The 72,089-nt window shown below is 40.2% G+C and overlaps 1 protein-coding gene and 1 long non-coding RNA gene across 7 annotated transcripts; one reads left to right on the top strand and one right to left on the bottom strand.

Moving 5' to 3' along the window:
* Nucleotides 1-3,728: 3,728 nt before the first annotated feature.
* On the bottom strand, nucleotides 3,729-16,755 carry NR2F2 (nuclear receptor subfamily 2 group F member 2). Of its 3 annotated transcripts, none has more exons than XM_030578195.1 (3): nucleotides 15,933-16,755; nucleotides 8,114-8,641; nucleotides 3,729-5,326 (listed from the first exon to the last, which is right to left on the bottom strand). In XM_030578195.1, the coding sequence occupies exons 1-3, from the start codon at nucleotides 15,973-15,975 to the stop codon at nucleotides 5,052-5,054; spliced, it is 846 nt and encodes a 281-aa protein (XP_030434055.1). In that variant the 5' UTR covers nucleotides 15,976-16,755; the 3' UTR covers nucleotides 3,729-5,051. The 3 variants fall into 3 exon arrangements, with proteins under 3 accessions (XP_030434055.1, XP_030434053.1, XP_030434054.1); XM_030578193.1 differs by lacking the exon at nucleotides 15,933-16,755 and adding an exon at nucleotides 10,126-11,695 and having other exon boundaries at nucleotides 8,114-8,662; XM_030578194.1 differs by lacking the exon at nucleotides 15,933-16,755 and adding an exon at nucleotides 10,126-11,694.
* LOC115658770 lies at nucleotides 14,758-55,208 on the top strand. 4 transcript variants are annotated; one of them, XR_004002382.1, is made up of 6 exons: nucleotides 14,759-15,343; nucleotides 22,770-22,818; nucleotides 39,373-39,455; nucleotides 43,060-44,496; nucleotides 44,964-45,095; nucleotides 46,865-55,207. It is a non-coding gene; the product is annotated as an uncharacterized LOC115658770 (long non-coding RNA). The 4 variants fall into 4 exon arrangements; XR_004002384.1 differs by having other exon boundaries at nucleotides 14,761-15,343; nucleotides 43,060-43,154; nucleotides 44,154-45,095; nucleotides 46,865-55,208; XR_004002381.1 differs by having other exon boundaries at nucleotides 43,060-45,095; nucleotides 46,865-55,206.
* The last annotated feature ends 16,881 nt before the right edge of the window (nucleotides 55,209-72,089 follow it).

A 72,089-nucleotide genomic window follows, 5' to 3' on the forward strand; every position in this document is an offset into this window, starting at 1 on the left:
AACTAGTGTGTCATTGACACTTTTCCTGGTGCTTCTTATTCAAACCCCCTGTCGCCTGCGATTTAAAGCACATTTCTCCCCCTCGCTAGGTATTTTGGGGGTTTTGCATATCTGCGCTACACAAAAGACTGTTCCCCCACCCTCCCTAAGCCAACACATTAAGCAAACTTAGGAAAAAAAAACGAAAAAAAAACCTAGGGTCCTATTACAAACCAACGCCCAGGACTAACTGCTTTAAAATTACTGCATAATTAGATTTAGCTGAATTTCACCATTAATTAGGCAGCCGCACTGCGGGGAGCCTTTGAAATTTGAGAAAATGGGAAAAATCATCTGAAGCACGTTTTTTAAACCCAACTTCAATAAATCCTGAGCAGGCCTGAATTTCTCCGAGTATCCCTTTCCCCTGTACAAAAGCGAAATGAAGCAAAGGATGATTCGCAGGACCCAATAAAGTTTGACTTAAAAAAATTCCATGTATATTTTTAAATCCTGCTTGCTGGCGGTGGCATATGACACGGGTTATGAAGGGTCTTGACATATTGTTTTTTCAAATGAGCCTTCTCGAGAACCCCTTTCTCTATGAAGAACAAGCTCTGATGTAACACCCTGAATAGATCTTATTTATTTCGATGGCCATTGAGCTGAAGAAGAGGCAAAAGCTTGTTTGGGAGAGATTCTTCCACAGGTAATTTATATTCAGACTGTATACCATCTCTGGGTGGAAGATCTCTCTGTAGCTGTATACATTTACTTACACGTGTCTGGCTAGAAGTCTTCTAATGTTCTGACCCCACCTATACTAAAAGGATCTCTTTTAACTTCTTCACTAAAGGCCAGGGTATGCAAATATGCTACTACCTCCAGCACATGGAAATACCAAACACAGTTCCTGGATGAATGAGAATTGATAGAGGACTGTCTTTGGTGGTGGTTTGTTTTGTTTTTTTAATTTTATTTTATAAATTATTCTGCACCTCCCCGAACACACACACACATTTTCAATACACGAGCCAGACAGAGAGATCGGTTTCTGATACCGGCTTTCAAACCTGTTTGGTAGAAGGGGAGGGAGTGAAAAAAGCGTGCATTCAAATCCACTGTCTGGGGAGGGGGGATGGCTGGAGAGGGACGTTGTTAATGTTTCCTCTGATTAGATCCCTGCTTGTTTAATTACAGAATCAGTCCGGACCTGCATTTACTTGCTTCGCTGGGGAGTTTTTCAGGGCGGTTTTCTGGTTACAGCTGGAACGGCCCTTCGCTTTGCCTTTTGTTTTCTTGCAGCCTCTTTTATTTTTTGCACCCAATGTGTTTCCTATTACTAACGCGCTGCCTTCGCTGAGCAGCTCTGCCCGGGCGCTTGCACTGCACTACTGGGAGACGCCATGTTGGCTGAGCTAATAGGACACCAAGTCAAAAGCAAGCTTAAAGGCATACTTCCACACGCTTCCTCTCCCCTCCCCGACACTGCCCCAAATGCCACTTAGCGCGCACACCCAGGGCCCGCAGCCTTAGAGGAACCGGTACCCCCGCGCTATGTGGGGAGGGTTAGGTGCAAGCCCCCCGCTCGGTCTGGTACGATGTCCTTTAAACCGCTTTGTGTTAACTTCAGAGATAAACCTTCCCCTGTCCGGACATGGGGAGTGAAGCTAACCGGGAAAGGTTTGGCGGTGGGGGCGGAGGGGGGGGGGGAATCATTCTCGAGACGTGTTTAAAAAGTGTCTTAAAAGCAGCGATCGCCTCTTTGCTTTTACTATTGTTGTGGTCCGCGTTGGGCTGTTTGTTTCCCTTCCATCCCAAGCACTGGTGGAGGTGGGTGAAATAGCGAACTCAGATCAGATAAAAACCCCGCAAGGGGGAGGGAGGGGGGAGAGGAATAGACACTTAAGAGGAAAGAGTCGCCATGTTTAGCAGCTTTTTTTTTTTTTTTAAAGATCTCGTCAATTTCACATAGCACAAGCCTCTCATTCCCAGCCCTCCTCTTTTGTCCAACTCAGTCGTTGGATGGGTCTTTTGTTCTAACTCAGCATGAAAAGAAAAACTTTCTTTAAATGCTATAAACTTAAACCTAATGCAAGTCCCTAAACAAATCCTCCTCTGAGCATTCCAAACATATATACATGGGGTTTTTTTTGTTTTGTTAAGCCTGATGCATTTTCTGTTTACTCTTATTCTTTGTGCACCAAAGCTAGCTGCAGAAACACAGATCTCTATATAGAGCTTGCAGGCTTTCAAACATTAAAAAACATAACAAAACAGGGAATGTCTTTTGATTTGAAAATCATAAATTATAATTTAATGCCAATAACAATGTACAGCAAACGGTTGCTTACAATAAACTAACACAAAACAAACAAGTAAAGATCCGGTGATCTTAGCTGGAATTAAAACTTCACACACACTCACTCACACGCAGAGCACTTGCAATAGAAAAAGCTAAATCTAGAGGTCAGCAATCCCCTTCAGTAACACATGCACACACACAGAGTTTATATATTTATATATAATCAGCCGTGGTTCAGGTGTAAAACTGCTCAAATTCACAATTATATATATCATTTTCCCCCGTTCCCCTCCCCTCCACAGATGGGTCTAAGTGGAAGGAAGATCAAGGTTTAATCGACTTTACAGAATTATCTTTCTCTCCCCCCCCCCGCTTTTTTTTTTTGAAACCACAACATGGTGTAGAAACTTGTGGCAGAGAGGGTGGGAAGCCTCACACAAGGACAAAACTGCAAGCTTTCGTATACAAAGCATCTGCTATAGACCTTAGGTGGGGGACGGGACATACACACACACACACACACATACACACACAAAAGAAAGCAACCGCTTTCAAAATCAGATCACCCTGCTTTGTGTCTTCCCTTCCTTCAAATTTTATTTGCGAAGACAGGGATAGTAAGTATTAAATACACAAATTGTGTATCCGATCCTGCAGCACTTCCGCAGACAAAACTCCCACTGATCTGAATGGGACCTTTGCTGGCGCGAGGATTCCAATATAGGGCACTGCACATATATGTGTGTACGCAGAGGTACACATACATTCAGGTATCCCAAATGTAAAATATGTTGACAACCACTGGTCATGCTTTCACTGCCAAATTTTTTTTACTCCACTTGTTATTATATACACGTTAAAAACAGTCTCCTCAGTCCTACAAGCTAAGTCAGTCCATCTGAAGACCTCTCAATGACAACGATAGATGGCAGTTACAGAGTATTATTAAAAAATCACACATGCTTGAAGAAAACTCATTGCAAACAACTGACCTGTATTTACAATACTGCTATTACCTTGCTCCAGTGGTCTTGTGCGTGTAGGTCAGAAATTTACAAAAGATTTTTCCTCCCATTCTGATCATAAAATAGATACTGATCTTCAGATTTCTAATACTTTTTCACAACAATACTTTTCCTATGCAGGCACTTAAGTGTGATAAAAATAAGGCCCTTCTCTAGAAAATCCATTTGTAATTAACAGGAGGATTAGATGAATGGGGGGGTAATGGTTTACCATTTCAATATAGTACTTCCTAAACCAAAGATAAACCATGAATTTAAGTCCCCCAACCCCACTCCCGAATTAACCGGTAAATACCCTACTATACGTCTGCTACAAACTTATTGTGACAAGTAAACAAATCAATTGCCTATGGATTTATAGAACTACAAACTATGGAGAAGTAATGCAGTTTCTGAAAGACATTTGACAGCCAAACAAGTTTCAGATATCAAATAATATTTTAATTTCTGAATACTTTCAATTTTCCTTGGAATATAACACACAAAGACTCGACCAAACAGTTCAGTTATTATAACTTTTACAGTATACAGAAATGTTGCACTTAAAAAAAAACCTTCAGTTTTTTTAAACACAAAACTGTAAACTCTAAGATACTGAATCAATCACGTTATCTATAAGTGCCAACAGTGTTATTTTGTCATGCTGATTTCAATGATATTTTTTTAAAAAGGGAAAATATCAACAATTATTATAATACAAAGGGCTTGCAAATATACAAACAGATAGAGGAGTTTAATAACAATTCATGAAGAACTATGTGGAACCCAATCCAAATTACAAAAGTTCACTTTTTTTTTTTTTTCGTTTTTTTTTCTTTTTAGTTTTTTGTTTTTGTTTTTTTAATCAAAACCATAATGTGTCTTGGACACAATTCATTCTACCTACAATAAATCCCCACAGTTCATTTTCTGTCTGAAAATATCAAAAACCTAGTTTTGGGGGTAGTTAAGTGACATGTGGTTCATTTGGGTCTATATAATTATAGCTCTCTCTCTCAGCTTCAAGCTAAATTTTGGGTCACCACCTCTAAGTGCGCTTCCATCATTGTGTTGTTGAGGGGTTTTTTCCTTTTCTTTTCCTTTCTTCCTATGATACTTTCGTGGACTCAGTTTTAATTCTTTCAGAACATATATTTTAAGGATACACATTTTTTTTAAAGAAGCCAAGATTATATCAAAAATTATTATAGAACCACAGAATAAACTGGTTTGAAACCAGAAAAATACAAAAAAGAACAACTATAGGTACATAGACACATAGGACAATTAATAATTTGGAAAAAAAAGACTTACTTTTTTCCATTGCTAATTTTCTCCAAATTTCCTTTAAAAGCACTTTCAGCGAGATATTTTTCTTTAAAAAGTTTACCCCATAAAAGAAAAAAAAAAGAAAAGAAAAAAGAAAAACCCACCCTAATGTATTTCCTTCTTTCTTTTTTTCTTTTACTTTTCTTTTCCCTTTATTTTTTAAACAAAAGAAATGATAAGTAGCAAGTTTTTTTTTCGCTTAATGACACGGGAGTTTTTAATGCATTCTGTAAAAGTTCATTTGAGAGTCTTTTTTAAATTCACAGTCCATTATTTTTTTTCCTGTCTTCTTCTAGCAAACTTGTAACATCCTTTTACATCCTTAGCAGAAGGAAATATAAGCAACCACCAGAACCCAAATGTCATTTGCTTTCCTTTCCCTCTCTGTCATCTCCCTTCTCAATATATATATTTTAATTTTTTTCTCCAATATTTTATTGAATGGACATATAAGGCCAGTTAAAACTGCTGCCAGACAGTAACATATCCCTGATTAGGGTTTCTATGGGGGTTTTACCTACCAAACGGACGAAAAACAATTGCTCTATGACAGAAGATGAGACAGTGCGCAGTGAGGGAAGACGTAGTAATAACTTCCCGAATCGCGTTGGTTGGTTGGGATACTGGCTCCTAACATATTCTTCCAAAGCACACTGTGACTTCTCCTGTAAACTTTCAACATGGGCTACATCAGAGAGACCACAGGCATCTAGAAGAAAGTTAAAAAAAATAAAAAAAAAGGAAAGAGAAAACAATCAGTTTAAATAAGATTGTTTTTTAAAAAAAAACTGGTAAAATTAGGCTTAGATAGTGGTTGATCATGTCGCTCTCAGAGCTAAGCATGTTTTTAGCAAAAGGTGAATATATATATATACATATATATATATATTTCACCCATCGGAAGGGTCTGCTCTAGAATCAAACACAGCTTTAAGATCTGAGGGTTTAATTGCATTACTGAGGTAGGCGTTAATACTGAGATGCTGGGAAAGTGTCATTTTATTATTAATTATTATTATTATTATTTGCAAAGGTAGAAAAGCGTGCGGGGGAGAAGCCACTATTTCTTTCCCACTCGGAAAATAACACTGAAGAGTCTCATCGTACGGCTAGAAGGACTAGTAATAAATAAATAAATAATAAATAATAATTAATACTAAAAACTGGCTCTGCAAAGAATAATGGAGCCCCGGTTCCAGCAATAGATTCTCTCCCAAAGAAGACAACGCGTTTTTCTTCAGTCTTTGAAACTGATTTAAGTGGCCCTTTAAAACTGATCTTGTCAGTTTAGCCTATTCAGAGGCAGCCATGCAAACTGTGATCTCTCTGTTCATTTGAACTGTGTCCCCCTCTTTTCTTTTTCTCACTTTTTCTTTTTGTTTCTTTTAAACCCAAATCCTCTACAAGACGAAAAACTCCCTGATATGGTCTGGACATTTTTCTGATACGCTAAAACACAAGCAGTTCCCTTTAAATCAGAGACGTCTGTACTGAAAGAGCACAGGTTGTGACCTGACCTCTCTTTGGCTTCTTAGGCATAGGGCTAACACATGCATATTCTGCGAGTCATTAGGACCCAGATTTTAAATAAATAAGAAAAAGGGGAAAAAATTAAAAGAGCAAACATCATACGCATCTATGTGTGTGTGTTTGACGTCATTGAGGGTTATTGGGGCGTTTGAGAAGCTGCATGCATAACCTTATATTTGCATGTGTGTGTTTCCACAAAATCAGATAACAGAAACCTTTATCTAGTTGGGAGGCAATTTGCATGCCAGGCTTCACATTTTGCAAATAGTAATAAATTTAACAGTTAGGACAGTGTCGGACGATTGTTTTCTTGAAAGGCTAAAAAAAGTGCTCTTTAGAAATCCAGGATTTGAAATAAACTCATCAGGGTTGTATTGGGGAGTGAGTGTGCTGCGGGTGAGGGAAAATCCTAGCTGAAAATTTGAGCGAGGGATAAAATGCATCCTTGAAAAATGACAGGGAAATAAAATAAGCATCCCACAAACAAACGGTACATTCTGCTTTTCCTACGGCTAGATGCTCCCTGCTAATTGATCACTTTAGGATTTTAGCACAAGTAATTTGAAAAAAAAAGTTTTACGTGTAAAGCAATAATATATAAAAGGAAGTTTAGGTCACGACCCAGAATCTGGACAAAGTCCAGAAAATGACTTGGTTCCCCAGACCCCCTTTAACACAACAAGGAACGGATTGTGAGTCCTCCTTCCCCCACTCCACATAAACTACATTTTTTTTTCTGTTTCCTGATATCAGGCTTTAAAAAACTCCGATGAGTAATTATTTTACAAGCCCTGCTTCCATTCATATGTTTATCACGTGGCCACTTTCCCAAGCTTTCAGATTAGTTACAAAAGAAATCATTTAAGAAAACAAAACCACCTTAATCCAAAACTTCTAGAGGTCCAATACAGTGTGTCACCGGATGCAGCCTTAAAATTAGCAGCCTCGACTAACGTAGTGCACAAATTAGAAAGCATGTATTTAAATTATATATATATGTAGCCTCCAGAGTTAAAATCAAGTCTATTACTCACACAGGTTAAACTACGGTGCAAGTTAATTAGATTTCACAATGCATTCAATTATTGTTTTATAACTCATATACTATTTATATGCAGAAAAAGTTGGCACATATTTTCCACTTTTAATTATCTAAGAAGCACCTTACTGCTTTGATTATTTCCTTCCAGAGAGAGGCATAGCTGTGTAACCATGGAATTACATTTTTAAGCCCCAGCTAAGAATCCTCTTCTGTTAGTTTTCATATTATTACTATGTATGTACTGGAGAATTATCTTTTACAAACCGCTACTTACTTTGGACCAAACCACTCCTGCTGGGTATAACTGCAAACTTGCTCCCTTAGATCAAATGATACAGAACTGCGCATTGCCACATTCTATTTAACTCAAGAGACAGCTCTTTGGGAAATTGGATTTATTTTATTTTATGGGATGGAAACGAATGGATTTTAAATTCTGCTTGGCACGCTTAACTTTTTTTTTAATTCACTTTTAATCTCGCAAGGCTGCTTTTGTTGTTGTTGTTGTTTTGTGGTTGCCCATAAAATGATCCTTCTTTTTTTAAAAGTGGTTTCAGAGATGGGAAGACTTGCATTTAACATCAGACAGCTTTTGCTGCTGTTGGTATCCTTAAATGCCAGAGCTATACGGTGAAATCAAATATTATTTTCACCCAGGAAGGCAGAGGCTCACATGCCTTATTGGTGCTCAAAAGCCCCCCCCCCCCCCCGCATCATTGTTAAAACTATTTGAAGGCTCCCTCTAAGGATGCCTGTAGGCCAGGCCTTCCTTGGTTCCTTGGAGAAACACATCCCATTTTTCTAAAAGGACACATGTAGCAATGATTCTGGTGGGGTTTCCAGCTTCTTCCACTTTGCCAGAGTGAACCGATTTCAACGGGATGGCTGGGGAGGGGGGTAAGAGTGCAAATAAATGCTGCCTACCTGAGGTGAAGAGGACTATGGCCTTTAAACAGCTATATTCTGCAGAGTCGACATGCAACGCTTTCAGTTTTTCTACTTGCTCTTGGAAGATTCGTATGTGGTCCATAAAGGCGACCACTCGGTCAGCAGACATCGGCGAAGCGTGGAGGCCAGCAGCGGCCAGGAGAGGGGCTACGTGGAGGGGCATGGAGCACTGGGCAGCGTTGAGCACAAATAACTCGCTCCAGGTCAGCCTGAGGAGGGCCACCTGGTCTGTGATCTGGAGGTCTGGGAAGAAGGGGATATTCCTGGCCCACTCCACCGCACTGAAGAGCATCCTGGCTGCCAGTTCACAAATGTTCTCGATGCCCATGATGTTGTTGGGTTGCATGCATTGACTGCCAAAGCGGGAGGTTGGGTAAGGTTCTGCTCGCAGGAGAAGGGAGATATATCCGGATAGGTAGGAATGGCAGTTGAGAGGGTCCCCATTTGTCAAGGCGAACTGACCATGAGTTGGCTGTGTGGGTGGCATTCTGCCCCTCTGGACGGCTGCAGTAAATAAAGAAGAAACTACAGCAATTAATATCTGAATTGCTACGATCCTTTTCCAATCAAGTTCTGCTTTGTGTGTGACCCTGGGTAGAGGCAGCTTCGGGGGCACATGCATTTCCCAGACAGAGTTCAGCCTGTGTCTGGTTTAGGGCTCTGCAGTTCCTGGTTAAAGTAAAAGCAGCAATAAAAGCTAAGCAAGGCTCTGTACATGCCTCAAGGCTGCTGCTCTGAACTGCTTTAAGGACACTACGGATCCTCAGTTCCTAAACACACAAGAATTCACCCCCCGCCCCCTCATATGTACCGAACGTCTGTGTGTGGGGGGGTGGGGATTCCTCTTCATTACAGCTGATATTGCTTATTGATTTAGGGCTGCAGGGCGGGGAGGGTGCAGGCACCTTTCAAAACACAGAGTGCTTGTCCCGGACAGCATTTATTGACTATTCAACAATCCTTTAAAAAGGTAAAATTCCCCTGCAACAGCGACGGGTAGATACAGCCACGCGACGGACGAGGGTTATTATTTAAAAGCACCTTTATCAGCTGCTCATGGAAAGTGGGCCTTTCATTTTGTTAATAAATTTACATGGTGACAGAGAGAGAAAAGGAGAGGGAAAGGGAATAATAGCCAGAGATGCAAAAAGAAGGGAGAGTGGCTGAAATGTGCGTGGCTTAGATTTGTTATTTAGCATATGACAAGGTTAGTTACTCTTGCAGACACACAAAGACAAGCCTGGCAGTCCAAAGCCCCCCTAACCCTTAACCTACATAGCAGCGTCCAGACACAGAACACGCCATTGCAAAACTGGAGGCTCAGATTTCTCGTCTAATTTTATATCACAAAGACTCGATTTGCACGGATCAAAACCCCTCAGCTGCTCATTTCTTTCCTCCATCTCCCGTCCCTTTTACCACATTCTCGCTGTCTCTCCTGAGGGGTGGGGGAGATAATTACAATACTAAAGAGACGGGTTTATTTTAAAAAATCAGACTGAGAATCCATAGTGGAATGCAGAAGAACCCTGCAGTGATGCGAGTTACATTGCTACAGTAATTCGAACCTCCTGTGTAAGGGTGGGTGATGGGGGGAGATATTCATCTATCTATCTATAAATTCACACACACACGATTTGGGGGACAAGGGGAGGGGGTAACGCTGAACATGCAGGAGGAAACATTAAAAAAGTAACCACGCCTCAGAATACTCATCTCCCTCCTTAAACAGCTGAACCTAAAATATCCACTTCCAATGAATCTCCATCAGCCAAATCACACACATCAATGAGGAGGGCAGGAGAAAGCAGGCAAGCCCCCCTCCCCTCAACACCTCTGTCTGAATTAAGGGAAAGTTTCTCTCACTCGCTGTTTATTGTTGATTAGGCTTGTTTTTTTTTAAACTGATTTGTTTGAAGGGGAGAAAAGAAAAACAGAAAAGCAAACTGCAGTGACTGAAAATTGGAAAACAAATGAAATCCCAATACCTTCCCGTCTCATGCCAACTTTGAGGCATTTTTTGAGCCGGCAGTACTGACACTGATTGCGGTGGTGCTGGTCAATGGGACAGTTCCTGTTGGCACGACAAGTATAGCTCAGGTTCCTCCTGACACTCCGCTTGAAGAAACTCTTGCAACCCTCGCAAGTAAATTGGCCATAATGTTTGCCACTAGACTTGTCCCCACAAACCACACATTCAATGTGCTGCTGCTGCTGCTGTTTGTCTCCTCCTTGGCTCTGCTGGCTTGGCTGGTTGGTCTGGGCTGGAGTGCTGGGGGGCCCTCCTTGTCCTGGGGTTTGTGGTGTGTGAGGGGCCCCAGCTGGTGGTCCTTGCACTGGAGGGGCTTGAGCAGGCTGAGTTCCCTGAGCTCCGGGTACATCGTCCTGGGGATCTCGCCACGCACCAACTACCATTGCCATATCTATTGGACACCGTTTCCAAACTTCCTGTTCCCCCTTTATTTTTAAAGTTTGTTTGCTTTGCTTTCAGATCAGCTTTGCAGCAGTTTCTCTCTCTCTCTCTTTTTCCCTTTAAAAAAGGAGAAAAAGGGGGATGGGGGACAGAAAAAAATGCCAGCGAAGGCGGAGGACGAGGGGTGTTGGGGGGGCAGATTGCGAGTCGATTGTCTGGCTTAAAGACAGAAGTAAGGGGGTGGTAGGGGTAGGGGGGAGAGAGAGAGAGGACAAAATCTCTTCAAAGATCTCCCCCTCTCTCTCTCTTAAAGCTGATCTGCTGCAGAGGAATTGAAGGAGGAGAGGCGAGTGTCGGGGGGCCAGGTCCAGGGAAGCTCACAGTCAGCCATTCAGGAAAGCCATCAAAATAAGAATGGAGAAAAGGTTAAAGATTACACACAAGGCTTGGAAAGAAAAAAAAATTGCACAACTAAAAAGACTTTTCTCGGCGCAGAAAGCCGAGGGGTTCGCTGTAGTTTTTTGAAGTCCAGATTGTGGAAACATCAACCGAGATCAGCTTCGCTTTTTTTTCTCTCTCTCTTTCTTTCTTTCCGCTGTTTCTTTCTCTCTCTTTTTTTCTTTTCTTTATTTTGCTGCTGCTTCTCCTCCTGCTGCCGCCGCTGTTGCTGCTGCTGCTGCTCGCTGCCTTGTGCCGCGTCTCCTTCTTTGCAAGTGGGGCTCTTAGCGCAGTTGGTTCACACAACACATGGGGTGGGGGGGGAGGGAGGGAGGGGGAAGGGGGAGGTGAAGGGAAAGAGTCAACTCTCCAGCTTAGAGCTCAGCCAGTGATAATGATAAAAGAGGAGAGCAGGAGGAGGAAGAGGAGGAGGGAAAGACAGATCACAACCTAGAACACAGCATCATTCTTCATGCAAAAAAAAAAAAAAAAAAAAAAGCAAGACGAGAAGAGACGCGGGAGGGACAATCAACCCCCCCTCCCCACGACCACAAAAAAAAAAACAAAAAGCAAAAAAAAAAAAGACGAAAGAAAAAGAACTGAGAATCAAAGTGATCAAATATGCTGAGAAGGGGGGTTAGGAAGTGAATGCGATTTATAGGAGCGGGGCTGGCAGAGTGGTGAGTGCTTTCTCTGCGATCAGCTCACTGAGCTCTCTATATAGTGAACTTTGACACGACTGTTGCAACTTAGCACACGTTACCATGGCGACCGCTCGCCTTATAAGGCAACAGACTGCGTTTGACTGGTCAAAAGCTCCCGGACCTCCCCTCGCCTCTCATTGGACCGCTCAGCCTTGTGCTGGCAGGCATGGCTGCCAAAGCAGGCCGCTCGGTCCTAAAGCGAGAACTGTTCTCGGACAGCTAGAACGGAGGTGGGGGATGATTTTTTTTTAAATACGATCGTTATTATTATATCTTTACACTTTCCCTTTGCCTTAGTTGCAGTATCTTTCAAAAGAATGGGGGAAAATAAGGCTGGAGACCCAGATAAATATCCAGGGCAAAGTGAGACTGAAATAGTCTTTGTAGGTCTCAGACTTTATTAACTCTTTGATCAGGCACGAGAAAAAAAATCTGATCATATTATCACCTGTAAGCAAGAGAGTTACATTACATTTGCCTGTTCCCCATTGTGGCGATAATGTCATAAAATAAATTCCTGATGGATTTTTTTTCCAAGGGGGGTGGGGTGAGGAGTGTAAAAATAACAGCTTCTGTGCTAATAAGGTGATCGGATGTAATTCTTATAAATCAAAAATTGGGGAAGGAGTGCTTTCAGAATTGATATTCCTCAGTGACTACCTTCTCCTTTTTAGGGTTAAAGTTTCGTAGGTATGTAGATTTAACTTTTTAATTGCTCAATCCGCGAAGCGGATGCTGACAAAAAGATAACTGTGTCACTCAGATGCTGCAGTTAAAATACATTATCATGAACCTTATTCAACATCATTTAAAAAACCCCTCTAAAATGGAGTTAGCTGTAAACTATAATTTCAGTATATGCAACCCTAGCTAATTATTGTGAATGGTTATTTGCAAAGGTAGAGATACCTGTATTCATACCATACACATTAGTGAAATGTCTGTGTATGCTACATATATATTACATATACATCTATCAATGTATATAGACAGAGACATCAGTGAATATGGTACTTGATTACAGAATAGTTGAGTATAGACTTCATTGTTTCTTGACTGCGCTGGCATTTCAAGAACCATTCTTTTCATCAAACACCCAAACGTAAATTGGAAATAATTAGCATACAAATACACACCACACATGTCTGAATATCTATATACTTGAACACATACCCACACACATTTATTCTGAGTTGCATAGTGTTTACAGCACTAGCAATGATTTAATCAAGTACAGCATATCTTACATTCATTTGAGTATGTTGGAAAAATTCAATGCTGCTTTCCAGAATATGAATTTCTTTTCTTTGATCAGAAACCTAGGCGGTTTGGTCACAACGCAATGCATTTCTAGCTATTCAACTTTATTCTTTTTGTTTTAGGCTAAGCAGAAATTTACGGATAACATATCCGGGGATGCGATGTAGCATTGTGACTCGGTAGCACAATCTCTGTACTATATATGGAGCAACTCTAAATAGGTAACTGATCTAAGTGCACAGGGGCAATTGTTTATATCTTATAGAACCTGGGTACTAAGCACCATAAAGGAGGTAGTTTATTTCCTATTGAATAGCTGCAGCAAGCACCAGAACAGACAAACGCATGGATAGGTAGAAATACATTTTAAAATATATAGATACATGGACAGGCAGACAGTTACTTCTATACAAATATACACATACATATATACAAAAGTCTGAGATAGGGATTTATACACATATAGTCAAACTAAGTAGAAACATGGGGACCCAGATGCATACAAAACTATATACAGGATTCATTGCTGCAGCTTTCCCCCTCCACACACACTTTTTCATGTTGCCACATGCACACCCCTTCTGCCGCAGAAATAATATATGTCTCTAAAGCCGCAGGTGCTGAGATGATTGGAAAGTTGTAAAAAGCACCTAGACTTGACACTGTCCTGTTTATAAACCTGGAATATAATAAGATTCCACCAACAAAGATGTGCGTCTGGTCAATTTCAAAGGCAGGCAGTAGAATTCCAATTGATCATGATGTAGCAATATCAACCCTTAACTTAAATAGTGATCGAGGGGCAGATAGAAAGAAAGGGTTTGGGGGAAGGGACCTTTTACTGTTAAAATGTGGAGAGCTGCCTTCTGATTTCCAAATAACTCAGACATTAGAGGTCACATATTTTGGTTGAGAATATAAACCATAATTATTGACTGCAGTTTATGTGGCATGTCTTGGAAAAAGGTTTCCTCTCTCAAATCTTACAACGTATACAGGGATAATCCATCATCTAAAAACATGAACATCTTAACAAATGCAGAGTGTTTATTTTTTTCAACAAGGTCCACATTATGAATAGTCTGAATATATGATCCACCTACATATGCTTAAAAGCTCCGGTATATTCGGATTACTCAAACCATAATGAAGAATGCCCCAGATTAACTGTTTGCTCTTCGAGGGATACAACAATGAGATTGTCTATTAGGTGGTTTCCTATTTATTTGAAAACACCCCTGCGAAGTAGGCTGATGTAGAATAGATGAATATAATGATGAACTGCAGCTAATGTTGCTGAATACTATTTGAAAAATGAGCGTATCTCTGATAGATGAAGATTCTACAAAGTCCTTATCGGAGCTGAGACACAATAGAACAGTCATTTTTTGAAAGTAGGATTGTATTATTAATTATCATTATTATTATATTTATTATTATTTATAAAATAATAACCCCCTCCTGCCATTTTACTGCATATGTAAATTTATTTTAATGAGAGGGGGGCGGAAAGCTTTATTTTTTTTAAATAAAGTTTGGGATAGCGTCCGCGTAAATCTTTAGAAAAGAGGAGGCTATCTGTTTTACTGGCAGAAACTTGCCTAATCGTCCTCTACTTCTTTATAGATTAAATCGCAATAGGAATACAGCATCGAACAAATACCGAGTTTCACTCTGAACAGCGGAAAGCAGTTACGTCTAACAGAATGCAATGAATTCCTCTTCTCCCTGAATGTAGTATGTGTGTGTTTTTCTCTTCCACCACACTGAAGTTCCATGAATAGGGAAAGTGGCTCCTATTGTGTGCCTCTGAACTTCCAAGTCAATGCAATTTTTAACCACTGGCTTGTGGTACTTTGAAAATCACCAGGGGCTGTCAGAGTTGGGTCCTCTGAAAAATTTACAGTGCTAAATCAGAGCATATGCTGTGAGAGAGGGGAAAAAAATTGCTTAAGATTGGAGCAAGTACAGTATCTGTCTGCCCCCTAGTGTAAGTCTCTTATCTGCCTAAAATTCAACTTTAAAAGAAAAGGATCTCTTAAAGGGAAACGACTTTTGGCTCACGTATGCATACGAGAATGAAACTTCTGTGCATTTTAATCTGATTAATTCCTAAGGATTTAAAATTAATTGGCTTGGACACTCCTAGACGGACAGTTAGATTTCTGCATCAGAGTTTCTCCAAGCAGTGTGTTGAATAGGTATTTTTAAGCGGGGGGGGGGGGGACGACTGGTTTGTGATTTTTTTTTAAATGAGAAGCCATGCCTCTCATGCTTTTGTCAGAACAGAGCAGTTTTGCTGCTTAAAGTCAGATCTGCACCTTTTGCAATAAAGAAGGATAAATATTTGCCTTAAAGCTGCAGACCAGCTGCCAACTGCACCTTCCGATGGTGAGTATATATTCCTGCTTCTTACTATTGTACTTGCTTACACAGAAATTGTTCCTGGTGGGAGAAAGATGGGTTCTCAGGGCTACACATTCAACACCGACCTTTCTCAAAATAATAATAATAGTAATACTAATAATTAAGAAATATGCTGTCAACTTCCCACGATTACAAAATTCCGTGCAGAATCCCTAGCACTAAAGTTAGAGACCTGGTTCCTCTGCATCCTTCACAGTCAGTTACTATAACAAAGTAGAATTAGTCAGTTACTATAACAAAATACCCTTTCAGAAGGGCTATTCGTTCTTTACTCTTGTTTGAAATGACTTTGATGCACGTTTGTATATTAGCTTTTGAATCTGATTTAGGCTTTGTTTATTTTTACTAAAGGACGTGATAACTGATGGTGCTGTAATTGCAGACAGTGGGTCTCTTCCCTCTCCCCTCCATCCCCTTCGAGCAACCCACGTAACCTTAGAAACGATAGTTTAATACTTAAGTTATCTAACAATTGTTTTCTTAAGAGAAACACAAGATCACAACACATTTAAAAAAAGAGTGAAAAAGAAGAAAAAACTATAAGTAAACATACCAAAACCATATTTGCCTTGTTCAAGGTCCCAAATCGCTTGCATCTTCTTTTTCTACCTCTCCTTTAGTTTGGCAGGTGAAACAAACAAACCAAAAAAAAAACAACACAAAACAACCGCTGTTTGCCCCCCTGAAAAGATGTGCGTTGGGTAATTAAAGAGAATCTCCTTCTTGGTGTTTATCTAAGCGATTGTGCAAACTGATAAAAAAAAAAGTAAATAAATAAATAAATAAAAGAAAAAGAGGCTACAGCTTTCGGGGGGCGGGGGGAGAAAGAAGCGAGGTGAAGGGAATAGATCTCCCCCAGTCTAAAGGGAAGTGCTTTCCGTGTGTTATTAGCGTTCAGCCTTGGGGGGGAAAAAACAACAACTGAACACTCACTCTAACTTTGCACAGACAGGGTTTGAGGGAGAGCGTTGTACATAGCTGCTTAGGAATGTGCGCCTTGCCTTTAAGAAAAAAAAACAACCCACCCAAACCCAAGGTAGGAGAGATGTCTTTGAGTGATCCGTGTCTCTCATCTCATTCCTTAGAAGGAAGAGCGTCTTGCTACACCTTGTTTGGCGCTGAAAAGACCCGAGACTTAAAAACCAAACCAAAACAAAGGAGGGAAAAAAAACCTCACAGCCCCCCTAGTCCAGCCGGAAACAATATCGATAAATAAGAGTGAAATCTCCTAACTTAATGTGTTGTGGTCGGATGTGTGCACCCGATTTCAAACCCGCCTAGAGAAAAACCGCAAACAACTGCAGGCGAGAGATCAACACATGCACAGAAAGGGGACTGGGGCGGGGGGGAGGACGAAGAGATAGTGTCCTGTTTAGGATCGGTAGGGAACGCAAGCACATACTACAGCAAGCTGGAAAAGAATCGGCGCTAACCGAGAATCTGTCTCTCTCTGCCCCTGAGAGCCCAGCTAGAAGGAGTTACTCCACAATATTTTTTTCATTTTAAAAAGAATAAATCTATCCATAAAACCCGCTGGAATGGTCATCGCTGTTGCCAGTTAAAACCCTTAGAAAGACATTTCCCCCAGCCCGTCACAACCGTGGCAACTTTAGAAATGCAAAGCGCGGCGTTGGGGTTTTAATTTGTTAATTTTGTTAAAATTCGAGGATGCTGTAGCAAATCGGCTATTACGCCCATTCCCGACCCACTCAGCCAGTCCTTCCTCCTTTCCTAATGAACGAGACGCTAGCGCGGGGAGAGTTTGGGACAATTTGGAATACATTATGCTGCGTTTGGCAGTCTGGTACAGTTTTAAACTTAATGGATTCCTGCTCTCTTCCTTTTTGTTTTAAGAAAAGAATGACCGGGGGGGAGTGGAGGGGGAGGGGCACACACGGATCTTTTATTTTAGGAAGCTGTTATGGTAAGAAGTGTGTCAAACTTGACAAATGGAACAAACGTTCCCCCACTCTTACTTGTCTTTGCCTTAAACCAGGAATTAAGTTAACCACAGTTCTGAATGTTAATTGCATGTTTACTGAGCTAATGAAAATTACAAATGGGTTTTAGCACCTCAAACAATGATGAAAAAAACGATGAAGGCAACCATCATCACAGGCCGGGGGGGGGGAGGGCGGGAAGGAATAAACGCACAATATTGACCAGAAGGGTAAATCTTTTAATTGTTCATTGATACCCTAACTATGGTCTACACAAGTTTCCAATCCTGTTAAGTCTGATCAGTACATGGGAGATGGAGACACAGCCCCGTTGAATGAATTTTTATTATTGCCAGAGGGACATTCAGATTCCCACCCTCCATGTAGTCCTCCCCCCTCTGCAAAATAAACCCCTTACGGGTGAGAATTCTTAAGGTGTGCTGACAAGCATATGATACATAGTAAAGTAATTTCCTCTCTTAGCCCACGCCTCCCCCTCCCCACACACCATCTTTCCCAAATGATCCTTTTCTAGCAGTCCCAACGGCTGGAAGGGAGAGGGGCAGAGGAAAGGAGAATTAACCCTCCCCCGGGGTTATCCTTGAAATCCAAGGAGGAAAGGATGACCTAATAATTCAGTTTTATGAACACAATTTTCATGCTTGAAAACTAACTGCCCAATGAAACCTAAAGGAAACAAGGAAGAGAGAGGGATTGTGGACTATACCTTTAAGGATTCTCCCCCCACCCCAAGGTGCAGTATGGACAGGATTTAATTAAATCGGCTAAAGATGTTTTAAATCTAAAATTAAAAATAATTCCAGGGAGACGTTTTCCCTCTGGTGTGCAGCTCAGCGTTTGAAAACTTTGGCCCAAGTTGTAGTGATAGCCGCGACTCTGCTCTGCAGGGGTCAGAGGTGAGGGCTATTTTAACCCTAAAAGCCTTCGAATGACCAAGGCTAAAACTAGGCTTGCAATACTAATAGCCATAATTACCTCCACCCATTCCAGGGGCATTCCTGCAGAAGAAATGCTAGACGCTGCGTAAGAATATCTTGGGGACGATCATTTAGTTATTTGTTTAAATAACAGCAATATCAAGGAATTTCTCGAAGTGTTCCATTTGCTTGTGGGACTGGAGCCTTCTTTTTTTTTTTTTTTTGCAAGCATTCCCAAGGCGCTAGGTCTTTGTCTTAGAAGGAATGGAGTGTTTGAATGGTGTGAAAGGGACAGAGAGGGTCGCTTCAAATCGATTTTACTTGTCCTCTCTGTCTTTTCGGATCAACGCCCTTCAATGGCCACATAGGTGCTCTTTCAACCAAAAACTTGTGCAACATTTTCTGCCTGTATTGGTGCTAAATACAATAAATGCTGGGCAGATTTTTTTCCCTTCTTTCCAAAGCAGAAAGCACCCTAATTAAATTGTTTTATATGGACAGTCAAGACAGACCAATTAAGTATGCATTAGTATAAAGATATATTCTGGAGATAATCGCTCTATACAAGATGTGTAAAGTTCCTCCGGCAGAGAGGGTGTAACACCTTTTGATATGGACCCCCCCCCCCAGTCGTCTCCTTTACCTGAATAAGGCAGTGGATAAATTAGTTAAAAGCCATTAGGTAAAGTGGTTTATAAACAAAGTTAACAGGTGGATGTACTCGTTTGTATAGTAGAATATTTAATTGTAGTACACATACATAATATACAGCTATATATTCATGTTATATATAACATGAACATATAGCTTTATAGTAGATATGTGCGGTATGTGTACTACAATTAGATATATAAATGCAGGTAATATTCAGCTAATATAGAGACAGATGACTAAATACACAAATATAATAAAATATATAGCTGTGTATAAAGTATGGATCATAAACACACATGCTAAATATAATACATAGTTATGTATTAGATTTTATACACACGTGTATACACATACACCTATCTATACACCAATATAAACACTGACACATATTATATACTGATTTAATCATTTACAATAGAAAATATTTCGCATTCCAGGCACGGGCTTTCCCTGGGAAGAAATAACAGATCAGAAGAAGCACTCATGAACTCCGCTTTCTGGCCGTTTTAGTACCTTAGAGAAAGCTCCCTAAAGTGGATACTTACAGAAAATGGGGTTTAAGATCTAGTCCGTTGTTCATTATTTTAAAGGCAGTTTCCATATTCCAGCCCTGACTCATTTTAACTTATAAAAAGAGGGTGGGGAGGGACATAGCCTCAGATTACTAGGAGACGAAGCGGATGGATGTGAAGTTCTTGAGGCACCTTGTATTCCCAGGCACTTTCGAACAAACACGCTGAGCATGATTGTGCTAGAGGGCGAAACCCTTACAGCAAGAGATCCTGATTCCTGCACAAGTGGGACTGAGGAAACAGACCCCCTCACCTACGCCCCCCTTCACTCGACATTACATTGTAAAGCGAGGAGAGAGAAAAAAGAGGGGGTACAGAATGGCAAATGCATCGTGTCTGGTGGCTTGCTCGAGATTCATTTTACAGCTGCATTTTGAAAGGGTTTAGAACATCACAGGGAGCTAGGAGATATGGTGATACGTAGGTAAGTTAATGTCAAAGTAAACCAGTTGAGAACAGACAATTTAAAACCCTGTATTTCTCTCTTTACCGGGTACATTCGAGGACAAATCCTAACACACTGTAGGAAAGGCAAAGAACTCATCTGAAGGAGCTCTCAGCAAGTCTCCTCTCGGACAAAAGTCCACCTCCTGTTGGGCTGGGTATTGATCAGGAGAGGAGCTGAAGATGTCACCACACTAAATATTTACTGATCACACACAAATAGCCGGGACTTGAACGATTTTCTCCTGTGAGGAGAGTAGAGAGAGAAGGGTAAATCATTTTATTAGTGTGTATAAAGCAAAGAGCACACTCTGGCTTGGAGTGTTTTAAGATGTGTCTTCAGCTGGATGAAAAGAGTTAGGGAAATCGATATCAAGTGATTAGGCGACCCAGTAGTGTCAAAGAGAGAGGCTGTGAATTTCATGGATTTGGTTATACCGGGATGGGGAAAAGAGAAAAAAAAATATCGGGAGATTAAAGGGAAGAACCCATTGTAGCAGAACCAATGAAAAATAATACCTAATCAGCCCGAAGAAGGTAGGAAGAAGAATAAAGACCCACATTTCTAAAATGACCCTAGGCAGTGGAATCAGGAACACTCATGAAATAGACAAATAGGAGGAGAATAGAAATTCTATAAGGAAAATACAATTAGCAGAAGGACATAAAAGTTTTCTCCACCCACATGTAAAGCAATGACTAAAACACTGAGAAATGGTGGCAAAAGACATACAGCGAGAATAAAAAGAAGAGGGCTGGAGTAAATGATGGTCAGATTTTGAGATCAAGTTGAAGGGACTTCAGTTATCTATCTCCATCAGGCAGGAATGTCTTTAATAACAGCAGCTACAGGAAATTCATCTCTGTTGTGAGATTTTAAATCAAGTTTGTTCCCACCCCCGAAAAGAAACGTGGTGAATAAAATAGATTTTAGTGTTTAACCACATCGTGTTATGCTGTAATAACAGCTCTTCTAGTATGTAATCTACAGATTACTGCTTTTCTAAGGTAACCACAAATGGCATCAAAAGCAGTACTTCTGAAAATGACAACATGATTAAACTCCGCTCTACACGTAGTATTTTAATTCGGATGGGGGATTTTAATGCAGGATCTTTAGCAGTTTTTAAAGGAATTTTCAATTCTGTCTCAGGTATAATAATATCAATTTATGCGTGGTGGTAGGTTATATACAACTCTGCTTCAGACAGTCATGGTAAATAGCAAAGTATACCAAGCTAGAAATCGACAATGACTCTGCCTATCAACGTGAAGGTAGTTTATGTAAAGAGCCCCGTGAATTTTTGCATAGAATAAATGGTATTTTCGCAATATTAAGGGGACTAGCTGCAACGTATATCTTTTCTTTGGGGGGAAAAACCAAATAGGGTGTCACTGAATAGAACTAAGTCCATACCACCAAGGAAAAGTGTTAGAAGCCGCTTGAATGATGCTATTTTCTGAGAAGGATGAAGGGATCTTAAACTAGGTATCTAAGAGCAGAACTGATGGGAAAATGGCTTTTCACTTCTCCAAGGGCTAATTTTGCAAGCACTGAAGTTGGAAACAGCTACCAATAGGCAACTGATAATTAATATCTGCGAAGTGGCCGAGAAAATGGCTTTTCATTCCTTTGTATGCCCTTAATCCAAACGCTATTTTCGCCCTAAACAAATGGCTGCTGCTGTTACAGGTCTTGGAGGGTGGGATGGGAGAAAGGGCGAGGGGGAGAGGTATATTAGATGAATTTCATGTAAGGCTACGGGGTTCATACAGCCCTGCTGGATCGCTAATGCAACAGGAAACCCCAGGATAGACACAGCCTAATTAACAGTTTTCCATAGCTGAAGCGATTTTTTAAGAATCCCAGGGGATTAGACCAATATGTTCAGGTGTGAGGCCAGGAGGGCCTATAACGCCTCCCACTATAATCTTATAACCTCTTTACCTAATTCCTTAGATTGCAGATAGGAAGAGTCTGACCCTCGAGGTCGTAAAGAGCTTGGTTTCATTAACCCTTCCTGCTCCAGCACAGAACCAAGGTTAACTACGCTAATCTAAAGGATGTGTGTGTGTGTGTGTGTGTGAGAGAGAGAGACAGAGAGAGATGCTAGGGAAGAAAGGAGATTGCATTAGATGCAGTGTGGCTGCAAGGTTTAAGAACCCTTTTTTCCTTTTTTCTCTAATACGAAGGAAAATGGAAATGGAAAGAGAACTGTTTTGCCTGCTTATGTATACATATCATACAGCCACATGCATAACACTTATAAATATATGCACACTTTTGTAAAACAATATTTTTGATTGACTTCATTGCAGATGTTCTTTTTCAGTACTTTTAAAACATGGAGTAAATGAAAATATTCTAAAAATGTCAGATATTGCAAAAAGTATACTTACCAGCCCCCAAACCATCACTTTAGATTCCTCTCCATAGTCAAATTATAACTTTTAAAGAAGAAATTTAGAAATAATTCTCAAAGTATATTTGCCTGCCAGCACACCTGGCTGATATTTTAATAGATAGTTGTAGTGTATTGATTCAAGATGAATCACTGATGTTGAAAGTTAATAACTCTCAAATTGTATCTACATGCCTATATATGTATTTACACACACACACAATAACACTGTAGAAATTTGCATTTTTGCTTCACATTCTCTGTTCGTAAATCTTTTAACATGATATTGAGTTGTATCTTTGAACGCTGTCAAACTATTTTTAAAGCAATTCAATTGTTTGCAGGTTTCTATGTATTTCACACAATATTTGTCACGTTCAAATCTTCACCTATACATTTGAATTGTTTGTTTGTTTGCTTGCTTGTTTCCTTTTTCCCAGTATGAAGATAGAAATATGTTACCTACTGGGGCAGGTGGCAACATTTTTGGTGAGTATGTTTAAATATGATCTCTGCGTACATTTATTTTATTTTCAAATTAACAAGAAAACTGGAATAGCAAATAATCTGAATGGTAACTGTAATATGCTCCAGTCTATTTAACAAGCTCTGGTTTTAGAATATAACTATATTTTAACCCATCATTCTGATAAGCAAAAATAAAAAAAAGTGACCTCCCTCAATAATAGTAATCATTATCTTCTATTTTTTACTTGTCTTCCTTTCAACAGACATAATAATGAAGACTTTCTAGTGGCTTGTGATTTTTAAGAGACAAGTCCAAAAATTATTAGCAGAATCTTAGGCAGTTGAAAGTATGAAATCATATATATTTTAAATATTCAGCTTTAAAAATAACATTCTTATCAAATATAAAAATGAAAACTGAGCTACATTAATTTTTATTTATAAAAATTCTAAGGTTTTTTTAGGTTTTTGGGTTGTTTTTTTTTAAATTAGAAACAGATTATTCAGGGAAGCAGTTACTACATTCTAGGGCCTGCATTAGGCATTACATAAATAGAAATACAGCTATCAGAAATATCCAATAAGCCTAGACAGGAACAGACAGATGTACACACATAACCACAGCTGAACAACATAACATGAATTTAAGAGATTTTTTGATCAATTGCATATTTATAACCTCTTAATTAAAACTTCCCCTCCTCTTAAAGGCTGAAGCTTTCTTGGAAATATTTTAAATGCATATTTTAGACTCTGTGCTCTGAACTGAATTAAGATGAGCTATTTTACACAACAGTGAACTCTGTACTGAGTGTTTAAGAAACAACTGCCTATCAATCTAGGTATACATTTCTTCACATTTCCTCCCTTATTTTTGTAGACACTATTTAAAATGGTGCTAGTTTTCTATTTATAAGAAATGAATCAGTCTTATAAAAAATCCTATGTGTTTGAGATAAATTGGATAAGATTTTATCATGTTAAAGAATTAAACTAAACTGAAAATATTAAAGCAAGGGGATACCAGCAAACAGTGAAAAATGGCAGATGTGGCCTTTTGTGACAAGCTTGCCTTATACCAAGTGCCAGGAAGAACAAATTTTAAAAACTAGGACCAGTTTTAGGTTTTAGTAGGGAACAATTACATAAACTTTACTTCCAGCTACAATATTTAATTTGATTTAAGTATTATCTGATAATGAAATAACCCTATTTTGGATTTTAAATATATTGTTGCTTATAAAAATGTTATGGTTTCAATCGTATCCTAATCTTAGATATACTTAAGTATTCCACCTTCTTTGGACACAGACCAGGTAGCTGAAGTCAGTGGAGTTATTTCAGTCCCTATATTTACCCCTTTTTATATATTATCGTATATTTTGTTACTAAATCTAAGAAGTCTTGCTACAGAGAGGGAAAATAAATTCAGAAATCAAGTGAGATCATTTTCAATGCTAGCAATTTTTTGTTATGCAGAATACAGTTATTTACTTCAGCCATTCTTTACACTGATATTCAGCAAACATCTCTGATAGTGACTTGCAAATGTCATTTTGGCACATTTAAACCTTTTGAAGTTCTTCAACGAAAAATTAATTATTTTGACCGATACTGAGCAGTTAACCTTCCCTATGCATTTCAGGTCCAGTTGCAGTGCTTCATAGGGAGATGAAATTATTATCCTAAATAATGGAACCTGAGAACTGGGTTGCTTTAGAATGAGAAGGGATTCTTTTTTTTTTTTTTTTTTCAAAACACCCATAATAGTATGGCATGTCATACACCAATAAAACAGTTTTGATAACATTGCTCATGGGCTTCTCTACCACATAAAGTTTTCTTAATAATAAACAAGAAACTTTATCCCAGCTAAATTAAAATAGGGCAGATGTTGGCTATGGTTCAGATTATCCAGTCTTTCACCTCTTTGCCTTTGGCACAAAGGTGTCTGACTTTGTCTTCATACTATGTCTGTTTCTAACTCTAAGGTATTATTCCTTCCCTAGCTTTCTACTTTTATTTTATGTTATTTTACTGTCTAAAATTCAAAGTATTAATTCAATAACAAACATTCTACTTTTTGGATTGCTAGACCCAGTTAGTGAGGATAAAAGTAATGGATCTGTTAGCTTAAAAGAAAAGTAGGAGCAGTAGAAGCTGTTCTGGATTGGTGGCAGATAACTTTATATTATGATGATAGCGGCTTCAGTACAATTGGCTTCCAAGGCCTGAGACCTTTAAATTGTTCCCCTGCAGCATGTGTTCTAAAAGTTAAAAATGCAAAAGGTCCCATCACTAGAGATATTTAAAACTAGATTAGATAAAGCCAGAGGAAATATAGTTTAGTAGACAATCCTGAACAGACAGGGGTGGGGACTAGATTGTCAAACAAACCTTTGCCATCAACTGTTTGCAAATCAAGACTATTACTTTTCAATGCCAGTACAATGTTATGAAGAAAGGGTACAGTTTTGTCCATTTGAAATAACTAAGTTTAGGCTGATATAAGGCACAAATGGAGAGAGTTGCCAAAATTGATGTTTGGTATAGTTTTGCATGTTAGAGTTTATAAAGGCTTGGCACTATATGAAAAACTCTCAGTGCTTTGCAGCTGATGATGACTTGACACTCAGCTTAGTAAACAACTGTTGAAGGTTAATCAGGATTCTTTTCTGAACTGGATGTTTAGAAGCAGGAAAAGTGAAAGTTGTTTCTTCCCCGGCCCCCCTTCTCTTTTCCAAGGCATTGCTAACTTTTATGATTTTTTTCCTCCTCTTTTACTATCTGTCTTTGTGCCTCAGGGCCAGTGAAAGAACACTGCAGATTCTAGATTGCTTTCAGAGTTTGCCTTTGCTGATGATGGATTACCATGTCAATTTAAACGGCATAGGATTAATTTGTTTCAATGATTTCTCTTTAGGCTGAATGCCAGCCTTTTTTCTATCTCTCCCCTTGCTCTTCAGAATGATAATAATAATAAAACCTTTTAAACAAAACAAAACAAAACCCCCTATCCATATCCCACTTTAAAGAGACAATAATAGAAATAGACAAGTTAGGTGTAATGTTGCAACAGAGTTATAGGTTTGAGTGTTTTTATCTCATTCTAAAAGGCTGAAGCATACAGTCACTCACATTAAAATGAAATTGGATCCAACGTTTATTCAATAAATACTTGTCTTGTAGGTAATCCAGAGCAGAGTGCTTTTGACACATAAGGACTTAATTTGTCTTGGATAACAAGTTATTAATATGGCACATTTAAACTTGCCACCTACAATAAGGTCATTTAGATCTATAACATGACTCACAGGACGGTGTTGGAGAACTTCATAGAAGCGAGAAAGAAAGTCTGAGACTCTGTCCTAGTTCTGCTGCTACACATTTATTCATTTGACTTATTGTTTGGATTTTTTAAGGAGAAAGTTTGCTACACGATTTTTGTGGAAACTGAAGCAGCTACTCAGAGATCAATATGATACATCAATATTAGGAAAGTATCTCCAGCTTTTCTTTTAAAACATAACTGAAATGTTCATGTGGAGTAAGTGACTGGGTTTTTTGAAATGAATAATCTTAAAAGCTATGCTACTTCTGCTAACAAACTCATTGCAGGTTTGAAAGTGAAGCTAACGACATTCGGTTCTGAAGGGAAATTCACATACATTTTGCATATACTTTGTCCATGTGGTTTGCAAATTACTTTTCTTTTAGTAACAAGCATAATCCACCCATAAATGTTATTGCTCTAATTTGACTGTGCAATGTTTGTTCATGTATTAGCTGTACATGTAAAGAGAGGTGTGTTAGACGGTTGTGATCTGTACATAGCTGAGCACACATGGATGCTTTTGGGATTATATTGGATTTCAAAACCAAAGTGCTGTGCAATGAACTGTTTAAAAAATTGGTAACCTGGAAAAAGAATAAACTCAATTTCACTCCTTCCTCTCTCCAGGCCTAATAATGCCGGTAAGAGTTGCATTATGACAGATATATTTTGCCTTGTGGGCATGCTATACAGATGACACGTTTGCAGCCAGTATCTCTAGTTCCACAGTAACTGTGAACTGTATTATGCTGTTTTAAAAGTTAAAGTTTTTGGTTGCTCTCAACATAGTATATTTTGTTTCTATAAGAAATAAAATCTCCATTTAAGCTCTTTCTGGGAAAAAGGATATTACATATAAGTTGAAAAATGCAGGCAAGAAAGGCTAATTGAATGAAAAAAGAGAATTAGGTTAAAAATAGAGTGCAATCTAGTATCACATTTTCACTAGTGTAACCTGAAATGAAGGTGTCTCAAAGTCCCTAGTGATGCCAGAGTGTTTAGATGTTGGGCACAGATGGAGACACCTATTGAAATGTGTCTGAAGAAGATTAATAGGACTTGTCAGTGTTAGGAAAGCACTGCTTTGCTGTAAATTTCTACTAGCACAAGATGAATTACCGATGAATGCTCAGTTATCAACCCCATCACTATCATTCGACACTAAATCAAATTGAGCAGTTATCTACAATCAGAAAATTTCTTTTAAAAATAGGCATATACCTTTAGGCTGGAACTCTTTAATAAAAGCACCCTGTAAGACAATACTCTCTGTGTTTTGGGTGTCTCTTCACTAAAGGATATATTTTAAAGTTCTCACACAAAAGACTTCTTTTCAATAATGAACTCCAAGTGCAGTGTAAAATTGGGCTTGTCAAATAACAGAAGAAGTTATTCATAAAATATCGGCTTCATCATATAACATCTTTACTAAGGGCCTGATCCAAAATCTTCTAAAGTTAATGAGAGTCTTTCTATTAAGTTCAGTAGGCTTTGGATCAGGTCCTGTATCTCTGACACAAGGATTTTTTTTTCCTGGTGATAATACATAAGTTCCCCTACTTTGGAAGACCATATATCCTAACCACATTTTAATGCAGAATAGTGGTCAAGACTCAGAATATAATAAATAATAATAATAAGAATTAATAAGATAATTAATGATAATAAATAACGTATTTAGGAAATGGCAGTGTAATACAATGAAATGTGTGTTAAATGACTGAAAAGAATTTTGAGTAAGAATTTTTCCTTCCATTCTTTACTGAAGACTTGCTTAACTATAATGAAAATTTACCAGCAAAGGGACCAAATCTACTAGATCTGCCTTTACCATCCTGGTTATTATAATTAAATAAGATATTTTTGATTCAGTTCTGAAAAATTTCTTCCCTTTACTCAGGGATAGTAATAATTTTGCACAGCTGATTTATTCTAACATGTTTCTAAAAAAGTCAACTCCCCCGGCACCTTTTCATTATTATTATAGATAAGAAGAGTCACTTATGTTTAGGGTGGAATGCCAAGGAATTTCCCCTCATTTGACCTATGTTTCCAAGCAAGGGCATAATTCCCATTATGCAGAATCAGGACCTGGCTACGCAAATTTTAATAATCATCCAATAACTTCTCAGCCAAGGCATATATCCCTCTTTCCCCTGCCACCTTATCTTACCTGTAGTTTACATCGCCTTTTACTAAACATATTACAAGCTGCTTACAATGGGCTGCAGCTGGAAAGCCTTTGTGTTTCCCACCCCAGAGCCCCTTGCTGACCACCTACAAAATTAATTGGATAAGTAGTAATAGTGGTTTACTTGTTTATATTCAAGTTCTGATTTTCATGAACTTAAGGCCAGATCCGCAAGTGGTGTAAATTGGTGACTTTTAATGGAGTTAGTAGCTGATTTACAGCATCTGTTTCTTCTAATTAAACCCTCTAAAAATGATTCCCTGAAATTAGTTGGAGGGGAAGATCCTTTAAATATGTTGGTATTATGTAGAGTATCATTGCAATTTTTAACTTTTCAGCAGGAAACATGCAAGGAGAATATTAATAAAGTTCAGTGCAGTGAGAAGCTAGCTAGAGTGCAGCATTGGAGAATTATGAACTACTAAGCATAATCCATAAACTCCATTTGGTTACTATAATACGCCAATCTGTATTTATTACCAACCCACTCTGATGCTTATACAACTAAATTTGCTAGATTTATACACTCTAATGGTTCCACAATGGGAAAAACCTGTGTTCTTTATCTTTCTTTTCCTGTCCCAAATAACCCCTTCCATATACACTCTACGCTTTTCTAGACCTTGTCTGGGTTTAATCAAAGGCTGTGGGACAAAATGTGCATTATTAAGAAATATAAATATTTTCAGAAGCAATCAAAGGTTGAAAGATTGATTTGGCATGTAGATTGGATTTAATTCGAAGCAGCTTTGTTCTAATGAGGACTACTGGGATACAAAGACAGCAGCCGGTTATGGCCACCAGTTGGGAACTTTGATTCATTACAATAACCTGTCAAGAATTTCAGCTAATCGCTAGGTACTAAGAAACACCGTGCTGGGGTAGCTGGAGGTCTATTGTTTTCAACCTCTCCCTCCAGAGAACAGATTTACATTTCATATTATCTGTTTTACAGCAGTGACAATTATGTCTAATTTCTTGCTGCATATGGGGCCAAATCCTGCAGTCTCTTACTCAGGCAAAACTCCTGTTGATTTCAGTCTGAGTTTTGCCGAAGTATGGAAAGACTTGGCCGTCGATGAGAACTGAGTCAGTCATAAATCAGCACAACTACGTTTAATTAAATTGATCTGCCCCCTTTAACACTGTCTGAGGATCAGGCCTGGTTAGTTTAACAGTGACTTTCATAGCAACCTTTTGGGCCAAATTCTGCTACCCTTACTTACATAAGCAAATGGGACTATTCAAGGAGGAAGTTGCTACTCAATGTGAGTAAGAGTGGAGAGAGCTAGTTCTTTGTTGGCCTGGAAGCTTGTGTATTATTATTTTTGTCCCAACAGACATTAAACGCCATGCCTATAGGACAGGGGAAACTTAGAAACCCAGTAAAAATTGATAAGAACCATCATTAACAAATGTATTGCTTTCCCTTTAGACTTAAAAATATGTTAGGAAAACTCCTTTGGTGCACAGGGGTAATATGGCACAGGTACTATTCACTTGGGGAATGCAGGACTCTGACGGCTTTACTAAACGTAGTGCATACAGTTAGAATCACAATACATACAGGATCAAACACTGACTAGTTCTTTCCCCCACCATCACTTTGTCCATGCAGGCTGAGAAAGCTTGATTTCTCTGAACTGTTTCACCCATCCACAGCTGGAATTCCAAAGTGAAATGAAAATGGCTTTAAAATCAACACTACATGGGAGCCTGAGAGAACAAGTTATCCTTTGTTGTAGGGTATAGTATTATTTGCTGTAGGTTTTTGATATACATTCTAAATTAGGCCTGCAAAGGCATGCTTCATCTTTAATTCATCACTCTCAGCTGAAAGAGATTAGCAATGTCTAGCACGCACCCTTCGCATGGTGCTGACCTCATCAAGTATGGCCTGAAATTAATTAGCCTCATTCATTCCAAATGGAAAAGGATAATGGCCCGGCATTTTAGAAATGACCATCACAAATTATTTGCAGCATATTTAAAAGCCCCCTCTCTTTTAAAACTATGTAGATTAAAATTCTTTCCAGCACTTGCAATTCAGAGTTATCAACCCACCAGGAGCAGAAACAGCTCAGTCTTATTTGTGGAACTGGAAGTCACATGGTGTGTGTGTACGTGTTGTGTGGCTGTAAAAGAAAGAAGTTTGTCAGTGCCAGAACATCTGGAATTAATTTGATATTTCCAGGTGCTCTGGCATAGCTGGGCATCAAGCACATGATGTTTAAACATTCTTTTGCTGGATCATTTAAATCAATATGAAATCAGTATTCCTTTGCCATTCATACATGCAAAGTGCTAACACAAATTCCAGGTTGGCTTTAGAGTACTACATCATTCATTATCTAATTAGAAATCAGAGCAGACCCGAAACAGCATTCCTTTGAAGCATCCTGGGCAGCAGCTTGGGATACTTTGATTGTGTGACCTACATCATGTTGCACCCTCCAATAGTCTATGGGCTAGATTTTAAAGGTAGTTAGGTACCTAAAGATGGAGATAGGTACCCAAGTGTTTTTGAAAACCCCACTAGGTGCTTACCCTCAAATTTAGGTGCCTAAATACCTTTAAACATCTGGCTCTGTGTCCCTTTCCAGACTCTCCAATAGTATTTTAAACTATTGCTGCTGACTCTGTTTAATCACAGAAATATATGGTTTCCCCTCTAAGACTAGTTCCCACACCATCCACAGGGGATGGATCAAGACAGGCCAAGGTTCTGAATATTAAATTTGCTCTCTTACCTAGCCAAATATTTTATTAGGAGACTCAGGGCTCTGAGACTGGTTGTGTAAAACTGTTTTTTAGGGATAAGAGCTCGGTGCCCGTGATTTTAATAAGGCCTGGTCTAAATTTTATAATTCTTGCCACCCCCAGTAGCAGTAAGGAAAGAATAAATCCCTAAATGAAGAACTGGAAATAGCTAAATACTGATCTGATACATCAGATTGAACTATAAGTCCATTAATTTCAGTGTTCTGGCTCCAACAGTGTCCCGGGCATGACACACCAAAGGAAGGAGAATATTTTCATGATGCACAAGGCCAGTACTGGACATGGGGGGGAAAACACTTTGTGACATCTGCTATGGTCACCTAATGCCCCAAAACAAGAGATTTAATTACCGATCCTTTAGCACATATAATACAAATATTTGTCCTATAATGTTCCCACTGATGTCCCAGTGACTCCAAGATTGGGACCGTTATTGTTGGTCATAAATGAGCTCGTATATCGGCCAGCTGTACCCAGAATGAAACCACTCAGCTCCTTGAGCTTCCAAGTTAAGGTTAGCCCAGTAAAATAAAAATAGATATCAGAAACAGAAGAAGAAGAAATCAGACCGTAGGTATAAAGCTAGGGGAAACACAGGCTAGATTAAACTGTTATGTTAGCCTGTGTAGTGATTTAGTGTCAGGTTTTTTGTAGATTTTATCTCAGCTCAGAATTGTTTTCTCCTAAATTAAACAAAACGTTGAAGACACGAGAAGTGAATTGACCCAAAGGTGCACCAGTCTGGATTCCCCAGTCATCTCATCCCTAATCCACCGACTGCAACAATTTATCATTTTGAATATTAAAAGTTCCTCATATCTTTCATCTTTCCAAAGTTCATGTCACATCCTCTGAGCCGGACACTTGGCTTTTACTTTCCTTTTTGGTTTCTCTGTTAAGATCAAGAGACTTCTGATTGTGCAATGAGGTCAGCTTGAGTGGACCCAGGCACTCAAATGGAGTCCCAGAGACGGGAGAGATTTGATGATGAATTTTAGCAGACAGAATCCCTGCCCTCTGCAGGCACCTTCTCTCTTGCTGTCCCCTCTCCCAACTCTTCAGGGACCAAAAAGAAAATGGTGTTTTGTTTAGTTTTTATCATTTGCAGACATTTCATTGGCATCCAGTTATGTAATATAGCCCATGGGGGACAAGAGATCCAGCATAAAAATGATCTGGATACATGCTTTTAGGAATAAGTAAATTTCCAAATAAACCTATTTTTTCAATCCAGCCTTTACTATATTAGTACTGTAGATTAATATATGCTACATTCAGAGATTCAGATGTTTGATTTGTCATAATTAAGTATTGTCTTATTTCTTGCATAACAGTTAAACAAAAAGGCCTACTTGTGACACAAAACTATTTTCAAATAGGAGCGACCTACTAGTTTTTAAGTATCAGAGGGGTAGCCGTGTTAGTCTGGATCTGTAAAAGCAGCAAAGAATCCTGTGGCACCTTATAGACTAACAGACGTTTTGGAGCATGAGCTTTCGTGGGTGAATACCCACTTCCTCAGATACATGTAGTGGAAATATCCAGGGGCAGGTATATATATGCTAGCAAGCAAGCTAGAGATAATGAGGTCAGTTCAATCAGGGAGGATGAGGCCCTGTTCTAGCAGTTGAGGCGTGAAAACCAAGAGAGGAGAAACTGGTTCTGTAGTTGGCAAGCCATTCACAGTCTTTGTTCAATCCTGAGCTGATGGTGTCAAATTTGCAGATGAACTGAAGCTCAGCAGTTTCTCTTTGAAGTCTGGTCCTGAAGTTTTTTTGCTGCAGGATGGCCACCTTAAGGTCTGCTATAGTGTGGCCAGGGAGGTTGAAGTGCTCTCCTACAGGTTTCTGTATACTGCCATTCCTAATGTCTGATTTGTGTCCATTTATCCTTTTCCGTAGAGACTGTCCAGTTTGGCCGATGTACATAGCAGAGGGGCACTGCTGGCATATGATGGCATATATTACATTGGTGGATGTGCAGGTGAATGAACCAGTGATGGTGTGGCTGATCTGGTTAGGTCCTGTGATGGTGTCGCTGGTGTAGATATGTGGGCAGAGTTGGCATCGAGGTTTGTTGCATGGATTGGTTCCTGAGCTAGAGTTATTATGGTGCGGTGTGCAGTTACTGGTGAGAATATGTTTCAGGTTGGCAGGTTGTCTGTGGGCAAGGATTGGCCTGCCACCCAAGGCCTGTGAAAGTGTGGAACATTGTCCAGGATGGGTTGTAGATCCTTGATGATGCGTTGGAGGGGTTTTAGCTGGGGGCTGTATGTGATGGCCAGTGGAGTCCTGTTGGTTTCTTTCTTGGGTTTGTCTTGCAGTAGGAGGCTTCTGGGTACACGTCTGGCTCTGTTGATCTGTTTCCTTATTTCCTCGTGTGGGTACTGTAGTTTTGAGAATGCTTGGTGGAGATTTTGTAGGTGTTGGTCTCTGTCTGAGGGGTTAGAGCAGATGCGGTTGTACCTCAGTGCTTGGCTGTAGACAATGGATCGTGTGATGTGTCCGGGATGGAAGCTGGAGGCATGAAGGTAGGCATAGCGGTCAGTAGGTTTTCGATACAGGATGGTGTTAATGTGACCATCACTTATTTGCACCGTGGTGTCAAGAAAGTGGATCTCCTGTGTAGATTGGTCCAGGCTGAGGTTGATGGTGGGGTGGAAGCTGTTGAAATCGTGGTGGAATTTTTCCAGAGTCTCCTTCCCATGGGTCCAGATGATGAAGATGTCATCAATGTAGCGTAGGTAGAGAAGGGGCGTGAGTGGACGAAAGCTGAGGAAGCGTTGTTCCAGGTCGGCCATAAAGATATTGGCATATTGTGGGGCCATGCGGTTGCCCATAGCAGTGCCACTGATCTGGAGATATATATTGTCATCAAATTTGAAATAGTTGTGTGTGAGTATAAAGGCACAGAGCTCAGCAGCCAGTTGTGCTGTGGCATCATCAGGGATAGTGTTCTTGACAGCTTGTATTCCATCTGTGTGTGGGATGTTTGTGTAGAGAGTCTCTACATCCATGGTGGATAGGATGGTGTTTTCTGGGAGGTGACCAATGCATTGTAGTTTCCTCAGGAAATCAGTGGTGTCACGGAGATAGCTGGGAGTGTTGGTGGCATAGGGTCTGAGTAGAGAGTCCATATATCCAGACAGTCCTTCAGTGAGAGTGCCAATGCCCGAGATGATGGGGCGTCCAGGATTTCCAGGTTTTTGGATCTTGGGTAGTAGATAGAATAACCCCGGTCGGGGCTCTAGGGGTATGCTGATTTCTTCTGGTGTTAGTGTAGGGAGTGTCCTGAGTAGATGCTGTAGTTTCTTAGTGTATTCCTCAGTGGGATCTGAGGGAAGTGGCCTGTAGAATTTGGTATTGGAGAGTTGTCTGGCGGCCTCCTTTTGGTAGTCAGACCTGTTCATGCTGACAACGGCACCTCCTTTATCAACCTCTTTGATGATAATGTCAGGGTGGTTTCTGAGGCTGTAGATAGCATTGCGTTCTGCACGACTTAGGTAGTGAGGCAAGCGATGTAGTTGTTCCACGATTTCTGCCTGTGCACGCCGGCGGAAGCATTCAATGTATAGGTCCAGACTGTCATTTCGACCCTCAGGAGGAGTCCATGTGGAGCTCTTCTTCTTGTGCTGTTGGTGGGAGGGCACCTGTGTATCAGTGCACTGTTCGGGGTTGTCCTGGAAGTATTCTTTGAATCGGAGACGGCGAAAGTAGGCTTCCAGATCGCCACAGAACTGTATCATGTTGGTGGGAGTGGCAGGACAGAAAGAGAGTCCCTGAGATAGGACAGACTTTTCTTCTGGGCTGAGTGTGTAGTTGGATAGATTGACAATATTGCTGGGTGGGTTAGGGGTACTACGATTGTGGCCCCATGTGGCAGGTAGGAGTTTAGACAGCTTACAGTTCTTTTTCCTTTGTAGAGAGGTGAAGTGAGTAATGTAGATCTCCTGTCTTATTCTAGTGAAGTCCGTTTGTGTAGAAGTTTGGTTATTAATGAGAATCTCCAGGTTAGAGAGCTCTTTTTTGATGTTTTCCTGTTTGCTGTATAGGATGCTGATCAGGTGGTTCCTCAGTTTTTTTGATAGAGTGTGGCATAATCTCTCATTGTGGTCTGTGTAGTATGTAGATAGCAGTGGAATTTTTACCTTTAGTCCATTTGGTATGATGTCCATCTGTTTGCATTTGGAAAGGAAGATGATATCTGTCTGTATTTGTGCAAGTTTCTTCATGAGGTTTCACAGGCCTTGAGTGGCAGGCCAGTCCTTGCCCACAGACAACCTGCCAACCTGAAACATATTCTCACCAGTAACTGCACACCGCACCATAATAACTCTAGCTCAGGAACCAATCCATGCAACAAACCTCGATGCCAACTCTGCCCACATATCTACACCAGCGACACCATCACAGGACCTAACCAGATCAGCCACACCATCACTGGTTCACTCACCTGCACATCCACCAATGTAATATACGCCATCATATGCCAGCAATGCCCCTCTGCTATGTACATCGGCCAAACTGGACAGTCTCTACGGAAAAGGATAAATGGACACAAATCAGACATTAGGAATGGCAGTATACAGAAACCTGTAGGAGAGCACTTCAACCTCCCTGGCCACACTATAGCAGACCTTAAGGTGGCCATCCTGCAGCAAAAAAACTTCAGGACCAGACTTCAAAGAGAAACTTCTGAGCTTCAGTTCATCTGCAAATTTGACACCATCAGCTCAGGATTGAACAAAGACTGTGAATGGCTTGCCAACTACAGAACCAGTTTCTCCTCTCTTGGTTTTCATGCCACAACTGCTAGAACAGGGCCTCATCCTCCCTGATTGAACTGACCTCGTTATCTCTAGCTTGCTTGCTAGCATATATATACCTGCCCCTGGATATTTCCACTACATGTATCTGAGGAAGTGGGTATTCACCCATGAAAGCTCATGCTCCAAAACGTCTGTTAGTCTATAAGGTGCCACAGGATTCTTTGCTGCTACTAGTTTTTGATTCCAATCATTTAAGATACAAGTTAGCCAGTGATTTTAGAAAACTAACTCATGATGGTTATTACAATGGATGGCCCAAGTTATCTCTGGTGTAATGCTACAGATGACAATGGAAGTGCACTACAGATAAATTTCACTTGTTCTTTTTAATATAGACATCTTGTAATAATCAGATTATTTTTAAATAATACTATAGGATTACCCAGCTGGATTCAAAAAAAAAGTTTTGCATATACACAGATCATTTGATTCACAAATACAGGAAAACTCAACAACTGTTTTACGTGGATAGCAACATTAGACTATAATTTAGAACAGTAGGAAAGGAAGAAACCTCCCTCATCCCCATCACACACAAATTCTGCAGTTAGGCAGAATGTAATTACCAACACTGGAATTTGGCCACAACACTATGAGTACACCAAGCAAATTTTTGCCCATTAAAGCAACAATTTACTCACTTTCAATAACAGCATTCATGAGGCATTGCAACAGATGGCTTATATCAGTGGGCAACCTTATGTATGCCTGCTGGCTGCCCTATTCTAGGCTCAATGTTGTGAGTTCAAGATGGAGGATCATCCTAAACTCTGAATGCTCTTTTGTGGGTTTAAGTCAGATCTTTAGCCTAAGCAAGGATTTAGGGGAATTTTTTTTTTATACTGTATCAGGATTAGAGAGTTATTTGTACTCTTGTTACAAGTCCCTAAAACAAAGCTTAACAGGGGCATTTTTAAAAGTACAAAGAGCAGTTAGGCATCCAAATCCCGATGAAAGTTAGTGAGAGTTTGGTGCCTAATGACCATGAGTTTGGAAATCTCCCTTTAGGGTGATGTAGTGCTATGCCAGGCCTTTTTGGGCTTTGTCTCAGGGCCTGTTTGTACTTGGCACTAGAATCAGTGACGTGCTGTGGGTTCTCTTTCGTCACTTGTGCCATTACTGAGCCACTCATATCTAGCAAGCATGCACACTGACACAGAAAATACGTTGATTAAGAGTAGCCGTTGTGTGAAGCAGCCCTTTACCACACTTAATTTTCTTTTATTTTCTTAACTATTACTCCTTGGGAGTAATTACCAACATTTCTGTCAGTGACAGTGCTGGAAGACCACAGCCAGTACTTAGGGTGACCAGATGTCCCGATTTTATAGGGACAGTCCTGATTTTTGAGTCTTTTTCTTATATAGGCTCTTATTACCTTCCACCCCCTGTCCTGATTTTTCACATTTGCTGTCTGGTCACCCTACCAGTACTTCTGGCTCCTCTGGCTCTTTTCTATCCTGAAACTAGACAAACTAATTCGAATGCTTCTAAGTTAATATGGGCTGAATTTTGCCCATGAAGTCAAAGGGACAGATCCCTGGCCTACCCTAAGTTCTCCTTTGCACTTCTCCAGCACAAGCCCAGAGACAAGCTGCGCCAATAGGCAGTTAGGGGTTCCCTTGATGTAGGAGAATCCCTCTGCTTTATGAAGCTGGTTTAGCAGTCTTTACATCACCTGTTCCCCTACCATAGAATGGGAGTGTTGAGGTTTGGGCTGGTGATGAGAAGGGACTGTGACAGGGACTGGCGGGTGTGGGGCCAGGACATACAAGGCCAAAGGAACTATCATTCCAGCTACTGCTATAACTTGTGCCAGGTGATGATTCACCTCCTAGCTGACACAAAAGACTAGGGGTGGAAGAAATGGGACTCAAACTACCTTTTTCTCCTCTGCTCATCTGCCTTTAGTGTGAACCCAGTGAGACTGAGGCAGAAGTTGGTCTATTGACTGGATATAAGTTTGGTCTTGTAAGGTACAGTATGAACCAAATAGTTCCTGCAAAAATTAGCATGCTGTGCAGGCTACATCTAACAAATAGGTTTAATGTTAGAGAGGAGCAAGACATTTCAGATAAAATAAGGCTCCACCTGAACCTCCACCTGTTTCTCAAACTAAACTCAATCTGTTCCTTTTCTATCCATTTTCTGGATGAAGAAAGCAATGTAGTGGTGTTGCACCATAATGAATCCAGCTTCAAAACTGAAAAGTGCAATGGGCACGTGCTCAATACACTGAAAAATAAACAAATACCAGTAAATGGAAAGTGAGTGGCCCATATTTTACACTGAATGTTAATGAATGTGCATGTGCATGGAAGACTACTGTGGTCAGAGACTTCTGGAATAAAACTGAAATAAGTCATTGGATAAAATAAAATGTTCTCAGTGACAATCTTAGGGGAACATGCTCCTACCTAAAAATAACATTGGAATTACACACAGAAACCCTCCCTGGGATCTGGCAAGCACTTCTAAGTGGGTTGTGCAGTCTGCTCGGTTCTTACAGTAACTGTGCATGTTAAGTAAACACACAGCAGTCACAGAATGTCAGCACAAACAATGGACTGATTAACAGCATAAAAGTATGTGAAATAATTTAAACTTTATATATTCCACTTTATATAGATTAACGGGCTTCTCCTCCGCCACAGGCTGAGTTGTACATGGGCATGGTTTGAAAGACAGGGTGGGAGAATGAGAATTGAAACACAGGGCTACCTGTGACTAGCTCCCTAGAGGATGCTGGTATTGCTGTGTGATAGCTATAGATGCATTAACATTTGTTGTGTTTTCTGACAATGTGATGTCACCTCATTCAACGAGTGTTGGCAAGGACCAGAACCTTGGCTGGTGTAAACTGATATAGCTCCAATGGAGCTGTGTTTGTTTGGACCAAGTAAGGATCTGGTCCTGCTTTTGCTTCTTTTACTCTGTCAGAACACTGCACTGCAATTGGTGGAATAACAACGGCAGGATTGGGCCATGAATGAGAGGCTGAGTTAGAAAGCAAATGAATTCCTGCCAAAAAGTTCAGCAATATTTCAGAAGTATGTAAAGTGTCTGCTCTGAAAAGTGTCAAGTCGCATTTGTGACCAATTATCCAAGATGAAGAGGGGCAGAATTATGTTTACACATACTAATCTGCAGACAAAGTTTGAAAATTACAGTGCATGAACTTGTATCCTTTTTTCCCCCAATCCTGGCACTTATGCATGTGCACATTTCCTTATGATTAACAGGAAAACATTGTTACAAACGTGCTCACATGCATGCACATGCAGAGAAAAGAAGAGTAAAGGAAACTGCCATGTAGCAGCAAAATAATTAAATATTTCATGATACCAAAAAGATCATGGATCATTGTATGAGTAAAATAGCTTTATCAGCTGGGCTGAAAAATTATGCCTAATGTGTCTGGATTTGTTTTTTTCCCCCCAGCTGTGAAGCCCTGGGAAATAATACACATAAAAGAATTTCAGAAATGAAAGCTGTCTCTGCCATCTTTTGTTTAATTAACACAGGTATACCAATTTAACCCCATTTATCATGATATTACAGATGAAACAGTAACTAACAGATGAGACTGTTACCATTAGGGCTGCAAAGCATGGTTCGAAACTAATCATGGTGACTATTGCATTGTGGGCAAGATCAGTCTTGTTGACTTTTTGGCCATTCACAGGTTTGAGTGAGTTTGTGATTCAAATTTAGGTTTGGTTTATTTTTCAATCGATAAAGGTTTATTGGGTCTTATCCCACCCCTCCAAACTTAACCCTAAGAATGGCAAGAGCTTTGAAAACTATCCATCTTTCTTTCTAACAGGTTCCTGATGTTAAGGGCCTGACCTTAAAAAGAGTGGTGCACAGGTCAGGCTACAAGGGAGGATATGGGAGTAAGCTACCCCTGACCTGCAACCCTACCAAAAGCAGCTATTTTAATAGCCCATGCAGTGTTTTCCTGATCAGCACCTGAAGAGATGCCTTTCAGCTAATTCCCAACATATTAACTCTATGGGCACGGAATGATATACTGTATCAGTATGTATATTTAATTTCCAGCATGGCTGGAAATACTTGATACCGTAAGAGCTAAAGTTGCCTTTTAAAGCACCCAAATAAAAGTTCACAGACGCTGCATCTCTTCAGCTCCCACTGACTTCTCTGACATTTTTGGGTGCTCTGCACATATGAAAACCAAGCCACTTACATCTAGGTGTCTAAATATAGATTTAGGAGCCTAATATCAGCCAGCCAGGTTGGAAAACTTCTGATTTTAAATTCCCGATTAAGGGAAAAGGAGCAGCATGGTTTGCAGGTGTGCAAGCTTCTTTGTCCATGTGCCTCAAATCTTGACCTAAAGAGACACATCACTGTGGATGTCTTCATGGCTCACTCATGTCCTTAACCTCTCTCCTAAGAAAGTCAAAAATGGGTGATCATTAGTACCAACTGTGTACTTTTTATGGTGAAGTTGGCACTTGTCTATCAGTAAACAGACAGAGATGGCCTAACTCATTTCGCACTGGTCACCAAACAGCCTCTGGATAGTAATGGCTTTCGGACCCTTACCAGCTGTGCTGGATTTGAACTCCTGAGCTAGAGATGAAAGGCAATATATTGTGTTACAAAGCCCTTGGGCCATCCAGTCCCCTGAACAGACACTTCATTAAGATAAATAAGCAAACACTTCCCGCCAGTGGTAAGCAAGGAGTTAAAAAAAAAAGAGGAAACATCTGCAATTGTGAATGCTTATTTGTAGCAGCTGCCTTAAAGCAGCACTGAAGCTGGCTGCAGCAATGCTGCAGTGGCTGCTTTAGAATGCTTAAAAGGCAGCATGATTTTCCGAGAATTCAAAAACACCAGCAACATCCATTACATTACCTTCGGCGTTCCCTTCTCGGCACCCTTCTGTTCCCACACATCTCCTCGACGAGGCATATCTGTAAAGCATGCAAACGTTAAGAGGGCAGCTAACTAGTGAATTATAAGTAGCTAGGTGTTTTAACAGCATCAAAGGAACCTTGCACCGTGTGCCATCCCCATTTTCCAGGATGAGATGAGCAATGTGCTGTTGCATTACAACACATGGCCTTATGCCTGAAAAACAGTTGCAATAAGTGCTCCAGTTCCCAAACAAGCTCAACGTTTTATAGGGAGGAGAGGCAAGACTATGTAAGATGTTCTCAAAATGTTATCTATTATTCTTCTACTTATGTCTGATGAGACTGTGCTTGGGGCATAGTCTGAGTGATGGGTGCAATGAGAAGATGGATCTAAGTCATTTTTACCTTCCCTCAGAGCATCTCAAGGTCAGTTTAGACTGCAGTAATTTAAAGCAGCCTCAGAGATACTCTAAAACAGTGTTTCCCAAACTTGGGACTCCGCTTGCGTAGGGAAAGCCCCTGTCGGTCCAGGCCAGTTTGTTTACCTGCCGCATCCGCAAGTTTGGATGATTGCGGCTCCTACTGGCTGCGGTTCGCTGCTCCAGGCCAATGGGAGCTGCTGGAAGCGGTGTGGGCCAAGGGATGTACTGGTCACCGCTTCCCGCAGCTCCTATTGGCCTGGAGTGGTGAACTGCGGCCAGTGGGAGCCACAATCAGCCAGGCCTGCGGACACGGCAGGTAAAGAAACCGGCCCGGCCTGCCAGGAGCTTTCTGAACACAAGCAGTGTCCCAAGTTTTGGAAACACTGCTCTAAAGTACACCAGAAACAACATCTTTCTAGGGCAGGGGACTGGATTCGATGACCTCTCAAGGTCCATTCCAGCCCTAGAATCTATGAATCTGTGAATAGGGGTCACTGTGCTAGGCAGGATTACTGAAGCACAATGTGCTCCCTCAGTCCCTACCATGTACAGGACACCAACATACATGGCACCTGTAGGACAAGGAGTAATTGGCTTCATCTGCAGCATGAGAGATTTAGGTTAGATATTAGGAAAAATGTTTATAAAGATAGTTTAGTACTGAAAAGGATTAGCAAGGGAGATTATGTAATACCCATCATTGGAGGTATTTAAGAACAGGCTAGACAAACACCTGTCACGGATGATCTAGGTATACTTGGTCCTGCTGTAGCAAGAGGGATAACCTCTCTAGGTCACTTCCAGCCCTATATTTTGATGATTCTATGACAGACATTGTGAACACAGGGCTCTGCCAGCTATATGATGCCCAAGGATTCCCCCTGTGCAAAGAGAATCCCCAGCTGTCCATTCCCTGAGCAGCACAAGGCACTTTTGGGGGATGAGGGAGACTGACAATTTCTTTAAGACATTGTTTTGTTCTTGTTGTCAAACCTTTAGGAAAGAAAAACACCACAAATTGCCAGTGTGCAGTTCTCTTATTTGTATGTTATGTGTTTAATGCAATACAGTCTGGAAAGTACCAGCTGTCGGGGAGGAGGAGCAATCTTTCATCCCACCTTCCACTGAAAGGGAGAGAAGTAGAGATACAATGGAAATGCGTACGTTTTTGATGTGTGTGTCCATGTTGTATACACCCGTGCCTATGCCTGAGTCACTTAACAACAAAAGACTTGCAGTCAAAAATACACCTTGAAATGCTGATATCATCCTTGTCTAGATGTTCACAATCAGGCATTGTCACAAGGGCTCAAGGGATAACACAACAAAAATCCAGATAAGATATCCATAGAAACGGAAGATGTTGGGTGGACAATAAACAGCATTCAAAGTTCCTTTACTTTACCAAGGAAGAAGGTGGGGGATAAGACAACAGCAACATAAATGCTTTGTGATATATTAGAGAGGCAATGAGAAATCCACGTAAGGTTTGTATTGTTATATTGAAGAGAATCCACCTCTGTTGCTTGAAGGTACTGAGAATTGGAAAAGGATGGGCCTAACCAGGAGACAGCCGATAACTTTCCTACAATCTCACAAGCCAGCACCAATCCAAATGAATTGGAATTGGTCTGGCTTGACCAAACCTGTATTCTCAGACTCAGTCAGAAAGACTCCCCATCACTTTTTCTCTTTGCTGTTTCTGACTGAGAGACATGAGACTCTCTTTGATGTTTGCATTTGGTCTTTGCATGATACTTTTATAACACTGTGATAGAAACAGCTTTTGAATCATAAATACTCTTGCTTTCCATTTGCAGGCAGTAAGGTACAAGTTCTTGTTGCCCAATCCCCACCTTCAGCCAAGGGACAGGTATGAGTAATCCATTGAAGGAAGAAAATTAAAGACTAGAAGGTAAGCAAGGACTGAAGTAAAATAGGCATATTCACGTGACAGGAACTGATTCATTTTTATACCAAAAGAAGGTTTCCGATGGGAGTTCTCACTGGCTTGGAATTATCGCAATGGCCGAGGCTTGATTCACTGCAAAGACAAGTACATAATTTATTCACTGTTTAGTATTATTATTATTTCACTATGGGATCAAGTAGGAAAAAAAAGTTGGGTTCTCAAGGAGAAAGCCCCAGATTTAGACACAATTAGAGCAAGAGTAAAATTTCAGGGCAAGTGGATTCAGGTTCAAGTTGGATTTTCCCCAGTGCAAAAGTTTATCTTTAATCCCCAGCCCAGTTACAAAGCTTTACTTGACCATTTCTTGTTCTATTCAGTAAAACGTATATTGTTACCATAGCAACAGCTGCATCATTTATACATCAAATTATTTTATCAGTTTGGCCCCTTGAGATATAGCATTTCACTTGTAAGGGATCCTATAATACACATTAGTTATGCTACCTCTTCCTTCTGATGGGCTGAGTAATTTTTTACGCTATTCATATTTTACAGTGCATTGAAACATTTCCTTGCATTTTATTTGAATATCTTAGGATGTTGCAAGGCAATAATACAAAGATGCAAAAATAGTTCTTGGCATGTAATATGGACACGACTTACATGCATTGCAATCTTTCCTTCGGCAGCTGTCATTCCAGTCTAGATTGTGAGAGCCTCCCTCACCGCAGTCTCAGACCTTTGCTGGCCCATCAAAATCAAGAAGCAAAAAATGGCATAACTAATGTGTACTATAGAAATCAATGGAACTGCTTGGGAGCACAATTCTACTCAATGTGAGTTAAGGTTGCACAATTTAGGCCTCTAGTAAGTGTTACTACTATTGCTACTTTGAACAAACTTTATTAAGTAGTTTTGACTTATTTAAATGCATTCTTTGAAATGGCAATACTATTAATATAATTCTTTCTTTCTTTGACTATGTGATTTGTCCTATCCTAGGTATCATGAAGGGTTACTCTTGTCCCAGCTAGCATTCATTCAGATACTCAGCTAAATCTTCCAATGGAGATCCTCAGATTTCACTTTATGTGTCTGCAGGTAATACACGGAGGGCTTCCGAGATAATGACAAGGTTGTATGTAGGTAGAGATAGCAACAAAGCTAGATTTATGCATCAAGACTCAAAGCCTTTCTAACTTCTGGATGGTTTGATGCATTCACTGAAGTCTGGCCAACATGACCTGAGGGTATTTGCATTGTTGAGAAGCTTCCAAACATTCTGCTTCCCTTTCTTCCTCTCTGTTTTCAACAAGTCCTGGAACTATCTTTGAAGACATTTAAGGTAAGAAAGGGAGCATTAATTTTTGTTGTGGGCAAGTAGTTAATTTATTTAGTTATATCTAGGATCTAGTAGCACTGGAGCACAAAACACAGTAATGTTGCAAAGAGATTTCTGTAGGAACTCTGCCTCTTCCTCAGGAAGCTTTGCCCCTGTCTCTTTCTCTTTTTCTTTCATTTTTGCTGTTCTCATTCCTTGTCTTTGGTTATTGCTACAAAGCTTTTGTAAAACCTGAGTATGGTGAATGGTTTGTTTGGATTCAGTCCTATCCCTTCCAGTACTTTTGTTCCACAGTTGAGGACACAGAAACCAAGAATGCCTTAGCTCTGGCTCCTGTGAGTTTTGTCTAGCCGCCTGCAGGTGCATCGTCCCAGAGAAACACAGCTGTTGCTAGAGGACACTCTCTGATGTAGCTGGGCCTCAGCCCATTTATGTCATATGATATTGTTTCTCTGTCTTTTCCTGCTCAGAAGGAAAGCTGCTGCATTCTGGAGAAGTGAGTTTAGTAACTTTCATCTTCAACTCTGGATACTGAGAACTGCTAAGGCCCAGCCTAAAAATGATGGACACACAGATCATTGTGGCCAGATCCTCATCTAAGAGTAAGTAGTGTAGTTTCCTGTCAAACTATCGGAGGAGGAAATAATTTCTTGCCACTGTTGCTGCCTTGATATCCAGGATCAGTGGTGAGTCCAACAAGACCCCAAGGCTTTGTGACTGATATTGAAGTTGAATGAAAAACAAATGCAGGGTTTAGTTAGTAAATTCCTTCACACACTAAGGGTTTGTACTGCCTAAAACCACACGGAACTCACCTGTCTCCAGATTTCATCACAAACCTCAAACTCAGTGTAGATTCACTGAAATATTCACTGATGTTCATAAATCTTTGAAATGAACCTAAGCCGAACCATCACCCATGATAGATTCTTATATTTTTGACATTAAGATCAGGTAAAATACACAGCAGATTTTAGAATGAGTTAGACTCTGATATAGAGTCCCTTCTAAATATGAAACTTGGAGTAAAATGGGGAAGAGTGTGATCCTCATGCATTGAAACCAAAGATAATGTATTCCAGAAATTTGAAGGCCAGAAGACCCCATTATGATCATATAGTCTGAACTCTTGCATATCTTGGAACACAGAAATACACCCAGTAATTTCTGCATCAAGCACATAACTTCTGGTGGAGTTGTTAGCTCACCTCTTTTAAATAGATATTTACTCTTGAGTCATAGATCCCTGTGAACATCAAGTTTCACATTTTTCCAGGTTCAAGTAAGTGTGTTTGGGGGCTAATCTTAGAGATTTAAATGTCAATGTGGAAAATCTGTCCTTGCATGTGGCAGATATAAGTATGCAACTGAGGAGAAAGCCAACAGTAGATTGAGACAGAGAAAGTTTTATGGTATCCTCAGCAAAATGTCTCGCATTTGTATCCAGGACTTTTACGGGGATTCTTTTTATTGTTGTTCTTTTGTAGCCACTATTTGGTTTATCCATAGGCTCAGTTAACTGGCGCAGATTGCAGTGGGAAAGACTTTAGGGGCAGATCCTTCACTGGGGATGATTAGGCTGGTGGGCACCTGTGACTACTGAGACCACTGTTTTGGCTAATTTGTGCACACACACCTGTCCCATAGAAGTGAATGTTACTTATGCGCTTAAGTCATTCAGGTGTTTATGGAAATTATAATCTTAGAAACCTAAATGTGGATTTAGGAGAGACTAACTTTAGGCTCCTATTTTTGACAATTTTGGGTTGCGTGTTTTCTGGGGCAAGGACTGTCTTATTTTTTGGTACAGTGCCTATGCCAGTAGGCACTGATCCCTGAATAGGGTCCTTAGGCATTAGTGCAATAGAAATAGTAAATAATAATGGAGCTAATTGGCAGAGCTTTGTTAACTTCGGATGCCAATTCACACTAGTTGAGATTCTGGCCCTGTGTTTTTATTCGTCTTCTGGCATGATGGTCTCACTAAAATTTGTAGACGTGAAGTACAGGAATGAAATGTGACTTGGGAGATAGTGTTGCCTTGTGGACAGAGCACTGCAGTGGGATTCAGCAGGTCTGATGTCTATTCCTGGCTTTGCCACTTGTGTGTTGGCTGACATTAGACCGGTCACTTTAAATCTCTCTATGCCTCAGTTTCCACATCTGTAAAGTGGGGATAAATGATACTTACCTCTTTGGTAAAGGGTTTTGAGATCGACTGATGAAAAGTGTTATAAAAGAGGTCGATTTTATTATTGCAGTCCTTAGAGCATGAAGAGGAAGGGCTTCTGATGAAGATGATGCATTTAAACAATGGGGTTATACATGCGTGTGTGTACACAGACATGGATCTCTATGCTTTTGTTTCCAGAGACTGGAGTTCAGGTTTGCTTTGTGGAGACCAGAGAAGAAGTAACCAAAAGAAAGGAAAAGAAACACTGGAGAATAAAAGTACATTTGAAATGGAAGAAATCTACATTTCAATGAAAATACTTTTAAGCCATTTCAGATGACTGAGTGAAATAATTACAAAGTTTGGAAATAGAGAACAGTAGCTTTGATATCTTTTTCTTCTGTGAAGCAATTAAAATAAGCAATTTTTCAGATACTAAGCAGAAAATTGCTAATGGCTGAACCCAAAAGCTTTCATTTCGTTCTTGGGGTCTTTTTTCTTCTAAAAAAAGACCAAAATATATTAAGGTGGTTTTCTAGATAGATAAATGCATAAAGCAGTTGTTAGTTGGATGTCATAAAAACTACAGCAGCACAGAATAGCCGAGATTAAGAGTCAGTTTTAAATCATGCAACAGTCCAGTTAATATCAATGTATAATTAAGAAAAGCATAAGAAGTCTCTAATGGTGATTTGATGGAAAAAAACTCTAATAGGGTTTCTTTTGGAATTTTCCATTTCAATCACTCTTGTCGAAATTTAATGGATTTCCTACCCTGTCCTTGGCATTCGTGGGAATTATCCAAAAGTTAAAATCAAGCCCTAAAATGGAACACAGGTAGACAAATTAGCCCATCTGGAGAGCAGTCTTTATAGAATGACAATGTGAGCTCATGCTGAAAATTTAGTACAAATGTCTCAAATCTGGTGTGAAAACCCTATTTGCCATATAATCTTAAGCAGTGTAATACTAAGCCATTTCCTTACCTTTCTAATCCTGCTGAAATTCCGAACAATTCAGAAATACTAAACTATGGGCTATTAAACATAACTAATTAGTCTATTTACATGGTAAGGTTTTCTCCAGTCATGCATATTAGTAGTACATTGAGGTGGGTTCTTCCACTGCTGACAGAGAGATTTAGAGTACACAGTTCCCCATTAATGTCATGGAGTTTCATGAATCTCCCACTCGTCACAGGATAACTAGATCCCTTGGCTCACCCATGTCCTAGATCCCTTGAATGAAACTAAAGGGGTGGCACCTGCCGTACCATAGAAATCATCACGGAAGTGTGGCCAACTACCCCTATAGAACAGATGCTGCTTTCATGGCTGTGCCTTGAATGTCTAGGGTGCACTGAAGTTGTAAAATTAACAACAGTGTGTAGCTATCTTAGCATGTATGCAACCGCTTAGCAAAGAGGGAAGAAGGACTGGCATTGGATTAAAGCACAATATATTTGTTGCCATCACTTTGTTGTTGGCCCAATGAAAGCTGAGGGAATTATCTCCAGAATCCAGGAAGACTGCAAACTGAAAATAACCTAGTACCTCAGAAGCAGGCATAGCAGAGAGTGATTTTATACTTCATTAGAACATATTAGACTACAATACACCGACCAGAGTAAAACAAGGTCCATTTTTCCATCTGTCTATATATTCCTTTCCAATACTAAATCTGTCTGGAGACCTTTCAAAATTATATTATTAAACACTGCCCCTTTCCTTAGCAAAAAAAAAAAAAAGCTGAAAAGAATGGAGATAAACCAGGAGTAACATACAACAGTGAAAATTCTACAGTCTGATTCACCATTACTACTTGAGTCATCATGGTCCAAATTCACCCGTGGTGTAATCCCATTGATAAATCAGGGATGAATATGGGCCTATTATTTTAAAGTGTGGTGGAGAGGCCATTGTGATAAACTGAGGTTCTTTTAATTAATACTCCTCTGGCAGAAATAGAAGGGAGCTATTGGCAGGGCATCCTCAACAATGAATCACATTTCCCCCCACTTTAGACAACCAGTGGGCCCAACCTATGCTGAAAATCTGATCTTTTCTTCTAAGCTGCATGTGAACAGGTAGGTGTGTTGGGTAAAGATCCTTTTAAATGGTTGCTCAAGACAGAACATTGGTGATTCTCAGCTCAGCTTTCAATGTATTCATGCAATTCTTTGAAACAAAGTCAGTTAACTGAGTCTTTTCTAGCAACTGTTCATAACAGAGGTAAGCTATACTGATAAAACGTGAAAAAAGGGCTTCCAAACTTGTCCGACACACATGGCAGATAGACCCCAAATGGGTGAGGAAACTTTCTCCACTCCTACATAAAAGCCATTCATCTTTAGAGCTCACTATAATTGTTTTCCAGACCTCTCACATGGAACTCAAATGAGAAGATTGAAATAAACCAATGTATCAGTTACTTGAGTCTAACATATACGTAGAAAAGACAGCATTTCCTTTACTAAAGTCCATTGCAATTGAAATTGCTCGAAGATGAGTAGGTGGACCAGGGGATAGATAATGGGATACAGATCTTCTTATTTCTAGGTCTCTAATCAAGTGCAGCTAGACAGTGATGCAAAAAGTAATTATCTATCTGATGAAAGAGAGAGGTAACGCTGTGGGATATATGGGTATATGCCTTTGGATGCGAAATCTGAGAGTTGAATGGAAATATCTGTCAGACCTGCAAGGCCTAGTTTGGGTATAAGAGGGAAGAAAAAACATTTTAACATTAGGTAAATTCAGTGCTATGAAAGATCCTAGGGACAATGAGAGTGAAGTCCTCTATCTTATGATAAACTGTTCAGATCTGTCCTATCTGACTGCCTCCTGCTGTCATCCTCCCATTATCACTCCCCTTTGTTCCCTCCTCATCTCTTCCCTTTATCTATATTGTCCTGGCCTCTTCTACTCCCATGCCTACAATTCCTTTTAGCATCATATACCCTCCCACACTCAAGTATATACAATATTTTTTGCAACACTCATCTCTATTTCCATCTTTGTATATACGTATATGCAGTAGACTGCAAAAGGCAGTGAAGAATCAGACCCAACATATATCTATGCATTTGTCTCTTGACATACATACATACATATATACATATGTTGTGGAACCTATATATATATTCATCTTGAAGGTTCCACAACGTATGTATATATGTAATGAACCTTCAAGATGAATGTAACAACGACTAAATATCTGTGCTCACCATATGCCCAGCTCATCATTTGTTTTTGCCTCTCATTGCACCATTTGTCTGTATTTCAGACTCCTCAGGGCAAGGACCATCTCTTATAATGTGTTGATATAGCACTTAGCACAATGGGGTCCTGGTCCATGAAATGGGACTCCGATCGTAACTGGGGGCTTTGAGTGCCCTCATAATAGAAATAAATAATATGACTGGTAAAGGGGATCTCTCAGTTTTCTTTGGTGGGAGAGCCTTTAGACTGGTGTTTGTGTAATTGGAAAGTTGAATAAAAACATCAATACACTGTACTTTTTTAAAAAGCACATGTTAAAATTTTGGGAGGCACCTGCTAAATTGAAAACCAAAATAAATAAAAACTGAATACCTACAGAATAAGATCAGCAATATAATCATCCAGCTTCACACCACAAATGCACCCCTATATTGTCCTGGAGTAACCAATTTAAGGGATGAAGGTAAAATTCCATTTCCATATCCAGGGAGATCTTATCCCCATCATCCAAATTGTCACCCTGGCTGGTTCTCTTGGCGGAGATGTTAGGTTCACCTACATCACTTTACTTTCTAGAAAAAGGATAGAATAGCCCTACCAGTTCCAGCTTCCACCTGGGAATACTCCTATGCAACTTCTACTCCATAGTCCCAGGCCGGCTGGAGTGATTGCCACCACATGATCACTGTACAGCTGGCAGGAAGAGATGAAACTGCTCATTTCCATCTGTGACATTTCTCAGCCAGGAAGAAAGCTACAAGGCATCAAACTGTAGGCTGAGAGGCATCAGTGCGGCCACCTGTTAGAGATACTGATAAAGAAAAAACTTGGTAAAATATAGAGCTGTGAAGAACTGCTAGGAATAAAACAAACTGATAAAGAGGAAGTGATGGTGCCTTCTTACCACCAACCACCATTTACAGCTCCCATCAGAGGTCAGAACCCAGGAGGACAGAAACAAATACAAGCCTTTATGTAAAACAGATTACAAGAGACACATTGGAGGTGTGGATAGCACAGATCAGCTGCTACAGGCATAGGACACAATATCTTGTACTGTTAAAAATGTTGGGGAAAATGGAAGTCCATATGGCCCAATTAGCGATGCACAATGCTTTTGCTATAAACCAGAAAATAGCACCTGAAAGGCTGTTGTCATTTCTGGACTTGCAAACATATGTCATTTGCAGCCTTATATTTGTAAGTGCAGGCCTCCCTGACTTTGAGGGGGAAAGTCACAGAACACTGAGTTTGCTACAAGGAAATCACATTTCCCTCCACATAATGTAGTAAATAGCAAGAGTCTGCCAAACTTATCAGATTCAAAGAGAAGAGGCAAAAATTCTTAGTTGATATAAGTCATCATAACTCTATTGACTCGGGGCAGGGGTGAAAGAACAATTTCCAGCAGCTGAGGATTTGCCCCTGGAACTTAGACTAGCGTTCTGGGGAGTTTCATGAAATTGACTCAAACATTTGCCAATATAGGTCAAATTTGAATAGGTGCCCAGTTTTTCTCCTAGCAACATATTTGCCAGAGGAAATGAGACTCCAGGAGGTAAGTTCTTCTTTTAATGTGCACATGTAACTTACAGGAATGGGAAATGTATCAAGTGGAGAATCTATTCCTTGGGTACTTATTTCTTCCAGATTAAAGCAGAATTGTGGCTAATAAATTGTTGAGGTGTGAAGTGCATTTGCACCTCTCACAAGATGTAGCTGGTCCAAATGCCAGGGTATCACTTTTCCTTTTAATGTTCAATAAATTTTTCACAGGCCTGGCGTTAGCTATAGGTATGAAATGCAAATTTGTTTCAGTTTTCTTGCTGCCTGAATGGAAGTGAAGTAAGCATATAAAGGGCCTGATTTTCAGCCCTGATGTCATTGCATGTGTGTGTGTGTGTGTGTGTGTGTCCATCTGCTCACCTATGTTGTCCACACAGAATCGCATATATGTGTGCAAGTCTCCAATGTGTTTATACTTGAAGCTAGATGACTGGGCATCCAGCCACATGTCTATAAAATTGTGGAATTTGTGTTCATGCACAGATGTGCACCAATGCCATGCCAGGTCTCAGACCAGAGCACTCAGAATTCTGACACTTGCAGAGGAAGCTGATGGTTCAAGCAATATTCAGGTCATTCTATGGTGCTGATGATTCTCACAAATCATGATACACTTGAGACACAGCATGATTAGTACTCAGGGCACAAGACTGGGACTTGGGATACGTGGATGCTATTCCCAGCTCTGCCACTGCCCTGCTGTATGCCCAGGGTAAGTCACTTCATATCTCTGTGCCTCTGATTCTCCTCCTACCCTTTGCATGTCTTATCTATTGAGGGTGAGATTTTCAAAGGTACCTGAGCGAGTTAAGAGTCAGTGCAGCTTGTGCTCCTAATTCATTCAAGCACTTTTCCCCCACTCTTTGTGGGTTACATCTATTTAGATGGCAAGTTCCTTAGTACAAGGACGTGTTTGACTTTGTACAATGCCCAACACAATGACCATTCTGAGATGGGACCTCTAGGTGCTAGTGTAATACAAATAATACATATATTGTTTTTTAAAAAAAATAGTTTATATTCGGGTAGAATTTTATGACATATGAACATCAACCATAATGACAGCTAAGGAATTTAATTCTTCCTGCCTATATGCAGTACTTTATTATTCCATAACATGGACTGTTTTGCCAGTATTTATTTTGGTGGTGTGTGTACACTACAATTTTAAAAAGGGTTAAGATGTCTCATATTATAACATAATAATGGAGTTACACATTCAAATTCCTTACATTTTAAAAAACATACAGTAGGAAGAGCTACCCTGAAAAGGTCACTGATTGATCTAATTTGTTAACCTGACTCTAGAAGTTGCCAATACTTGTGCCTCATTACTGGTAACACCTAGATTAATGGAAGCAACAAAGAGTCCTGTGGCACCTTATAGACTAACAGATGTATTGGAGCATAAGCTTTCGTGGGTGAATACCCACTTCATCAGTTTAAGGTCTGAAGAGACTATCAGCTCATCTAATGTGACATGTATAACACAGATCAGAGAATTGCATCACGACTGGAGCATATCCTTCCAGCAAAACATCCAATTTTGATTTGAAGACTTCATAAGATGGAGAATCCACCACTTCCCTTGGTAGTTTTTTCCCTCACTGGTAAAAATTTGTGCCTTATTTCTAATATGCATTTGTCTGGATATAATTCTAGCCATTGGTTCTTATTATGATTGTCTCCACTAGATTAAACACCCCTTAATACCCAGTATTTTCTCCCTGAGAAGGCATGTAAAGCTTTCACACTACATAATATAGGAGGACGAATTATGCAATTCTACTGCATCGAGGAACACATTTAGTGCTAACCCAATGCTGGAACAATGTATGCTCCAAATGATGGGATTTGATATCCATGTAATTTTTCAATCTATACAGTGATATAGTACTGATATAAATACGTAACCTTTCCTTGAACACCTCTAAACTACTATTCTCTTCAATAGTCTCCCACCAGAGTGAATCCCATAGGTTGTTCGCATCTGATATGGCTTTTTAAACTATTCTTGTCTATCCCTTTTATATATATGCTCTTATAATTTCTCAGGTTTCCAGCTGTTCTGAACTTGTAGGATATTTTGAAGCGATGTATCAAATCAGCGTTCACCATTACCATGCTACATTGCTCTATTAACTCTCTTCTTTGTTCAGGACTAAATCATTTTAGGCTTCTTAATTTCTATACACATAGAATATCAACCCCCCAGCCAAAAAGCCACAAAGCTCTTTCCTATATTGTATATGTTGTTTTGGATAAAATGATCAAAACCAAAAGAGTATTTGAAGTGCACATTCCGATCAAAATGTTTGGGCCAAGTCAGTGGAACTATGCTGATTTACTCCTTCTGATGATCAGGTCCCAAAATGCCATCAATTTTTTTGGTATTGTTCAAATATCCCAAAGCAACTTCCTTTCCACCCTTTTTAACTGAGACTTTCTGTTGCTTTTCTTGAGACCGAAGAGGAATGTCCATCCAGTATGTTTACCGTTAACACTAATAGTGACTTTAATTAAATTTATTTGAAGATAAATATTCTGATATATCCTAAAGTTTTCAGCTTGAGATGACGCAGTTTTGTTTGAATGTAATTCAGATCTAGTATCATATGTGGTGAGTTCATTCCAGACAAATGGTTAAAAAAATCCAGTGTGTCAGAACTTCAGGCATTGTACACTGGGGAAAGTTACTGGCAGAATGCATACTTTGGAGCATTTTTCCATTATCACATGGGATTCTTAGCCCTGAGATTGTTCTGCTTGAAACACGCATCTCCTTGGAGAATCTGATAAAGATACTGCGTAATAGAGAGATCAGATTTCCAGTACTCTTAGGAATGACTTTCACAAGGGTAGGAAGAAACATATTTCCCATTTTGGGAAATAGAAGAAGCCACTCTCAACAGAAAGAAAAGTTTAAGATTGCAAAAGAAACATCAGGGCTGGAATGTTATGGGAGTTATATACCTCTGTAGCAATCAGTGTGGTTTGTACAGGATATCAGTGTAAGTGGCTATTGAATTAAGAGGCGTCCTTCCTCTGTAATTTACACTACAAATTCAGTGTAAAAAATTCCGATGTTTCATCAGACTAATTCCATTACCTTACTGAGTGACAGAAATTGCATTTGTTTTCTTTAGGCTCTAAAATACAGACATAATAAACCAACAGAAAGAAAAGGGCGGGGGGGATGGGAGAGTGATCCTGATTTTTTTCAGGGATGAGAGAACCCAGAATATTTGGGTTAGGAAATAAGCTGAATATTTAAGAAAGCCAAACTTTTTGAAGTCTGTGTTCTGGTTAGACTTCTGTTTGCAGTTCTGCATTGTATAATTAAAAGAAACATACAGAGAACTCACATGAATTTTAGCTTCTGCCAAAAGATGCATTGTTCATGGTTGTTCTACTAATTTTTGCTTTAACCCATAAAATACTAATATTTTCCAGTCTGACAGACAAACTAATGCTTAGGAAAGGTGTGTGTTTGTGGGTGTACATACATGCATTATGTCTGCCACATCTATCCCCAGTGAGACAATATGAGTAGTTGCTCAGATCTGGTCATTCTTTGAAGACATGCGTTAAAATCATCACACTTATATAGTACTCAGGTTACTAAAGCATTGAGAAAGAGTAGATTTTTCTATGCAATTGTTATTTAATATCTGTCTGAAGTATTTGAATCTCATTGAAAATGAAATGTATCCCAAATAAACTGTTTTCATTTGTATCTAAACGTTCTTCATATCCATTTAAGTCACTGTCCTTTGTCCATACCAAGAGTGGTTTTTCATGATGAAATACAAGTTTAAGGTTGATCATCCACTGAAGAAAATGAAACACACATCTCAGTCTCTCTCTTTTTCCTGGTTGTGATGCTTTGGGGTTCAACCCAGATCAGCATGGGGATCTGTCACTCTGGGTACCTTACATCCTATACTGCAGGGCTCAAGGGCCTGACACCAACAGCCAGGATACAAGCATGCAGGTCATTTCTTGCTTTCACCACCTGGCTACTTTTTTTAAGGGTGACCCCAACACCTTCCCCATCCCAAATTTCCCCCAAATTGTCTGCCAATGTGAAAATCTGCTGAGGTTCCAAAAACTGTAAGTTACTGTGTGACCTTTCTCAGCCTTGGCAAATGAGAACTTTGCTACTGCTAAGCTGTGTGGTAATTTCCTGATGCATCAGCTTGTCTGCCTTGTCAGCAAACTCTCCAGGACTCTGCCAGTCCACACCTTACCTTGTAGGTAACAAATAGTGAACCCCAACTCCTGAGTTCCCCCAAGACGTCTCCCTGAAGTCCTCTCCTGGAACACTCACTGAAGTTCTGAAGTTTATTTTTCCTTTAAAGAGACAATACACAGCAGCTCATTAATTTAATTGGGGTTTGACAAACACTCTTATTTCAATCACAACATTTAATTGATTTGTAGTAAAAGCAAAACAAGTGCATTTAGGAAGGAATAAAGATAGAAAGGGTTACAAGGCAATACAAGTAAAAATATGCTTCTAAGACTGAAACTTAATTGCAGCAAGTTACAGTCTGTGCCTGAGCAGGTTTCTCACCTCAACAGTTTCCAGAGACTTCAACTCTTGGATGACGGATCCAATGTTCTGTGATTTCAAAAGCTCTGTGCCCTTTAATCCCCCAAGTGACAGACAACTCAAATGTCTTCCTCCTCCCCTTTATCACCCCAAAATTCATTGTCTCTGTTTCAAAAGCCAGGAAGACTTCCTGCTGTTCTTCCCTTCCTGTGACTTTCCCATCCCTCTGCTGATTTGTATGTAAATGGGGCTTCCATTGTTTTGCTTCTATAATGCACAGTTTACATTGAAGACAGGTAGACAGCTGCTTTCTCTCTTGTCTGGCACAAAACCTGTTTCTCCCTGTGTTTGGCCACAGACTTTAAAGTATAATGTCAGTTAGTATCCATAAGTCCTCACCTAGTGTTAATACATACATTTCACAATGACGTTAATCACCAGTGTGTCATAGGCTTTCATAAAAGACCTTACTTTATTCACTTGTATAATTCAGTAATATTGTAAAGTATCGGGGGTAGCCATGTTAGTCTGTATCCACAAAAAAAAAATGAAGAGTCCAGTGGCACCTTAAAGACTAACAGATTTATTGGGGCTTTTGTGGGTAAACCCCCCATTTTTTCAGATGCAGTAATATTGTATACAAACAGATGATTCAATTGTTTATCTTCTGATGGTCAGACCCCCTGTCTTTAGAGCCTAGCAAACCTTTGAAATGTATTCTTTGAGAAGTAAGCCCAGACCAAGATTCTCTTTCTGAGAGATGCCATGCTATCTTCTCCCCTGCTTTTTGGTTTGTTTACCATGTATTCAGATGTACCTTCATTGTCTCTTTCTGACGATTAGGCTGGTCAGACAAACAAATACACATTCCTTTGTCTAAGGCCGATTGTGCTTATGCATTGCTTGCCAAACACTTTTTAAGAACATAGTTCTAGTACATAATTCTTCGTGGCCACTCCATAAATACATATTACACGAGAATATTAATGATCAGTGCATTATTAGTTTTACAGTGATGTATTACATGACATCTTTTGGGTATACATCATGACAACCATGCGTTAGGTGTAATGAGTATGACATGCTTGACAAGTGTTGTTGACACAGTAGAGAACCACCCATGGGCCTCTGAGTCACTTTGGTCACTATCTTTTAATTACTAGCAAACATAATTTAGTGAAATGGTGTAAATTGTCACAGCACCATTGTGATGCTAATTTCCATTATTTGAGGCCCTATCACTTGATCATTAAAACAAGAAAAAGGATCATATAAATGTAAGATTTTTAATCTTAATTGGATATAGAATATTTTTTCTGTCTCTAACAGATATCTTTGATCAAACTGCTATTTTAAATACAAATAATATGGTTGTTTTCTGGCACATGTTTCTTCTGCATAATATTGATTTACTGACCATGTAAAGACATCATGTCTAATCTTCTGAGTTAACCTGAAAATTTAAGGCACAATCCATGCCCACTGAAATCAGTGGTAGGCTTTCTATCAATTTCAGTAACAGTTGGGTCAGGCCAATAGTTCTGTTGTATATACAGGCATTTTAAAGAATATGAAATTAAAAATATCCCAGTAGAATAACAGTGTACCTTTCATTCAATGCATTACATGCTTGTTAAAATCCATTTTCAGTGGTTTCTTATCCAAAGCCCATTGAAGTCAATAGCAGTTTTTCCATTGATTCCAGTAGGCTTTGGATCATGCCATCTATCTTTTGTGACCTACTATGTTGTGTTAGTCAGAGTTTCTTAATCACTTGGAGGAGCCATTTACGTCTTTGTATTTGAATAAAGAACTTCATGAACCACCTTTCTCAAGAGGACTAGCTGCTGAGACTTAGTTTTAAGTCATTTTTATAGGAACAGCAATGGGGGTTAATGCCCAATAGAAACAAAGTCAGCTAAAGAGCTAAAATATGCAGCCTATGTTTTATTAGCAACATTGACCCAGAAATGAGAAATGAATTATGGAATGTTTGCTAATGAGTCATTAATTTCTTTATAATTGTTTCCACATTTGGGAGAGCTCTCTTTCTAAAGCATCTAGAGAACCACTGTTGTCATAGGGAGTTTGGATGAGGACCATAATATCTGATATGTCCTATAACAACTCCATGTATTATAAGGGATTCTTTTTGTTTATTGAGTTACATTTATGGGCTTATTTTATGGTTCATTTAATCCCCCCCCCCCCAAGCTATTGTCTCCTCCTCCACTACTCTTTAAGGTAAAATACTTAAGAAATGAACAAGGAATCTCTATCTACAACAGATCAGAAAGCAAACTAACCAAAATATAGTCAGAAATGTTAAGTAAGGTCTATTTTAGATCCTTACTCAGGTCTCAGAGAATTGCAAACACTAGTAAACTGTATATCTGTGTAGCTGCATAGCTTTCATGGAATCAGCAATCCGTAACATAGTCAGTGTTATTTAAATACAAATTAAATAAAACTTTAAAAAAATTGCTCCCATTATAGTGATCTGTTAATGTTTTAAGCCTTTAACGCTTATGGGGCATGACTCTAATTGCATGATTCTGCCACTGGTAGATCTCAAAGAGCTTCTTGATCTTCAGGATATTCACATCTTTGGGACTATTTTTCAGGAAAGGTTTATTTCAACCATGAGAAAAGTTGGCAGCAACAGTTGGGTTTTGACTGTTTATTTTTAACATTCCTGATAAAACCAGAACAAAACAAATCATATTTTTTATCTGACTTGAAAACCAAAAAGTAAAACATATTGCTATGTGGAAGACTTATTCATTTCTCTGATCAGGGACTCTTTGCAAAAAATAGGCTTAGTGTTGACATTCTGAATGACAGCATGAAGGAAACAAGAGAATGAAGCTATCTATGATAGTGGTTTTCAACCTTTTTTCATTTAGAGACCTCTGAAAAATTTCAAATGGAGGTGCCAGACCCCTTTGGAAATCTTGGACGAAGTCTGCAGATCTCCTGTGGTCCACGGACCATAGATTGAAACCCATTGATCTATGATATTTCTTACTGGGGTGGTATTTCCAGGTGGTCCGAGTTTCCTTCCCTAGTGTTGACCCACATGTACTGCATAGTGTCCGTGGTATGTGAAATGGGCCACTTATTTTTTTTGCACTTGCATGGTGCATTACATTTGCCCACGTCAAGAAATAAGAACACCGTAGATCGTGCATTACATTTGCCCATGTCAAGAAATAAGAACACCGTAGATCGTGCATTACATTTGCCCATGTCAAGAAATAAGAACACCGTAGATCAGGTACCAGGATTTTATATCAGTTTGGATTAAAAAGCAAAGGGGAATAAGGGTGAGCATAATGGAATTTTAGACCAGGTGGGCAAGGCAAAGAGATCTGCAATAGCAATATGATTAAAACAGCAGGTACTTTGTATAAGGCAATGTTTATGTTCAACTGCATAGAGTGTAAAGTATATGCCCCACTGCACACACAGAACCAGGCATAGCAGCAGTAGTTAGAACCCCAAGACTTATCACCTGGCACAATCCCACTGTAGTGAATGTAAGAACTTCTCAGTCTGACCTGTGCACAGCTTGCACACAAGTTACATGGTTGCAGGTGACCACATCCTCCCCCTCCTCTGCCAACTGATGTCACAATGTCAGCAGTGATGACAGAACAGTAGAAAACAAAAAAGGAGCAACAGTGGATGCAAAAACAGTTTGCTCTTTGTGCCTTTACAGTAGCTGTTTCTCTGCCTTGTGGGTAATGGAGGCTCTTGTCTTGGTAGCACATGAGAGAAAGTGAGTTTCATCTCCACTTGCAGCCTTCTGGCCAATGATATGTTCCCACTCATCATTGGAACCTTTCTGCCCTTTATCTTTAACATCACTCATGGACCCCCGGTTCACCTGACTCAAAACAACCTTGACAAATTGGAGAATTGTCAACAAGTCAACAAGATGAAATTCAAGAAAGACAAATGCAAAGAACTTCACCTGCAAAGTAAAAATCAAATGTGTAACTACACAATGGGGAATAGTTGGTTAGGTGATAGTACTAGTGAAAAGGATCTGTGTGTGTGGGGGGGGTAATAGTGGATCAGAAATTGAACAGGAGTCAACAATGTGATGCAATTGTGAAAAAGGCAAATAACATTCTGAGGTACGTTAACAGGAGTGTCATATGAAAGACACTGGAGGTAACTGTCTAGCTCTACTCAGCACTGGTTAAATCTTAGCTGGAATACTGTGTCTAGTTCTGGGTGCATAATCCAGGAAAAATATGGATAAAGTGGAGCAAGCCCAGAGGAAAACAACAAAAATGATAAAAGGCTTAGAAAACTTGGCCTATGAGGAAAGGTTAAAAAGACTGGGCCTGTTTTCTTTTAGAGAAAACACGACTGAGGGAGGACCCGATGACAGTCTTCAACTATGTTAAGGGCTGTTATAGAGGATGGTGGTCAATTGTTCTCTATGTCCACTAGAGCAGTGGTTCTCAAACTAGGGCAGCCGTTTGTTCAGGGAAAGCCCCTGGTTGGCTGGGCCGGTTTGTTTACCTGCTGCATGCGCAGGTTCAGTCGATCGCAGCTCCCAGAGGCCACAGTTCACCACTCCAGGCCAATGGGAGCTGCGGGAAGTGGAGGCCAGTACGTCCCTCGGCTTGTGCCGCTTCCTGCAGCTCCCATTGGCCTGGAGCGGCGAACTGTGGCCACTGGGAGCTGCAATCAGCCAAACCTGCAGACGCGGCAGATAAACAAACCGGATCAGCTTGCCAGGGGCTTTCCCTGAACAAGCGGAGGCCCTAGTTTGAGAACCACAGCACTAGAGGTAGGACAAGAATAATGGGCTTAATCTGAAGCAAGGGAGATTTAGAAGAGTTATTAGGGAAAATGTTCCCACTAGTAGGTCAGTTAAATTCTAGAATAGACTTCCAAGGCAGGTTGTCGGCTACCCGTCATTGGAGGTTTTTAAGAACAGATTGGACAAACACCTGTCAGGGATGGTCTACATTCACATAGTCCTGCCTCAGTGCAGGGTCTGAACTTGCTGGTCTCTTGAGGACTCTTTGAGCCCTACATTTATCTGATTCTATGATTTCCAAATGAAGTTACACATCAAAGGAATTCTCCTCTCCAAATTCAGCACCTTCCTCTGTAGTTATTCTGTCCTATACTTTGTTTCTGACAAATACCTACATGACTGTCTTGTTCAAATGATAAATTACCCTTACATGTATGGGCAGCAGTTCTCTGAAGTATGAAGGTAGAACTGTCTATCTGTGAGATTCTCAGTATTGAACAAATTATACTTTGGCTGTGCCTCCTGACTCTTCACTGCCATGTCTGATTATTGACCTTGATAATTGGTGCCTCTTCTAGAGAAATAATATTATTTTCTTTGCTGAACATATATCCACCTCTCCTGGGTTTCTTTCTTTCTTTTGTGATGAATGTCTTTGATGCTATGACAAAACAAAAGAAAGTCCTCCGGGAAAGATCAGAGATGTATTCTCCTTGTAACATGGTATAGTACTAATAAAAGTGAAGCTTATTAAGAATTTCACACTCTGGAAAAGAAACAGTTCTCATGCTATGCAAGGCCTGATGCAAAAGCCACTTGGAGACGATGCCAAGGCTGTTGTTGACTTCAATGAGCTTTAGATCATCCCTCTTTGAGTACTGGCCTCATAAGTACTCCGCTCACACGAGTGCAGACCTCAGGAACATAAAATACTAAGGGTATATCTACACTACCCACTGGATCAGCATGCAGCGATCCATCTAGTGGAGATGGATTTCTCACTTTAGTCTAGACATGATAAATTGACCCCCGAGTGCTCTCCCATCAACTCTTGTACTCCACGGCCGCGAGAGGTGCAGGTAGAGTCGACGGGGGACCGATAGCAGTCTACTCGCCACAGTGAAGACACCACAGTAAGTTGATCTAAGTACGTTGACTTCAGCTACGTTATTCACGTAGCTGAAGTTGTGTAACTTAGATCGATCCCCTCCCCATACAGTGTAGACCAGGGCAAAGACTATAACACAACACAAGAGATGTTCGGAAGCTCAGGAGGCCACAGCAGGAAGATATAATTATAATCAATGTGAAATTTAGTTAGTGTCAAATACTGGAAAAAATCAGTTCCAAGGTCGTGTACTTATAGAAGTATTTCAAATTAAACATTGGAAAGGAGACACTAGATTTTGCCTGACTGGCTCAAACAGCATATTTCCCACTAAGAGTCACAAGGAGTAGGTTTAATCCATCATGGAATCACGAGGAACAATATAACTTCAACCATATGACAAATCTCATCTAATCCATCTCTATCACTGTGAAATGCTGCATTTGGATTATTGATCTGTATGATAGAAGAGGGGAAATTAATGTAAAATATGATGGTAATTTTACTAATAAAAATACGGGGGGAAAATGGCATTTTCATGGAAACACCAGGAACCTGAAAAAGGGGACATTCTGAGTGCTTTTCATCTTGAACTGAACATGTTGTATACTTCTAGTGACAAGACTTCTTACTTATAAGTGTCACATATAGTTAGAAAGATCACTGGAGGGATCGAGATGGTAGTTTTACAGGAGAAAAATGTGCCAGTTTTTGCTGGTGATATTGGTGAAAATTGGACCTGCTTCACAAATTGTCCCAGAAAATTTTTACAAAGCACAAACAGGGAATTACACATACTCTAGCCATTAAAGGGTTTAAATGGATATTTTTCTCCCCAATAAATTAAAAGTCACTGAACTGTGGAATTTCTCTTCCATCCTATTACCTCCGGCTTCGTCCAGAATAGCCACCCTCTTTGTGTCTACTGACCATCTAAAAGTTGACATTCTACTTATCTACTCAACCGAATGATGCTAGTAATGCAATAATTTCCTTCAAACATTCTTATTGGTTTTATGTCCTTATTTTGGGGTTGCTGACTCCTTTGAGGGGAGTCCAGGGCCAGTCTACCCATGACAAGTTAATTTAAAGGGAGAGAGTCTATCTAGATAGCTAACTGACTAAGGAATATCTGGGCCTGATAAAAGGCCATCAAGGCTCAGTTATAGGGAGGTGCTGATAGAGAGACAATTTCTCCTAAGAGAGGAACTCCAGAGTCCACAGACCCCAAGAAGGAAGGCTGTGTCACACCTATGCCCAAGGGGAGAGACTTTATTTCAAATTTATTTTAAGATTTAATTAAATAGAGTTCCACAGGGGAATTTTGTTTTATGGAGTTCTTAAGGGGCCCTGAGGAAAAGGGAAACTGAGGCAGAGAGTGCCTACAGTCCCATGCTAGGTCAGCATGGGACACCACAGGGTAGACAAGTCGCTCTTAACTTTTAACATACAGTTTTTTTAAAATGAAGTGTGCATGTGAGAATAAATTTTTGCTTATCATTGTCAAAGAGTAGCTATTGCACTGGGTTGAGTTAAAGCACTGCATAAAGCATTTCAAACTTCATTGCAAGTTTTCTCTCCTCCCCCACTACACCATGACCGATGTCCATCAATCCTTGTTTGCAACATCACCTGCTGTTCTGATATGAGGCTTCTCCTGAACAGAAACTGGAGTAAAGAACAGAAAAAAAATGTTTGTCATTGAACTGAACTGAGAAGAAGGAAGAGGAGAATGATAAGATCATAGCCTGCAGCACTTTGTTTATGAGAACATCCTTCCAGTGATATATGTCTGCACCAGGTGAAAGGATTGTGTCACCCCTAACATATTTTAAATGCCAGGGCTGTCATGCAAGAAGACAATGATTAACAAGTTTAAAGAAAATGTGGTGTCCATGTAGTCAGTGTTATTTTTTTAAAGGTTTGCACTTGGTAGTATTGTGTGATAAACTTGTGTTGTAGTCTTCTCAAATGGAACCTCTTCTCACACAACCTTAAGCGTAATAATCTAGTTTGGACTGTAGGTGAATCAATAGTGTTGCACATATGCCCACATGTATCTGCCACAGGTTTTTCAGCTTGTCTATCTTATATGGCCCTGTTGCAGTGTGAAGACTCAGCGGCATGGTGCCTCCTGCTGGTTGTCTCGAGAATTAGCTTTTTCCAGCCCGGAGCACCCTCTGCAGGCCAGTATCTTGTCTGCCGGTGGCCCTGTGTCCCTCTTAGACTCTGGTGCCTTTGCCCAGGGGTTCTGCTCACCACAGTACCCCCTCAGTCTGGGTCTCTCCTCCCAGGGGAACCCCCAACCCTCTAAGCCCATCTTGCCTCAGTGACTACTGCCAGCCATCATCTAGCCCCCATTCCCTGGGGCGGACTGCAGTTCATAAACCACTCATCATCAGCAAGGGAGTTAGGAACTGCTGCCTTTGCCTATCTCTGGGCTGCCTCTCTGCAGCCCCAGTACCTATTTGGCCCTTTTTGTAAGGCCTCCAGCCTGAGGTTTTTCCTGGCTGGAGTTCCCCAGCTACCTCTGCCCTTCCCCAGCACTGGTCCACCTCAAGTACCCTTCTCAGCTCCCAGGCAGCCAGGTCATTTTCTCTCAAAAAGCTAGGGACAGAGTGTGTGTTTTAGCTTCTGGCCCATTGCCCTCTTATAAGGGCCAGCGGGGCCTGATTAAGCCAGTCACAGCTGTGGCTGTTTTCCCCATCAGCCTACCTTTTCCCCGCTGCAGCCCTCTCCAGGGCTACTTTAACCCCTTCAGGGCCGGAGCGGGGTGACCACCTCGCTACAGGCCCCAATTACAATAATACTTGAGTTTGTCAAATCTGTAATGTATTTATCCTCACAATACTCCCAAGATATTGGGAAGAGCTATTATCCCTATTTTACAGATGGGCAGCCAAGACATCGGAAAGAGATTAAGCAACTTGCCCAAGGTCACACAAAAAGTCTGTGATAGTGCTAGGAATTGAAACCAGGTCTTCAGCTATCACTAGCTGGACCATCCTTCCTTTCCCTTGTCTACATCACCTTCCTAGATAGCATCTCCATTGATATTTCGCAGAAAGGGATGGAGAGTTTCCCTCTATTGGTATTAAGTCCCCTGCAATGCAAAGTCAGTATTTGAATCCAAGACATTATTGTGTTTACTTGAAATCACTCCCAGATTTTCTGTTTCGTTCCTCACTCATGACTGTATAGATCAGTGATTCTCAACAAGGGTTACGTGTACCCCAGGGGGTACACAGAGGTCTTGCAGGGAGTACATGAACTCATCTCTGTATTTGCTTAGTTTTACAACAGGGTACATAAAAAGCACTAGCAAAGTCAGTACAAACTCAAATTTCGTACAGACAAAATAAGAACGTAAACAATTTTTCAGTAAGTGAGTGGTGACACTTTTGTTTTTCATGTCTGAGTCTGTAAGTAGTTTTTAAGTGGGGTGAAACTTGGGGGTAGACAAGACAAATCTGACTCCTGGATGGGGTACAGTACTCTGGAAAAGCTGAGACCCACTGATATAGATTACTTGCATTAGAGAATTAAGCAGGCATCTATGGAACCACCTGGTGGACATTCTTTAATTTTCTGCTAGTTTTCAAGGACGGTTTGATATCTTAAAGTTGCTACAGTGTGTGGCAGAGCTCTGACCTTGTCCCCATGGGTGCCATGCTTCCAGGCAGTTTATGCTAGCCTTAGTGGCTCACCACGACCCTCCACGTAGCCCTTCTCTCTCTAGGGCCAGGGTTACAGTCTACTGAGCCCTTTTCATCATAAGCCAGCAAGGAGGTTGGGGAGAGAACTCCCACAGTCCCTGTTGTCCCTAGGGGCTTGTTTCAGAACAGTTTAGCCTCCTGTCCTGACTTCCCCTCTCAGGAGATGTTTCTATAGTGGCAGGTTGGGGGGGGACCTGGACCCCACCTCTACTCCAGGTTCCAGCCCACAGACTCTAATGGTAGCAGCTGTTGGCAGCCAACCTTTCACTGCCAGAGTTGCTACATTTCCCTGGGCCACTTCCCAGCTTTTCTGCTGCTCCCTTCTTCACCCTTACCTTAGGGCTCCCTTATCAATGGCTTGAGAGTGTCTTCATTAATTAGCCCCACTTCCTCTCCTCTGGCTCCCCAGCTCTTTTCTGCCTGACTGGAGTGAGTTCTTTTATAGTATCAGAGAGGCCTTAATTAGAGTCAGGTGGTCACATCAGCTTAATGGCTTCACCTGACTCTTTGTAGGTTAATTGGAGTCAGGTGTTCTCATTAGCCTGGAGCATCCCCTGTTCTGGTCAGTCAGGGAACAGAAAACTGTTAATCCAGTGGCCAATATATCTTTCTTCTGCTGCTCTGCTGGACCCAACTGGCCTGGGTCTATCACAAATGGTTTACTTGGATTGAGAGTGGGCCACTGATGCTTTTCAATCGTATCAGTGTCTTTTCTGAAAATTGGCAAAAAAATGACATCACTGAATTTTGCCTGGTTTCTGAGCTTTCACAATTTGTTCATGATTTATGGGAAATACAGGTAGCCTGGGAATGTACATATTTTTATATAAGCTGGAAATAGAGCCACAAATTGTCTTGGTTGAAGAGATTTAACTCTTCCAGTAACTGCACCTGTGACTCGTCAGTTTCAAAAATGGTACTGGACTGCCAGTGGAGCGACCTTTATTGTCACAAACAATGTATGTTGTTCTGTAGCTATCAGCTCTATGGCAGTTTTCATCACAGCCATTCCCCCTGATGAACAAAGGTGCTAGTGACGCCATCACTGGTGATGTGGTTCCATAATGTGACTCAATGTCTCAGACTAACAGCCTGAGCTGACTCTTTGGAAGGACAGTGTACTCCATGTGACACTGACTAGAGGAGCAACACCAGGACCCAAGTTAATAGCCTGCTACTGCAGTTCAGGGGAAAGATTTCTGGAGGTAAGGAAAAAAAGCAAATGAGTAAAGCTATAGCCATGCATGCTACATGGCACTCAGTGCTAAAATGACATCACAGAATGTTAAGAGAAAGGAAAACAGCAGCATTACATCTATGAGTGACACTATGACCAGAGTCAATGGAACCATCATCCAGTGCTATATTGGGAGGGAGGGGATGGGGGGACATTATAAGTGAGGGAAAAGGCTCGTTTGGATGATCTGGGATTTAAGAGCCAGGATTTCCTGAGTCCTAATCCTCATTCTGCTTTTGCTAACCTGTGTGGCTTTGGGCAGACATCTGAATTGCTCTGCCTTGATTTCCCACCTATAAAATGGAGATAATATCTGCCTTGCCTACCGCACAGGGATATTATTTAAGGAGGGTTATTTAATTAATGGCTGTAAAGTTCATTGCAAATGGAAACACCATGTAAGAACTAAGCGTTATTTAATCTTGTGACCAAAAATGGTCTCCAATCTTTTTTAAGCAGAACATTAGTTTTTGCAGGGGGCTCAGTCACACACATGAATACTTACCTTAACTTAAGTCATCAGGAACCATAGATTGCCTCTATAAGAAATAGTTTACTCCTGAACCAGTAAATTTACTACACAAAGCAGCCATTATTTATGCATTCCTGCATATATGGCAAGGTGAAAATAATAGAATAAACATCATATACTTCATTATGATATCAGTTTACACTTCCAGGGTACACAAAAAGAGGCCATTTCATCAAGCTAATTGCCTGAAAGTAAAAGAGAGAGAACTTTAGCTATTAGTCTATTATGGGGCTTTTTTCTTAATCACAAATAGGGGCCGTGTTTCCCTAGGGGGATGTGTATTCTAATTTACAATTGAACTACAGATCAGAGCAATCAATCTTGTGCAGCACTTTTACAGTGTAATTGCTGCAACATAACAAATAAAACAAAAAGCAGCCTAAGCTGAGTTTCAGCTTGAGGTGGAGATATTTACCAGGCATTGGTTCATGGTGGGAGGGAGAAAGAGAGATGCCACAGCCATGAATATGCAATGAGGGCTCATTAGTGCCCCAGTGTTGCCATGACGAATGGCATTATCCCGAGACTGGTGCAGCCTAAACATGAATTTTATAACGACCCATTTATCATGACTTGTCACGGGTTTTTTTGTTTTTTTTTACTGTACTTTCCACCAGCTTGCACACCTTTCACCATTATTACTTTAGAATCCCTTTCTTTCTTATTTTATTTGATATTGATTCCCGTCTCCTAAAGAGAAAGTGCTTACAAACATGAACAAGCCAGTGATGGCTTAAGATTAACCAGTAGCTTCTAAAGTTGAAGAACCCATGCAAAATATGTAGATGGTCTCTGCCCACTTCCTAATGGACAAGTGTCCTCATTGTCACAAATATCAGCGCAGGTTAGACAACCTTGTCAGTTGCCTCTGCAGAGCAGTCCAGTATTGAATGAGCAGGGAAACAAATATCTTCTCATTCTGGTGGGTGTGATGCATTCATCTGTTTGGTTGCCCTGAGCATAAACTAAAAATATTCCTCCTCAGCCCACTGCACCTGTGTGCACGGTATAAAACTCTGACCTCCCCTGTAGGATGACTAGGCACTAAATCTGGCAAACAGATAAAACTTCTGGTGTATGCAAGTATTCCCTGGACACAGTTTCCATGTAATGACAATAACATCCAGTGATCTAGGGCAAGATACATGAGTGAAATCTATGGAAAAAAGGAATGTTTAAAAATTAAAAGCAACCTATGCTCTCTTCCCACTGCCCTCCTTCTCTCTTTTGATTGTTGATCACATTTTAGTATTGTCTCACACTTTGGCCCAGTTAATCTATAGTTAATACGTTACTGCCTAAAAAGAAATCCGTATAAATTGGAAGCTTGTACTGGTACTGCCTGGGCTGTATATAAAGGTCATCATTCTCCAGAGATACGAATCTGGCATTTTCATGGGCATTAAAATTCACTCTTTTTTTAAGTTGAGAACTGTATGATTATTATTATCCCAAATGCTTTCATTGCTAGGATGCATTTTTTTCTCTAAAGTGTCTCTGAACTTTCACACGAGGTTTCTGAGATATCTACTAGCATCAAATCTATCTTTGCTGGGTTTTATACTCTTGCTATTTTACAAGGGTTACAATAACAAAGCAAATTATTTCACTTATTTCTGGGATGAAACTTCATTTTTTCAAACAAGCTGTGGTTTCCCATGGTATCTGAAAACAACTCTCCTGAAATTTTATATTGGGCTAGTCCAAGGGACATGGGTTCATTTGTCATAACTCTTTAAAATATATAAATAAAAAAATAATTGGAGATATACCTATCCCCTAGAACTGGAAGGGACCTTGAAAGGTCATTGTACTCCAGCCCCCTGCCTTCACTAGCAGGACCAAGTACTGATTTTTGTCCCAGATCCTTAAGTGGCCCTCTCAAGGATTAAACTCACAACCACCCTCTACAACAGTGGTTCTCAAACTGGGGCTGCTTCTTGTTCAGGAAAAGCCCCTGGCAGGCCGGGCCAGTTTGTTTACCTGCCCTGTCTGGAGGTTCAGCTGATCACTGCTCCCACTGGCAGCAGTTCAGCCATTCCAGGCCAATGGGGGCTGTGGGAAGTGGTGCGGGACAAGGGATTTGCTGGCCGCTGCTTGGTCTGGATCATCTACCGGGGGGCTAAGAAGAGAGAACATTATTATAAAAGGTGAGGAAGGAATATAATATATCCTAATATGTTTTTTCCTACAATTATTGTTTGGTCCTTTCTTCTTTTTTAAAAACTGATCATAATTATATTTAATAATCATGATCCATCACCAAGGTGGTGGCGGGTATCTCTGGAGTGGAGATTAATATTGGAAAGGGTTGCTACTGTTTTAGGACCAATAAAGCCATATTATGAGCCTACTGCTGGATCTCTCCATAGCATTTGCTATGATCAATTGCTGCCCTGTTCCAGAGGTGTGGCAGAGGAAGTCCCTGCTGAGATGGTTTTAATCATTCCTCACAGGCTCCATTCAGAGAGTTGTGATGGGCACCTGCTATTTCACCTCTGTAGCCCTCACTCGTGGAGTCCCTTGGAAACTCAGCCTGTCTCTCTCCTTCTGCTCGTCATCTATATGAAGACAGATTTTGGAACATCTTGGACTAAAAGGCCAGCCCTGTGCAGATAACACCTGGCTCTATGTCACCTTCATGTCACACACAAATAACACTGTCTCTCCAGGCTGAGATGAGCAACTATCTGGAAGAGCAAGTGGGTGAAGATGGATCCAGAAAAGCCTGAAATGATGCTTGCAGTCAGAGGGAAGTGTTTAGAAGAACTTGCCACCTCTGGAACATTATCTTCCAATCAGTGTTCTCCCTCAGATCATTAGGACTCACATGGACTCATTATTTCTAGATCCCCAAATAGCTGCAAATGAGAAAAGTGCCACTTTCTACTTAGGGCTGCCCAATCTGACTCCTTTTCGTTTGGACATAGCCCCAGCGACCTATGTATTTGTGACTTCCAGACATCATTATTGTAAATCTTTATACCTAGAAATGAAACCATTCTTCTTAGTGGTTCTGAACATAGCAGCTTTTCTGACTGGCAACACAAGTCATAGAGAACTCATCACCCCAATGCTCCACTCTCTACAGTGGTTCCATGGGGAATACTGGGTCAGATTCAAGGCTTTAGTCTTCATCTTCAAAGATCTCTCTGGAACCAGCCCAAGCTGCCTCATTATCATGAGATCATGACCTCTCACAACAGTTATGTTCCACTGGGGGCATGGGGCTGTCAGCCTCAAGAATGAAACTTGTGCTTGTAGGAAAAAGAGGTGTTTGAGTGACTGGCCTGCAGATCTGGAACTCTCAGAAGAGATAAGGATGACCATGAACCTCAGTGTTTTCAGTCCAAAATGCAAAATGAATTCTTTAGTCTACCTACCCGTACTGATACTATGCATACCCACATACCTGTCCAGACCCTTTTGATGGGGAAAGTAGGACACAAAAAAGAGAGGGATGTATTCTTGTGTATATACTTCACTATTTTGGGTAGGAGGCATTTAGATACCCTACTGATGGCTATCATATATGAAATTAGAAAGACATATAAAGCCAATTTTAAAAGACCATCTTAGTTTAGAAGCTAGGTACCTATTTTTTTCAGTTTCAGGTTCACATCTATGGGTACCCAAATATTTTACTGCAAATTCTGCAATATCTCCTAATTTTAATGCTTGTTTTGAAAAGGGGTATAGTTATAACTGCAAACTGTTCACCGGCACGTCTCTGATCTGGAAATGGCAATCATTAAAATAAAATAAAATAAAATAATTATGTTCTTTAATGTATTTGAAGTGCCAATTCTAAAAATATATGCGTGTACATCTATCTATCTATCTATCTATCTATCTATCTATCTATCTATCTATCTATCTATCTATCTATCTATCTATCTATCTATCTATCTATCTATCCTCTAAATTTATAATAAGCATACTCAAATTTGAGGAGTTGGAGAATAAAACTTTCTTTGTTCTGTGAATATTAGCTTCCAGCAAACTGTCAGTATGTGCTTGTCTCAAACAGGACTTGGGAAATCAGTGTGGGATTTTTTTTTAAATGCACAGTATTGGCCTAACTCTATGCCCATGGAAATCAGTGGAATTTTATTAATGATTTCAATGGGAACAATATTAGCCCAAAGCTAAGCACATTCAAAAATTCAACCCCAAAAGTATATCTTAATAAAATTATGTGCAGATCTAACTCCCACTTGCCACAAAACCCTGAAATCAAATAAATGAACATTTTAAAAAAAATTAGTGACTCATTTTCATACATCGGCAAAAAGGAGCTGTGTCATAACCTAGTCCCAGATTTGGACCTTAGCGTCCAAAATATGGGGGTTGGCATGAAAAATCTCCAAGCTTAGTTACCAGCTTGGACCTGGTACTGCTGCCACCACCCAAAAAATTAGAGTGTTTTGGGGCACTCTGGTCCCTCCGAAACCCTTCCCTGGGGACCCCAAGACCCAAACCCTTGAGTCTCACAACAAAGGGAAATAAATCTTTTCCCTTCCCCCCTCCAGGTGCTTCTGGAGAGATACACAGAAGCAACCTCCGTGAATCTAAGCAGAGGGAGTCCACCCTCTGTAATTCCAGTCCTGGAGACAAAAGCACTTTCCTCTTCACCCAGAGGGAATGCAAAATCAGGCTAGTAAATCTAACACACACAGACCTCCCCCTGACTTCTTCCTCCCACCAA

The sequence above is a fragment of the Gopherus evgoodei genome, chromosome 10 (genome assembly GCF_007399415.2).
Source record: "Gopherus evgoodei ecotype Sinaloan lineage chromosome 10, rGopEvg1_v1.p, whole genome shotgun sequence".
Lineage (NCBI taxonomy): Eukaryota > Metazoa > Chordata > Testudines > Testudinidae > Gopherus > Gopherus evgoodei.

Coding starts and splice junctions, on each gene's coding strand:
- NR2F2 (XM_030578193.1), bottom strand. CDS start 10,558: ATGGCAATGGTAGTTGGTGCGTGGCGAGATCCCCAGGACGATGTACCC. Junction 8,663..10,125: donor AGTTGGCATGAGACGGGAAG/GTATTGGGATTT, acceptor TAATTGCTGTAG/TTTCTTCTTTATTTACTGCA. Junction 5,327..8,113: donor CATAGTCCTCTTCACCTCAG/GTAGGCAGCATT, acceptor ACTTTCTTCTAG/ATGCCTGTGGTCTCTCTGAT.